This window comes from Diospyros lotus, chromosome 8 (assembly GCF_014633365.1).
Source record: "Diospyros lotus cultivar Yz01 chromosome 8, ASM1463336v1, whole genome shotgun sequence".
NCBI lineage: Eukaryota > Viridiplantae > Streptophyta > Magnoliopsida > Ericales > Ebenaceae > Diospyros > Diospyros lotus.
Window position 1 is genome coordinate 37,887,286 of NC_068345.1, and position 60,948 is coordinate 37,948,233.

Genomic DNA, 60,948 nt, shown 5'->3' on the forward strand with positions numbered 1-60,948 from the left:
AAAAATAAATCCAGCATAAACTATACTAAATGTCTAATTTTAAATATATATAGATTATATTCGCTTTTAAATTTATCTGAAGAATGCATCAGAGAAGAAAGCCACCCGCCCTTGCGAATTAGTCGAACAAAACTCGAACACCTCATGTGAATTAAAAAAAGAAAGATATTCAAGATGTGTTTTCTATTTTTATAGATAAAGTTAACATAATTAAAAAAAACCCACAATAATTAGCTACAATAAGAAATATTACTTCAGTAATTATATAAAAAAATTCATTAAGGATATAATAATTTTTTTTATAATCAATACATTGCAAAATAAGACATTAATTTAAATTGCTTATCTATTAATTGCACGTGCATTATATATGACGTCTCTTATGTATTTTGGCTAACCCAAAAGACTTACGTGAGAAGCCCTCTCACGTAAGCCACATGTGCGGGGCCCACTACAAGCACCCTAAAAAAATAAAAATTAAAAGAGACCAGACTTTTATCCAACAAGACTCAACACACCATCTATCCATCTAAAATAATTTCAACTCTTTTGCTTTTAAACCTATAAACTATATAACAAATGACCATCCAACCAACCGAAAAACAAAACATCCCTCTAACCGTGCTAATGTGAAAATATTTTGTAAATGGTACTTGGTAGGCACATTTCCTCGCAAAACATTCTATCAAATTTAACAATGAAACTACATTCAAAAGGGTACATATAAACAGTCCATTTTGGCAATAAATGGCAGGTTAGGTGGTGTTCTCACTCCTCAGCAGTAGAATGCAGAGCTGAGGTTGAAGAACCAGGAACAAATGGCCCATAAGGAAAAAGCCAAAACAAAGCACAGCTTCCTAATTGCATACACAAATTTCTTTACTCCCATGGAGAGTTGATTTTGGAATCTTGTCTATTTATAGGTGCCAGAAATAGTCTATTTATATGCTTCTGGTGGAACGAGTTGAATGGTCGCGGCTACTTACACTACCACCATCATCTTTCTTCCACATGTTCTCAAACTGAAAGCATTTCATTTGAACCTGAATCGCAAGTCCATCCATGTACCAGAGTCAGATATCACAACATATATTTGAAGAGGCAAAGAACATGCAACTGGGAAATCCCACCCCAATGGAACCATCCATCTAGAAAAGAACCAATTTCCAAATTCCTGAGATTGCGTTTAGGATGGGCAACTTGACTCTGCCATTTGTCATTTGAAATTTTAAATTTTAAATCCATTGTTTGGTTATATAATTGTTGGAAACATTGGGATTTGAATTCAACTCCACCCTAGATTTGGACTCAAGAAATGTAAGGATTTGAAATGGCACCTGCTGTAGGTGTCATTTCAAATTACAAAATTTCAAATGACATGATTTAAAATCCCTCTTATCAACATCTTCCTAAAAACTTTGCAAAGCTTGTACAAAGTCTATATTCCAACAATTGGGTTGGCAATTTCTGTCATTTGACTTCTACGTCTACATTTTTTAACTTCCATCATGGTGGTGGGTGCACCATTTGTTTTGCACTTGCATATATAGATGAGAGAAACTTGATCCCACTTATGAAAACTGAGGAAGGTAAGAAATAAAGCATGAGAAAGAGAGGAGAAACCTTCCAATGCTTTTTTTGGCCAATCCTGTTATAAATGGTCTCCAACCTAACAATTACTTGTCGAAATGTCAGTCTCTTGGCTGGGTCATCATTCCAGCACTCCTCAATCAACCTGTAACAGAAATATAGGATCAAGACTTTTCTGCCTCAAGCAGGTTTGGATTGTTTCTATTGACTTCCATTGGCAGTCAAAGGGGAAACGAGATTTACTAAAAGGATGAGAAGTAAGTTAATAGATTAAAACTAACAACCACGATGAGCAGGAATTATTGACCCAACATTTTTTCTAACATCTGAGGAAGCATTCACAAGGCTGTCTAAGAAGTATGATAAGATACTACTGTACAAACCATCAGAAACAAAAATGCTGTGAATCCTTTTAAGAAAATCCATTTTTTTGACTAAAAAATTGACAATAATCTCATATAAAGGAGAATCAGCACTATTTTTTAATTTTGCTTCGGGTCACATGCATCAAATTTCCTAGTTAACAAGAAGATTATCCAGGAACAACATATTATATGTCAAACTCCTTCACTCGAGTTGTTTAAAGAACAAAACATTTTAGTCAGAGAATGATCAGATGCAAATGAATAAATAATACCAGTGTGCCAATAATCATCAAATATGAAGATGTTAAAATCTGTTTTTGATGATAATAAATAGTAAAGGCTGCTATAACATGTCACACATAAAATCTGTGCCACAAGAAATTAAGAGAATAATAACAGATAGAGGAAGAACTTTCAAGTACAACAACAAACATTCAAGGGGAAATATAGGGCATACTCTTTAAGTCCATGGGCATAATGCTTAGCTGGAGCTTTGAATGGAGGTCGCTTATTCACTGCATATGCTTTATGAACTTCATTTTCTTGCTTTGCAGAAAACGGCAGACTGCCTTCAATCATCTAAATTGCAGCCCATAACAACTGTTAATAGGGATTTTATGATATCTGAAATTTGCCAAAAGCATAAGCTAAACATTCACAAAGATTCAATCACTAGTATGTAGAAAATACTTCATGAAATTTCCCAAAGATTCAATCACTAGTATGTGGAAAATACTTCACTTTTCATTTGCTTTGCATTTTCTTCTGTACAGATTAGACCTGACAATGTTTAACATGTAAGATTACCATATAAATCCTACAACCAGAAAGAAAGAACAAGTGGGAAGCATGCAAGGAGCTATTCATGAAAGAGTGCCAAAAGGCAGGTATGGATAATGAAGAACTGTCACCGCCAATTTTAGGGAAATTGGTATTCCAATTATACACCAGTCATTTTGTTTTAAAAAGCAACATCCATAAATCAGCCTCTACAGAATTGTCAAAATAAGGGGACCATAAATCACTAGAGTTGTCACATTATTGTAATAAGAAGCCGGTAGTAACTAAATCAGGCATAGAACACCGCCCACCCCCACAACCCAAAAAATGGGTAGTGTTTGATGGACTCTTCTAGCTTACATTGCATATCTAGACAAGGGCATGGGATATGCATCCAATTATACACAGCCAAATCAGATTTTCAAATAGCCTAACCTTTAATAACATTTGGAGGAAAAGAAACATATATTGATGGTAAGGAAAAATTTCATTTCTCAAACTGGGTGGAGAGATATGAATCTCATTTTTTTTCTGAGTTCAATTTAATTTCATTTGTGTTACTTCATAAAACAATACTTTTGTAAAGTATTATGCAAGAGGCATTAACATTTTAATGTTTAGAACCTGCGCCCATGTAGCCAGAAACCTTTACCTCTTGTAAGATAAGAGCAAATGAAAAAACATCCACTTTGGTATCATATTCTTCATTTCTGAAAACCTCTGGGGCCACATATCTGCCTGTTCATAGCATCTTAGAGTTAGTATACCAGACAGAATTCTGTCTAGCCCAGTCAATTAGCAAAAGTCGGACTAATGTAGTCACTTGGACAGAAATTCAAACAGTAGCTGTGATAGCAAGGAATTATCAAAATACAGTTAAACAAAAATAAAAGGAATATTTCTACTGTTTAGACAGCCAAAGATATTGATTCCAGAAACGTGTAAGAACTAGTGAACAAACATAAACATCCACAGTTCATTGCAAATACATAAACTTATATGTAGAATTTAATCATGAAATATATTGCGGGATGTTCATTGCAAATACATAAATATCAGGACACTCACAAGAAACGTCTTGACAGGTCAAGGGTCTATCTTCTTCAAATCCACTGGTTACTTTTAGCAGCTTGCTAACTCCAAAGTCTGCCACTTTCAGATGCCCGGAATCATCCCGCAATATATTTCTGTTATCTTACTCAAACAATATAAGAAAGTGTATCTGTTTTCAGGCACTAAATAAGTGAAATATGGGAATCACTCTTCAATGTTCCATTGAACAGTAGAACTTATTGCAAGAACCATTATTGTCAACAAGTGGAAAGTATCAAGCTAAAACAAGAAAACTTACGAAGGCTCGAGGTCACGGTGAATTATTGGTTCGGGTTTATGCTCATGCAAGTAATTCATTCCCCTGAAGAAATTACCAAAATGATACAAGTTAAAGTGATGTAATGAAATGGTCAATTAGCACACTGTCTTGTAGGCAACACCACGGACAAGTAATCAAGTATACCAATGAGATTCTCAACAAAAATAGTGAAGATGAATATGACAAGGAAGAAGAAGAAGAAGAGATCCATGACCAAGGGGCATCCTTAGTGCACAAGTAATTGGATGCCTGTATAATACACACACACACACTAGTTGCCTATTGAGATTTGAGAATCAAAATTCTAGACAAAATGTAGAGTAAATTGGGCAGCTAATTACGAACATAATTTTACATATTCAACAATAAAGGTATTCTTAGGTTTCAAAAGTTTGGCAAGCTTCACATACCATGTCAAGGTCTTTTAACTCTTAATAGTAGATAGATAGATAGATAAAAACTAATCATGTAATATTCATGAATAACAACAACAATCACAAGCCTTGATCCCATTAGGTGGGGTTATCTACACAAATCCTAGATCTCCGACCATCTATATCTATAGTCATTTCCTTATGTAATATTTATGAATAACAACAAAAGATAGTGACAAGCTTTAATCAAATAATCACTATCAGGTATGTCATATGGCGTGTATAACTAGAACGTGATGTGTCCCATTAGTTATCATTACCAATATTAACAAAAAAGAAAGAAAATGACAAATAAACTTCTATCAAATCATCACCTTCAAACATGCCATATGGCAAGTTTAATACATATTTTGTGTGTCCCGTTAATCAACAATACTAGACACTCTACATGGGGTGTCTAAATGTAGGGTTCTGTCTCAAATAGGCATGTGTTAGACTAGTGTCAAATGCAACATGGGATCCATTTTGAAGTATTCCTCCTTTATACTTGTATGTATTTATCAAAGTATACAAAGAATAAATAGCAACCTCTAGCTTAATAGGACAAGAGCAAGAAAACATAGCAACCCCGTGTAGAAGCCTCAACAAGTGACCTTTTTTAGTGTATAACATGGTAAGTTACACTCATCTTCTCCCCAGGAATACAACATCACAACCACTACATGGGGTTGGTTACATGAATTCTAACTCTTTAATCATCTTTATACATGGTCATTATCTTCTACAAGGCCATCATATCTCACGTCGTGTCTAATAGTTTTCCACCAAATTTTCTTTGTTCCTCCTCTCCTCTTTTGCTACAAACTTCTTCCAATCATTTAATCACCTCACAAGTGCATCTAATGGTCTTTTTCCTAAGCAAAGTAATCAAAGTTTTCAAAAATTCTTGAAGTTTCTATCTTTAAGGAGACTTCTAAAATGTAAACAGCTTGTCCATCTTTAAGCAATGAATGATGATAAAATTTAATTAGAAAATGGAAAAAAGCATCAATATGAGATAAGATCTAACTAGACCTTCTAAAGAAGGCATGTTAGCGAAAATAAAGTTCAAAACATAAAATAGCATAATGAACCTTGCAATATCCAGTGCAAATCTCACAGCTTTTGCAGGTTTTAAGGCTCCTCTTCTCTTCAAATATGCACAAAGATCGCCCTAAAATACACAAAGTGGTAGATGTTAAAGGATCTACAGGTACAAAATAAACTTTGACATGAAATATGCATAAACAAAAACAACTTATAGTATACTGTAATTCATCATAGTTGCAATGATGTTTCTCAATAGCTTTTAGTGTTTTGAGTCCATAATATATAGGTGGATATCATAATTCAATTCCTCTTACCCTTAGTTGTTTCTTTACATGTTAACAATTAAATTTGCCAGTTTTGTATAATAGGTCAAGAAAAAAATGCTGAACAACCAGCAACCAAGTTCCTTTTCATGGAACAGATCATAAGGTAGCTCCACACCAACCTCACCCCTCACAGAAGAAAAAAATAAAAAAGTGTGTGTGTTTGTGTGTGTGTGTGAGAGAGAGAGACAGACAGACAGACAGACAGAGACAGAGACAGAGACAGACAGACAGACAGAGAGAACCAATCAGCATTCTAAATAAAAGAAAAAAAATCATCACAAGACCAGAAAGATTAGAAGTAACTTGTACGAGTGTATGCATACAAGTCTACATATGTTCCCTAAGCAAATTTCCAAGTATAAGATGAGTTTGTAGCAACTATCAGAGTTTTAGTCCCAATAATCAAATTAAATGAAAGCAAGGCAAAGAAGACTTAGTCTAAACAAATAACCTCTTCTTAAAAAAAAAAAAAAATCAAGTAATCTTTTATCCATTTCAGTTGCATTCCCTTAATAATCTTGAAATAGGTAGCATTTTCCATGTAAAATCTTCACATTCGCATGCAGTAATAGAGTACCAAGATAGATTAGTAAAATCATCTCATAAAAAAATGAAAACATTTCTCAGCGTCAAAGTAATCTCCAGTCAAAGACAGAATTCATATTTACAAAGATCTACCCTCTCTTTGCAAGGTCTGAGGACTTTGTATACATAGTAGATACATCCTGCAAGATCTTCGGATGTAACAAGAAGATCAATGGTCAATAGGGATGAATTACTTTACAAATAGAGAATGGAAACAAGTAACACAGGGCAGAAGAAGCCTACACAATCTTCACTATAGGGAAATCAGGACATCTTCTTCATAACTATCAATATGCCAATATTCTAACAAGACAAAAAAATACAAGCACCTCCAATTATATGTCAAATCTCAGATCTGACAATAGGGAATTCTCAATTGCCGAGAGGAATTGAGAAGAGGAGAATTGGGAATTTAGGGGGAAAAGACGAGAGGAAAGAGAGAGAGAATTTCAGCAATGAGAGGGAAGAGAAAGAGAGGGAAACTGATTTCCAATTTCATTCAACATGTGGGGGTAGGCGTAGATCAGCTGTACTTATACTGATCTATAGACTAGATTGGGGGCCAAAAACGGTTATCCCATCCCACTTGCCTTACAACTTGCCATAGGACATGCTGGAACATTCCTCCAGTTATGCCAATACACGTGGCTTATTTAATCAAGGCCTATCAGCCTATTACATAAGGCTCAACAGCCTGCTAACGTGACATTATATTGAAGGAATTATATCCCTCATACAAAATGAGGGACAGAAGGAGAACAAGAGAAAGCTTCCATTGACAGGAAAACCACCTTGATAAGAAGATTAGGTACATGATCAAAATTTGAAGTTAGAAGGTTGAATATAATAAACATACAAGATTTTAGAAAGGACAATGCAGAGAAAGAAGAACAGAAATCATCAGAAACCTTACTGACAGCTTTTCAAAGGATTTATGTCCCAAAACAAACAGTATATGCATATCAACCATCCAAGGAGCAGGAAATCAACAAAATGCGTGTAGATCATCAAGTGAAACATAATATGAAATGAGTAATTATAAAATGATGTTGACCTTTGGTAAATATTCTGTCACAATCATCATTGGCGCGCTCTGAGTTACAGCACCCAGAAATTGGACAACATTTGGATGTCGTATCTTTTGAAGCAATGCAAGCTCATCTCTAAAAGCCCTCCTATTAAAGAAAATAAAAGTCAACAATTTATTAGCTTGATAACAAATCACTTTAGTCCCAAAAGCTTAAGTTGTTAGGTAATGATTTTAACAAATGTACCCATACGCATGTGAGATAGACAGGAAGAAACTAAATCAAGTTGCCCAACTAGAAACAGAACAAAAGTATGCAACACATTGAAATAAATGGATCAAACACATTTAATGAGAATTGAAACTCCAGGAAGGAAAGCTTTGATACCATGTTCAATTAATGCCCACCAAAAAAAAATAAGAACTGGAATCTATCAAGCTATTGCATATCAAGCTATTGAACAAAAGACAACAGCAAAAGAATGAAAGGAAATTCAGAAAATAACTTTATAACCAAATGAGTTTCAAGCACGTGGACAACTCACACTTTTTCCTCATCAGCAGTCACTTCCTCCCCAAGCTTTTTCACAGCAACTTTTATTCCTCGCCATGATGCAATACAATAGGTTCCCTGAGATGCATTTCATATTAAAATTTAAAATTGATGAATGACAACTTTCAAAGCAACAAAAGAAGAAAAGTGAAGCTGCATGTTACCTACAGCAGATAGTAAAATCAACAACTGTGAGAACTAAAAGAAAAACCTTTAACAATAGCATGAAACTACACCAGGTTTCCTTATGCCAATCTCATATATAAATACACCACTAATTTGAAGCTGATTAAAACTAGCAAGCACAGCATCCTTTTAGCATCATGGACTGATCCAAGCATGACAGCCTCAATCCCTTGGTTCACCTCATCATTTGTTTAACCTTCAATTTTTAAATATTTCAAGCTGCTCATTGTAACATATCTTACCCAAAAGTGCTAGTTGAAGATGACTATTGGATTCATGGGATAAAGTAACATAACCAGGACTTGCCCAATAGACCACCAATGTGGGAATGGGTCATTACAAACTCCCCTCTGGATTCGTAACATCCTCACTAAGCAAAAAATCCATATCTCAATCAATCCAACCTAAAGCAGTCCCAAAACACTTTCCTAGCCCACACCAGTTTTGTAGCAGTCGAGAGTTGGATTCCAATACCACTTGTAACACCACAAGTCCTCACCCAAAAGTGCTACTTGAAGGCAATTATTGGATTCATGAGATCAAGTAATATACTCAAAACCTCCACATTAGACTATCCATGTGGGATGGGGTCATGACACTCATGCTTCCTCATGAAGTTCTAACCCTAATAACATCTTACAAGAACTTGTCAATCAATTATAGCCTTGCTTCTAACATCAAAAGTTTGCTAATATCAGTGGATGATATTCTCCATATTCAAGAAATTGAATCAACTACATTGGTTCAGTTAAGCTTATTCACTTAGATGAGTTAAACTATTAAAGATATTAACTTCCTTAAGCAAAGAGATAACATTAAGTAGGAAGATAATATGTAAATGCAATATTATCTTCTAACCAGTCAAAAAAATATGAAAATAGCAGATGCTTTGGTGACTATCTGATAACTCTGACTTATAAAGTACATCATTGTTAGCATATCCTTTACAAATCGGCAACACAAGGATTTCCATCATGTGTTCAACTAATCTAATCCACCAAATTGAAGTACTAATAAATTCCAGAAGAACCGAGCAATAAACAAGAACAAGGCAACAACATTTAGTTTCAGAAGGAAGAAAGAATTGGTGCAACAAGATTCCCCAAGCAGAACACAACAACAAGAACAGCAGAGAGAATAAAAAATCAACACTTAGTTGCAGTGCCTCAAATACACAAGAATGGTAAATTACCTTAGTTATGTCAACACTATTTGTAAAGTCAATTTCCTTTGAATCAATTTCGTATTCTGGGACTTGACGAGCATTGTTGACATGCATTGGCGCCCTCTTAGTTGTGAGTTGTATTGGGAAAAAGAAGACCAAAAAACGAGGAACATCAAACAAAGGTCAATGAGCACCATATTAGAAAACTTTAGACCAGTAGTATAACCAGTATATGGGGCATACCAGAGGCTTTGCACCATGTTTCTCCAAAAGTTTAATCATATCATGATTTTTATAATGTATAGCATCTGCAAGAGGCTGTTCACAACATTAGATTATAAATATAACATACAGACAACTACAAGAAGAAAAAACCAAAAAAGATTTAGCATCAAGATGTTAGTGTAACAAAAGGACATAATGCATAGGATAAAAGAGAGAAAGGAGGGAGGGGATGGCACAGGCAGTTGTGAAAGGATTAAAAGTTTGATTGTTCAGCCAAAATACTTATATAAACCATCCATCAAAGGGAAAGTCTACCTAATACATATACTATGTTATTTTCCCAAATTCAGCAGAAATACATCTTCCCAAAAATTTTGCAAAAATTACCTCTAGCTTGTTACTTATCATTTTTTCCCCTCATGGTTCTAGAGATATAAACTTTTAATATGATATAAAGAGAAGAAACGAATTGCACCCACATCATGAATGTATACCATGCACACAAATATAAACTTAAATACAGAGAAGGGAGAAAGAAAGAAAGAAAAAACATGTGTAGACACTCATACCCACGTAACTACATTGGCACACTTCAGAGCCATGCACATTATACATACCCATAAACATCTGATATGGTTGTATAGTCTCCAAATTAGAACGAAAAGATCTTCCAGAAATAATTGCAAAATAAAAAATAAAATAAAATAAAAACATTTGTTTCCTTCAAATATCAATTTTCATTTTTTAAGGTCCAAGAAATACCTCAAAAATAGCCCCCAAAAAAGCATGCCAAAGCACATCCACAATGTTAAGTTTTTATTTTGATTCAAATTATTTGATAAATAATTGTATATTATCAGCTTATTTTTCTTGTATGGGTGACATGTGGCATCAGGTCAATGTTTCATTGGTTGGTTTATTTCTGACCATTGATTTATTTAGTCCTATGATCTAACGGCTGCTGATGATTTCCCCTTTATATATAAAGCTGTTTTTTCTTCCATTTGGTGAGAGAGACAAGTTTCAGCGAAGAGAAGAAGAAACCCTAAGATCAGAACCCTAACCCTAAAGATTTGTATCAATTCTTTCTGATATTGGACTGGGCTCTGAGAGAGCTAGACAATTGTGAGAGTGCTGGGAATCGTTCAGGGGATTGAGCTTGTGCTCTGTTTCGTTGTCGTATTCGATATTGTAAGTTGATTCTGTTTTCTTGTTGCTTTCGCACTTTCTGATTTCGTTGTAATCGATGTAAATCTCTGTAAATCCATTGCTATTCTTTTAGTGGATTGACTAGGGGCAAAACTTCTGCTGTAAGTAGGATCCATTTACGGATCCAAACACGTAAAACTGTTGTTGTTGTGATTGTGTGTGTTGTGGCAGCGTGCGTTTTTCTAGTTCTACGTTTTGGTTTTATGTTTGGTTCTTGGTTCCATTGTGGTCTTTGTGTGTTGGTTGTTTGCAGGAATAACAAGTGGTATCAAAGCCACCACCAAGAACTCAAGATTCAAGGGTGTTCCGAGTAAAGATCAAGACACAACCAAGGACAAAAACAGAAGATGGGATCCACAAAGGTGGAGCGTGAGAAATTTGACGGCCACAAAGATTTCAACATGTGGCGCAAGAAGATGAGGGCTATCCTAGTCCAACAGAGGTGTGCAAAGGCCTTGAATGAAAAAGAGATGCCGGCCACCTTGACTCCAAAAGAGAGGGAAGACATGAAAGAGATTGCGTACAGTCTAATCATCCTAAACTTGGCAGATAATGTTCTCACATAGGTAAATGAGGAGGACACGGCTGCAAAGGTATGGCTCAAACTCAAGTCGCTTTACATGACAAAAAACATTGTCAAACAAAATATATTTGAAAGAACAGTTGTTTGGATTCAAAATGGATCCCTCTAAATCTTTGGAAGAAAACCTAGATGCCTTCAAAGTAATTACAATAGGTTTGGCTAATATAGACAAGAAGATATCTGATGAAAATCAGGCTATTCTTCTCCTAAACTCTCTGCCATAATCTTATAAAGATTTGAAAACAGCCATAAAGTATGGCAGGGAATCATTATCTTTAGAAGATGTTTTGGTAGCCTTAAGGTCAAGAGACCTTGAAACCAAGAAAGAAAGAAAATCCAGTATTGCTGAAGGACTGTATAACAACAACAACAATAACATATCCAGCCTTTATCCCACTATGTAGGGTTGGCTACATGAATTCTAAACTTCCATGTATTTATGTCTTTTGTCATATCTTCATTTAGGCCCTTGCACTTCATATCAAACTTGTTTCTCTCAAAGTCTTCTTGGATCTACCTCTACCTCTTTTTTTGACTAATTGTTCCATTTCATCAACTCTCCTCACAGGAGCGTCTCTTGGCCTTCTTCTCACATGACCAAACTATTTTAATCTAATCTCTCTCATCTTCTCCTCGATTGACACTACTCATACCTTATTACGAATAAGCTCATTTCTAATTTTATTTTTTCTTGTATGGCCGCACATCCATCTTAGCATCCTCATCTCCACTATGTTCGTCTTTTACTCATGCTGGTATTTGACTGCCCAACATTCTGAGTCATACAATAAAACTAGTCTTATAGTTGTCCTATAGAATTTTCCTTTCAGTTTTAATGGGATTTTACCATCACATAACAACCTTGATGCATTTCTCCATTTTAGCCAACCTACCTTAATTCTATGCATGACATCCTTGTGAATTTCTCTATCTTTTTGAATCACTGATCCCAAATATCGAAAATGGTATTTTCTTTGTATGATTTGGTCTTCCAATTTTATTATAACATCCTCCACTCTTGCATTCTTACTAAATTTACATTTCATATATTCTATTTTCCTTCTACTTAATTTAAATCCCTTAGATTCTAAATTGTTTCTCCACAACTCAAGTTTAGTGTTCACTCCCTCTTTTGTTTCATCTACCAACACTATGTCATCTGTAAATAGCATACATCATAGCACGTCTGTCTGAATGTGTTTAATGAGTTCATCCATTACTAAAGCAAATAAGTATGGACTTAGTGCAAAACTTTGGTGCAGTCCCATTGTAATTTTAAATGGTTCAGTATTCCTTCTGCATGTTTTGACTCTTGTCTTTGCACCGTAATACATGTTCTTAAGGACTTGTATATAGGCTATTCGGACTCCTTTTTTCTCTAAAACCCTCCATAATACTTCTCTAGGCCTTTTCTAGATCTATAATTACCATATGCAGGTCCTTCTGATGATCCCGATACCTTTCCATTAGGCGCTTCAGTAGGTATATAATTTCCATTGTTGACCTACCAGACATGAAACCAAACTGATTTTCCGACTGATAAAACTTTTATCATTAGATATTAATAAATTATATATAATTATTAAAAAATATATATTAATCTATTGCTAATCTTTTAGTGGATTGACTAGGGGCAAAACCTCTGTCGTGAGTAGGATCCATTTACGAATCCAAACACGTAAAACTGTTGTTGTGATTGTGTGTGTGCTGGCGTTGTAAGTTTTTCTGGTTCTTTGTTTTGGTTTTTCGTTTGGTTCTTGGTTCTGTTGTGGTCTTTGTGTGTTGGTTGTTTGCAGGAATAACACACAACCACCATGAAAACTATCCAGACAAATAAAAACTAATCGTGGAACCGAATTACATAATGTTTTTTGCTAGTCGAACTACACATAATTACATTTGCTTTTATACACATGTATAAGAACTAAAATTCAGACAGTTCAAGGCCTGTGCATAGTACACACATGAGAACAGCTTGGAAGAGCGTGCCTTACCGTGCTTCCCCAGCGATCCCTGGGATCAACTTCGGCGCCGTTTTCGAGCAACAACTTAGCAACTTCGTTTAAGCCCTGGCAGGCGGCGACGTGGAGTGCCGTACGGTCGTCAATATCCCGGAAATTGACATCGGTGCCGGATTCCAACATCTCCTTGATCCCTTCCAAATCCCCCTCATTTGCCAGGTACATCAGCCTCAAACTCGGATCGATCTTCACCGAATCTCCACCGTTTCCGTCATCGTCACGGCCGCGGTCCGGCGCCATCGAAGACTGCTTCCCCAACGTGAATCTCGGCGTCGTCATCAAATCCATCGCCAAAATCTCAACAAAGTTGGAAGACTATTGATGCCACAGCGAGAGAGAGAGAGAGACGCGTAAGGGATTTGCCGATTTGGGACAGAGTCGTTTGAAGTTTCAGCAGAAGGAGAAGAAGAAGACGGTGGACTGCGGACAGGGCTGTGTAAAAAGGAGTACTCGGTTTGATGCTCCAACTATTTTCGGACTCAAGCTGAAATTAAGGCGACTTGTATTTTAAAGTAAACCAAATTAAATAATAGTTTAAAATTTAGCAATATTTTAAATCACATAAAATTAGGAATGCCAGCATTACTTTTTTTTTAAGGGAAATTCTATTCAGAACCCGAAAATTTACTCTTTAAAACCCACGTCCCATCAAAATTTTCAATAATTTTAATATACCTCTTTTACCCCCACAACCCATAGCAAACTCTCTTCTCCGATCACCTCTCATCCCCAGCCATCACCTAAATATATAAATACACACTCACACACACTTATATATATATATATACACACAGCATAGCCGCGGCCATGGCAGCCGCGACCATGCAACCCAGCACACACACACATATACACTCACACACCTATACAAATATATATACACACTCACACACACATATATATACAAGTTCCATGGCCGCAGCCATGACAGCTGCGACCATGGAAACCCTCGCACCTCGCGGTGCGGGGGTTTCTGCAATCCCCGCACCGCGAGGTGCGGGAGTTTTTGAAATCCCCGCACCTCGCGGTGCGGGGGTTTCAGCAACTCCCGCACCGTGAGGTGCGGGGATTTATAAAATCTCCGCACCTCGCGATGCGGGGAATCAAGCCTTCCCCGACTGCTGGGAAGGCTTGATTAAATTTGTTTTATTTTAATTAAATTTATTTTATTTTATTTATTTTATTTAAATTAAATTTGTTTATTATAATAAAATAAAATAAAAAATAATATAAATAAATAAATTCTAAATATCTGTATTTTAAGTAATTATAAATTAACTAATTTTAAATTTTAAATCATTGTAATTAAGTGTTGAATTTTTAATACTTAAAAAAATTTAATAAGATAAATTTAAATATATATATATCTTTACCTAATTCAATAAGATAAATTTAAAAATCCTATCATCATTTAAAATATATTCTTTTTAAATATATGTAATTATAAAAAAAATATATTTTAAATGATGATAAAATTTTTAGATATGTGTATCTTCAAGTAATTTAATAAGATAAATTAATTAATTTTAAATTCTTTTAAGTATTAAAAATTCAACACTATGATTTAAAATTTAAAATTAGTTAAATTATAATTACTTAAAATGTAGAAATTTAAAAATTATTTATTTGTATTATTTTTTAATTTTATTTTATTATAATAAAAATTTTAATTAAAATAAAAATAAAAAAATATAAAAAGTCTTCCCGACTGCTGGCAGTCGGGAAAACCTAGCTTTCCCAACTGTTGGCAGTCGGGGAAACCTGACTTTCCCAACTGCTAGCAGTCGGGGATTTCAACAATCCCCGCACCTCGCGGTGCGGGGGTTGCTGAAACTCCCGCACCGCGAGGTGCGGGAATTGTTGAAATCCCCGCACCTCGCGGTGCGGGGGTTGCTGAAACTCCCGCACCGCGAGGTGTGGGAATTGTTAAAATCCCCGCACCTCGCGGTGCGGGGGGTTGCAAACTCCCGCACCGCGAGGTGCGGAGATTGCTGAAATCCCCGCACCTCACGGTGCGGGGTTGCTGAAAACCTCCACACCGCGAGGTGCGGAGGTTTTTATGGCCGCGGCTACCATGGCCGCGGCCATGCTTTTGTGTGTGTGAGTATGTGTATATATATATGTGTGTGTGTGTGTGCTGAGTTGCTGTGTGTGTATATATATATATGGGTGTGTGTGTGAGCTTGCTAGTTGCATGGCCACGACTGTTATGGCTGCGGCCATGCTCTGTATATATATATATATATGTATGTGTTTGTGTGTGTATATGATGTAGAAGGGAAAGAGAGATGCGAGATGATGGTCGGTGATGAGAGGTGATCGGAGAAGAAGGTTGGCCGTGGGTGTGGGGGGGGATAAAATAGGTATTTTAAAATTATTAGAAATTTTGATAAGACGCGGGTTATGAAGAGTAATTTTTCGGGTTCGCGATAGAATTTCCCTTTTTTTAAATACTCTCTTTTTAAGAAAATAAAATAAATATCAATATCTTCACAAATAATCTTAGAATAAACATTATAAAATGAATGAATTTTAAAGTAATAAACACGTGTAGTTATATTAAAATTCCTATATGCCATAAATTTAAATTTTATTTTATTGTGATTTTAAAAAAAAATAAATCGAATCACAACAATTAAACTAAGTAATTTAGTTAAAGATTATAATTATTATACCAAATTATGTTGACAAAGCTACTCGATAAATTCTTAATTAATATAACTGAAAGATAGATATATAAAATATATATTTACAAAAGAATAAAAAAAAACTATATTGTAATACTTTTTCATAACAAATATAATGATTCACTTTTTATCATTCCTTCTTATCTGGATTGTATCTTAAAAGGATATTGTATAACAAAAATCTTAGAAGAATATTATATTATGTGACCTACCAATGAGGGGATTTTTTTCAAAATAAGACAACTTCTATGTAGATATTTGTATATTTTAATACTGCAACTGGCAAATTATTCCTCCAACCCACCACCAATATCACATCACATGTTAGATTATGTTTGTGTTTTCTAAAATAGTATAATTTCTCTTGTAGTTAACTAAATATAAAAATTAATTATTTTATTTTTTATTTAAATAATTTATTCTCCCTTTCTCACTCCTCCTTAGCATATCCCACTCTATCTTCTCTTATTTTTCTCTTTCCGTGATTTATCAATTTATCAAATTTTTATATTTAATAATCACCCAACATTCTTAAAATATCTCTCCCTTTGTCTCCATCCTAAGATTATTTGAGAATAACTCGAATCAAACACAATCTCTTCAAAATAAAAATATTTAAGTTTTGATTTCTTGCACATCAACCCCAAGGTTTGATTTTGCAAAGAAATCAAACTAATTAATGAGGTTTAAAGGTTCAATTTTCTTGCAAAATTGAACTACTAGCTCCGATTATGAGTTGGTAATGGTGGAGACGATAATAGTTGAGAAGTAATTCTCTCTCCCCCCTCAATTTTGCAATTAATATGGTTTTATAAAAAAAATCTCACTATGAGATTTATGAAAATTAGAAATTTTGTGATTTTTTGTGAAACCTTACTAGTCATAAATACTAATCCATTTTATGGGATTTCACCAAACCCTAACAATCACGAACATGTGCGCGCACACACCATTTTTCTCGTTTCTTCTATATAAAGAAACCTATTGCTAGTAATTGGGTTTTATGACTAAACATGACTAGTTAATAGGTTCTTTGAGAAAATCTCATTGTTTAATGACTCATAGTTATCAGGCACGAGACTTTCTAGAAGAGCTCAATAGTAATTTTAATTTTTTTTCGTATAATTATAATGAAATGTTTTCAGAGGGGTATTTTAGAAATTTAAATAAAAATATCAGCTGCTATTTAACAATAGGTTTTTGATGTTACATGGTTTAAAAACTTAAAAAGGGAGTTTGATGTCATTTTAGAAGACATAGGAAAGATCCACTTATTTTAAACAAATCTCAAGATGATTTATAATTTACTTAAGCAAAAAAAAAAAAAAATCTAGTTACTAGACCTAACAGTTGACCCCTTAGGTTGCGTTCTCTTTACTGTTTTTAAGTCATTTTTAGTTTTCAATTTTCTAAAATAATGAAAACGCGTTCTCTTTGCTGTTTTTAAAAATATATTTTTAAAAACAAAAAAAAATTATAAAGAAAACTCAAAATAACAAAAAGTTGTTTTGAGTGTTTTCATCCAAAACAAACTCTAAATTCAAAATACATCTATTTATTTATTTATTCATATTTTATTATTGTAATGGAAAAAAATATTACAAAATTCATTAACTTTAAAATGTATATATTTTTTAAATAATATATTAATATTAAATATTTATAATTTACTTAATAATCAAATTTATTGAATAAAATATTTTCAAAATTTCAGACAGAACGCGTTTTCTAATTTTCTGTTTTGAAAAATAGTTTTTCAAAATGACAAAGAGAACACGTTTTCAATTTTCTAAAAACAGATTATCAAAACAGAAAACTGAAAATGAATTCAAAACTCAAAACTGAAAATTGAAAAACAAAGAGAACGCAGCCTTAGTTATTTATCCTTCACTAACATGTGTTATAAAACAAAATTTTATTTTACCAAATACAATCTTTTAATTTTTTTTATAAATAATAGTTATGCTTTAAGATCACAAAAAGGCTCAAAAATCAACCCCCATTTATAAAACCATACTTTTTGTGAACTTACACCAGGTGATTTTTTGGTTTGGTGTCACTGGAGGTAACCCAGCTGTTGGACCCCATAAATTGATCTCTTATTTGTTTTAGTTTTTTTTTTTTTTTATAGATATTATACATATTTAAACATCATTCAATTGCATATTAATTCAACAAATAATTAATAAAACATTCAACAAACCAACTACATACAATGAGCCATGCATCACTTCCTTGAAAAGTTCAAATGAATCCAACATTTTAAGATGTTGTCTCGTTGACATACATAGCATATAATTAAGATTATAAGCAAGCAATTTGGAAAATAGTTATAGATATCCCAGCTAGTATTTGAATATTTATTGGGTGTAAAAGGTGAAATCCCTCACTTTAAAGGCCCTATATACTCTTTTACGCACGTGGGAAGAATTAATCATGGTACACAGTAACCTCCAAGGCAAGAGGTACAGTGTATAGTCCTTACAAGAAGCCACTCCCACAAGATAGTGAAATGCCCACACTATGTCTTTCATAACTCGAATCTGTATCATTGGATGTAATCTATTATTTTGAGAACCATCTGCATTACGTGAGTGAGGGCAGTATTTGAATATTTCTTATATATAAACAACATCATTTAACAGAAATCTCAATGCCAGTGGCTTTGTGGGCTCTTTTTTTAGCTTATTCTAATTGCTCCCGTATAATCTTGTCAAGGTCATCGTACAAAGACTTGGACAATAAAAGTAGGCAAAAAATAAAAATAACAACCTTAATTAGGGTACTTAGGATAAAAGTTAAAAGAAATGATAATTCAAAATGTAGGGTGTTTAAGTTAAACAAAGAATAAATTTTCTATTTAATCTTTACTTCTTACGCTACAAGAGTTGAACCAGAAATTCATCCCTATCGGTCCAAATTTTCTAATCCAACTTGAACCAAGGAATAATATTGTTGCTATGAAATAGACGGCAGGATCAATATTAGAAGCAGTAAAAAAGAAAAGACTTGGATATTCCACGTCATATGGAGCCGTGGTTATCGTTTGGCCCTAGATCTTTGTCAAGCTTGGTTTCGCTTTGCATCTGAAACTGAAAGCATCGACCGGTCCATGCATGAAGATCACATGGACATTGTCAAATCCCTTCAGTCACCATCCTCACCCTCTTCCCGATTGATTTGAATGGTCGCAGCTTCATGAGTTGGTAGCTACAAAATAAGATATATCAAGCCAAAAAAGAAAGTCGTCTTTGTTGAATTTAGAATTCCAGATTTAAGATTTATATTTAATCGAGGCCGTGTCAACTTGGCATAAGATTAAGCTTGATTAGCTTGACGTGAATACGCCCCTTTCACTTTAGATCTACTGTCTGCATGCAATAGTTTAAGAAAAAAACAAGAGACGTGATGAGTGTGGGCTTGGCTCGGTAGTCCTGTTGGTGAGGCCTACTAGTCGGACCTCTACTGGACACGCTACAGTATTGCTTTCCCGAGCCCATTTCAGCACTGGGCTAAACCGTATGGCTAGATGTCTACTTTCATGGAAACGGTGCCGCCGTCTTCTTCATCTCCGCCGGCTCAACGGCGACGGCGAAGCCACGCCGGTGCTGTTCCAGTAGTCGGCCTGCGGGTTGATCCACTCCGGCTCCGCAATCTCCAGCCTGGAAGCCTTGAGATCATCCGTCAAGTCATTATACTTGATGCTTCTCTTCGCCACCAGCTCCTGCCTCACCAACCCCACGTTAACCGCCTGCGGCGACACCATCAGCGCCGGTGGACCCAGAGGCAGCCTGTCTCCTATACTCTCCCAGGTACCCACAATCTATGCAACCATAAATTTAAAAAAAAAAAAACAAAATTAAACAACAAGCAGTTGATTTTCTAACCTCTATCGACTTGCAGGTGCACCAGAATTTGCCATAAGTTTTGGCAAGATTTAAAAGTTCGTGCTTCAGAATCATCTCTGGGACCCAGGGATGAATCCATAGGCCTGATTTTATCTGAAATACATATCACTCGCGATCACATTAATTTGCAATTCTCCATTGTTTCTGTATAAAAGAACTGTAAAAATGGCAGATAATTAACCTCGTATGCATGAGAGTGCCAGAACTTCTGTTCTTCAGGTGACAGTGTCTCAAATAGGGTGCCCGATATCATATATTCAACACCTGTGAAAAGAAATTAATTAGTAGCCACTTCCAGTGAAAAGAAATTAAATAGAAGAAACCAATATTGATTGACAGAAGACTGTGGTACCGATGAATCGGGCCCAGGCGTCGTCGTCGGAGTCGTAGACGGCGCACTGGAAGAAATCCTGGTTGCGGCGGCTGAGGAAGTGGTGGGTCTCAATCTGGCGGCTCATGTCGTGGCTGTACAAGGCGAAGCTGCAGACATGCCGTTTCATCTGTCCGACCGGCTTCAGGGACTGCAGCAGCTCAGCCCCTTTGTTCAGCATCTTCTTCCCAGCCGTCACCGGCGGCACCCCGTCGTCTCCCGACGCCATACTCTCTCTCTCTCTCTCTCTCTCTATATATATATATATATATTGTCCTTCAAATATATAGAAATGAAATAGCAACAAATGTTACATAAATATTTATAGGGCAATCAAAATATCCATTTTACCCCTGCAATTAATGACCCAAATGCCCCGAATACAGCATCTCTCTCTCCCTCTGTCTCTCTCTCGCTCTCCCTTTCACACCATTGGCCCCAGCGGTACGACGGCAGCGGCGAGGTGAGGCGGCCGAGGCGACACGATAAGGCGGCAGAGGCGACGGGGCAAGGCGGCGGAGCTTGCAACGGCGAGGCGAGAGCAGGCGGAGGCGAAGAACGGCGGCAGGTGAGGTTGCAGCGGCGAGGGAATGGGGGAGAGGGAGAAAAGGATGAACAGGAATCAAAATATCGTGATATTTTGATGTCAAAAGATCGCGATATATCATCGCTGTAAACATTCTCTACAAATAGCATTTTCCATATAGAAATAGAAATGAGGCAATTGATTGATTACAGAGGGATTGGTGAGTAATGCCATTCATGTCCAGTAGAGATAAATAGTAGTTCATGTGGCAATTACATAGGAGGGTTTGATTGATATTATAATAAAATTGTTAAGTGTTCTTTCATCTTTTTCAATTCATATGACTACCACATGAAGTGCTATTCATCTCTCATCTACACTAGATATGAATAGCATTGCTCGGATTGGGTTATATGGAAATGGAATGGGGAACAGAAGTTGGGTAATGGCGACCAAGTCCTGAGCTGGGCGGGGTTGAGGTGGCTGACATTGTTGGGGCTTGCTGCCACGTATAGGGCGTTGTATGAAGGCCTCGAAAGTTGGAAGTTGATGTATATAACATGGGTCATGCTATTTGTACATATATAAAAGAGTTTACGATTTTTGTTTACCCCATTGTTTCTCTCTCCCCTTCCCTTGCTACTGCAATCAACCACCCGTCGCCGTTCTTCACCTCAGCTTGCTCTCGTCGTCACCTCGCCTCCTCTTGTCGCCTTGCTTCTGTCGCCTTATCACCTTGTCTCCTCATCGCTGCATTCTCCAGCAATCGGCAACCACCTAAACCAACAGAGGATGCAGGAGGCAGCGACGACAGTAAGGGCGAGGCGAGCGACGGTCAACCAGGCTAGGAGGCAATAGGCAGTGACGGTCAGCAAGTAGCCAAGGAAAGGGCGACGAGGGCAAAGGCGAGATGTGCAATGGTCAGTAAGTGGCGAGGATGCAGCAGGAGATGGCGGTCGGCGGTCGGCGGTCGGGGAGCGGCGAGGGCGAGAGAGAGAGAAAGAGTTTTAGGTCTTTTGGATTTGGGTCATTTATCAGAGGGGTAAATTGGTCATTTAATCACTCTGTAAAGCATTTTGTACACTGCCTTCTGTACAAATAGCATTATTCATATGACACAGGATTATGCTATTGGTACATAACGTCTTTTACAGAATGATATTCTTGGGATAGATTGAGGACTTATCACGATAAATTTGCAATATTCTCTTCTCTCATCTCTCTCTCTCTCTCTCCAGCAACTGCACTTCTCTCTCTCATTTCATCTTCAGCACTGCCTCTTATAGCCTTCCTCTCGCCACCGTCTCCACCTCGTTGCCCGCTGTCGCTGCATCCTTGCCTGATCGACCGTCGTCGCTAGTTGCCTGCTACATTTTCACCTGGCTACCTCGTCTCTCGAGATGGTAGGCAAAAGGCGAGGCGTCGGCCGTCCAAGTAAGAGGCGAGGTGGCAGTAGGCAAAGGCAAAAGGCGAGGGGTGAGGCATTGATTGTCGGCCAAGTAGGGATATAGCTAGGGGCAATGCTAAAGGGGAGGATATGAGAGAGAGAAAGAAAGGAAAAGAAAAGGGAGAGAGATGAGAGAAATTAAGGTGTAAACTGGTTATTGAGAGAAAGAGAAATGGGTAAAATGATATTTTTAAGTTACCTGTAAACTTACATGTAAAAAGCCTTCTATACAAATAACATTACCCATATAACACATTACAAATTTTCTAATATAGAGGCTACATTTGGTGTCACCTATTAGATTTGCTTAAATAATATTAATTATTTTTATATTTTGAAAAATAACACGTCACCCTTTTCATTACCAAACATACAAATTGACTATTTTATCTCTCTCTATATATAAACTCTACCCCTCTCTCTCTTCCCTTCTTTCTCTCTCTTTTCCCTTTTTTTTTTTCTTTTTCTCCACTTCATCCCAATAATTAATTAGAAGAGTATTGCTACTCGGCCACTCTCAAAGTCACCCTGAAGATATCGCGTCGACTCTAAAATATTACGATATATCATGGTATGAAGAGAAGTCCAAAACTAAGTATTTTCAAATTTTTGCCTCACTTGCACTGTATAAATGCTCATTGACCATAGTGGAACCTCTAACATCCAGAATTCTTTCTTTTCTCCCATTCCCTCTGCAGCAATCATATTTTATTTCTTTATATCTTTTCTCTCCTATTGCCTCTTGTTTCTCTCACATCTTTATTATTATTTCTAGTTCAATGACAGACAAGATTTTACAAGGTGATAGTAAACCCCATCATGAAATCATGATAGGTTTCAAACACTAGTTTGGAGACCAAGGCAATGATAGCACAAAGGTAGTGGTAGAAGTAGAGGCTTTGTAAACTGATGGTATATTTCTCTCTCTTTAGTGAATAGAGATGTAATTGAGCCAAGACGAGATTTTACTGAGGTCAAACTCAGCTCGGCAAGAAAACATTAAGCTTGAGATCGAATTGAGCTTAAAATTTTATTCGACCTCGAGTTTTACTCAAGCTTGAGGTCATCTCAAGCTCACCTCACAAGAAGCTTCTGTGGAGGCAAGCTTGAGCTCGAGCTTGTGAGAAGAGGAGAAGAATAGTGCTTGCTTTGCATAAGGAAGGAAAGGTAAAGAAATGGATGAAGAAGTGGGTCGAAAACTCAAGATGACGTGAAGACGACGAAAAGAGGTAGAGTCTGTTTGAAAGATCTGGATTAACCAAGTGAGATGATGACATAGTGAAGACAAAGTGTAGACAACGACAAACTAAAAATTAAGAAGATGAAGAAAGATAAAGTTATCTCACCTGCAAGGAGGGAGAGGGGTGTGTGACACATGTGCTTTACAATTCAGGTTTGTAACTTTGGTTATATATATATTATATTATATTAGATGATGACTTAATATAATAGTAAAAAACATAATAAATTTAATGATTTTATTATAATAATTTAAAGTTTGATAATTTTATATTTACTAATATAAAATTAGTATTAATGTATTTATAATAATAGTAATGTATTTATAAATTAGTCGAGTTTCTAATTGAACATCTTCACGAGTCTCTAATTGAGTCTATTCATTAGTCACTAATTAATTTGTTCGCGAACCTTAACAAAGTTAAGCTTTATTAAGTGCAAGTTCAATTTGTTTATAAATTGAGTTTTAAAATTAAGTTTAAGTTTAAGTAGTTTAATTTAACAAACGAACACCCAATAACTCCATAATGACTCTACTTATTTGCGATCTTATTGGTGAACCCAAAAGGCGACGGTGGCCATCTCTAACACCATTTACTTTAATTGTTTCTTATTTTTGTCAAATAAATTGAATTAGAGAAAGACATTTTAGGGATTTGAAAAAACTTAAGGGTCATTTACTAATGGTATGAAAAAGTGATTCATGGTAAAAAAAAAAAAAAAAAAGGTGTTATTTTTAAAACTACAAAAATAAACGATGTAATTTACGTACGTAAAGCCAGGAATGTCCGTAAAATTTACACTATATTCTAAGGTTATAAATTTGATATTACTAGCACATTTGAAGCACATTTAATTAGTAACAAATTGTGATGTTATTTTATATATGCATAGACTATTTTGATTATTATAAAGTTAATTTAGGGTCGAGAGACTGAGTTGTAAACGTAATATTGTAAGAAGAGTCTTCTCAAGACCTCTCTTCCACTCAGACACACTGATGAGTTATACATTTTTCGTTTTATCTTATATTAACAACAATAAAAATAGGTTTTTTCTGTGGACATTAATGGGCTCAAGTTCATAAAAGACAAGAAAAATTATCATGAACGAATAATAAGACAAATTAACAGAAAGTGTTAATACACCGACACACATCATCACCACCACCGTTAATCATGTAGCTAACCGTAGCCACATATATATAATTTTTGAAAAGGTACCTGAAACGAAGAGGTTACACACATAGATTGCATTTTCATGGGAAATTAATTAATTAAGAATCCCCGATGAGTTTGATCTCAGTCTTCTCTATGTCAAGAGCAAAGCCCTTTCCCGTCTTCTGCCAGTAGTCTGCATATGGATTTGTCATCGCAGGAACTTGAAGGTCTGCTCTGGAGCTCTTCAGACCATCCGTCGAAATGCCATACGTGGCGTCCCTCTGTATCACCAACTCTGCGTTCACGTTCACCCCCAACCCCATGTTCCCCTCTTGCGGCGACATCATCAGAGATGGCGCCCCAAGAGGAAGCCTATCCCCTGCATTCACACACGTACGTAATTGCATGCATTAATTAAGTTACCTTTGTATAGAAGGGTTCAAATGATATTGATATTGATGCTTTTACTTTTTATAGAGCGCTACGTAGTATATACCTCTGTCTACTTGCCAGGTGCACCAAAACTTGCCGTACGTTCCTGCAAGATCCTCGAGCTCGGATCTGGAAATCATCTCTGGAACGCGGGGATTCACCCAGAGGCCTGATTTGATCTGAATGTACGTACAAAATCAAACACATGACGGATCGTGCAATAAATAGGAGAAATTATATAAGGTTTAAAAGTAATTAATTAATCGAATAATTAAGTATATACCTCGTGAGCATGGGAATGCCACAGCTTCTGTTCCTCCACCGGCAGCGAGTCGAATACACGGCCCGACACTACGTATTCCACGCCTGCAGCGATAATTAATCAAATATATTTCATTTCAAATAATACTATTTAAAATCTTTCTATCCAATTAATATATATATATATGTATATACCGATGAGATGGGCATTGGAGTCATCGGAGTCGAAGACGGCGCACTGGAGGAAGTCCTGGTTGGCGCGACAGACGTAGTGGTGAGCCTCGATCTGGCGAGACACGTCGTGGCTGTAGACGGCGAAGGTGCACACGTGCTGGCTCATCTGCTTCAGCGGCTTCATCGACTGCATCATCTGGGCGCCCATGTCCAGCACCTGCTGCCCCACCGTCATGGGCTTCCCCGGCGGCACCGCCCCGTCCCCCGGCGGCATCTCCCCCGGCGACCTGTCGCTCGACGCCATCGATATATCTCAACTTCTACTTAATTTCAAAATCCAGTCAGCAGTTAATTTCAACGTTTTCTGTTTCAGCTAGGTAGCCGGCCGACCGATCTGCGATCGCTCTCTCTCTCTCTCTCCGTTTATTTATATATATGTATGTAACTATAAGTAATTGGGTTCGGAAAGAAAAGGCAAGGATCGAGAAGAAAAGGTTGGTTTTATGTGCATGGAGGTGTTTAATTAAGGTGGCAACGAAGCCTGGGATTGCTGAGAAGCGGTTGCTAGATGCTTGGGAGATGGGGACACTTGGCCCCTTACTTCTCATTGGCCTCGTGGCCATGGCCCGTTCAACATAGCTCCATTCTTTTTTTCTTTTTCTTTTTTTCTCTCTTTTTTAACTCGCTCCCATAAATTAGTTTATCAATTAGGTCTTGAATATTTCATTGCCAAGTCAAATAATATATATTAATTAGAAGAGTTAACGTTGTTGTTTAGGATTTATAGTTAACATGATCGCTTAATTGGAATAACTAATGATCTTTTTAAATATATTAATTTGGAACGAACTCGATTGACATAAATTAGAATATCTTTCTGAAAAATAAAGACATTAAGATCTACCCCTAATTTATTTATAACTTAATTTTAATTAAGGTCTGAACAATTGTTAAATTAGACAAAGAAAAGCTCATTTATCATTTGCTGAAAAAAAGTTCTACTCATCACTCAGTTCATGCTCATCAATCTTAATCTAATTTCCTTAATTTATTGGTCCAAGTAATCTACTTTTTAGAGATGCACGCTCAATAACATATATTTTTATTTTTATTTGAATAAACATCATAATTAAGTATCTTAATAACATTTGTGTATATATATATATATATATACAAGATGTTTTTAGTTCCAAAAGCTCTTTGTTTTATAAAAATTGATTAATTAGCAACGGCTCAGAATTCTTTAGAAAAGATGAGCTATGAACTGATTTTAATTTAGAGGACTAATTAAATGTACAGAATCCCTCGTGAGAACGACATGCAAATTAGAGTCTGGACAATCACTAGTGAGTTTATTTCTGCATGTCTGCTAGAATGAGTCTCAAAGATCACATATCAAATGGCAATACTTCTCAAGCCATAAGCATCGTGGTAAACAAATCTGAGACTTCTGCTTATTATTCTGAATAATCAGTGATTTATCGCAGTTCAGGAAGGGAATGATCTATTTGCTTCAATTTAAGACTTAGAGCTTTATTGCTGAAAGTGTTGCTTGTTCCTTAAAGCCATGCATTGTGTTTAATTAGCTCAATGGATCCATTATCTTCTCATGCATTGTGTTTATCGGGTAGCACTTAGGCTCTTGGTTGTTGCAACTGAAATTGGAATGAATATTTCCCAAAAAGTGCTTGTATTATACTCGTGTTTTTCACTGGTCAATATTATATTTACCTTGGTTCGGGGTTTGAAGCAATAGGGTTCAAGCCACATACTAACTAGGTTTTGGAATTTTATTTTAATTTTTACATTAATCCTTCAATAATTGCTAGGTAGATTATTCTGATTTAGAACCATGATATACAGGACCAAATAGCATTATTCTTTCGGGGAAGGATCATACAAAGTTTTGAATTAGAATAATTATAATTGACGTCACCAAAAATGTGAGATTCTACAACAAATTCCCTCCGGGAGAGCATACAAAGAAGAAAAAGAAGAGCAAAAACCATCTTCTGGGCAACACTTCTACCTCCCCCTGTTCTAAGTGAAGGTATAAGAAAAATAATAACTATGTACATCATGCAGAAGCAGCACGGTCAAATAATCTACCTAGCAATTAAGTTCACTACTTTTAAGTAAAACTGTAGAAGCACCTGATGTCTATTCCAGGGGGCACAACTAGGCTCACATCCCGCAGAAGCATAATCTAAAATCAGCATCAGTAGGACATGGAATCCATATTGACCTTATAGAGATTGTCAATTGATGTAGAAGAAGTGCCAATCTCTGTTTCAATAGTTATTGAATTCGGGGTCCGGGCCGTCTGGCTGCTGCTGGGACTGTAGCTTTGCTTCTTCTCTCGATGAAAGTCCCTCATGGCTTTAAACCTCAGATCTTCTGTATAAGAACTGGGGTCTGGGACGATATCAGGAATACTAGTTTGTCCTTCAAGCATGCTCACTACCTCGGACATTGTAGGCCTGAGTGACGGCGATCCATTCGTGCACAACATCGCAACTTTAGCCACCTTTTCAAGTTGTTTCATGTTGACTTCAGACCCCAATCTTGGATCAAGGAGATCCTCTAAGTTTCCATCTTTTTGCAAGTAGCAGGCCTGCATTTAGACAACGTGATTTTTTTTTACGAGAAAAAGTTCAGTAGGCAATAAGTAATTGACAAGAATGTTTCATCTTCTATGATACAAATATATCAAGCTAGGCTCCAGTACAATGAAAGGATGTCCTTCAGTACCCAATCTAGCAGACAGACGAAGTTGGTACTCGGCATGTAATTGTTGTTGTTCTTCCCACTAACAATTTCCAAAGCCACAATTCCAAAGCTGTAAACATCAGCCTTGTGGGTCAAATAACCCCAAAGTGCATATTCTGGGGCCATATATCCTCTGCAAATCAAGATTCTGGTGCCTCATTCAACATGCAAAAGGAACTCAAATGTACTGAACAAAGGAACGGTTAGACTATCTAAAGAGTAAAGACAGAGTTCATCCAGAAAGGATCCTGTGACTCACATGGTTCCAGCAATCCTAGTGCTAATGTGAGTTTTTTCATCTTCATTAAGCCTAGCCAGTCCGAAATCTGAAATTTTTGGGTTTAGGTTTTCATCAAGAAGCACATTGGTAGCTTTTATGTCTCTGTGAATAATTTTGAATCTTGATTCTTCATGTAGAAAAGCTAAACCTCTTGCAATTCCAATGCAGATATTAAATCTAGTTGGCCAATCAAGTATCAACTGGCTGTCATCTGGATTTGAACATTATTCAACACAGAGAAACATTAGTAAAGTCACTGCAGTCCAATGTTAATAGGAGAAATGTCGACAATTTTCTTATTGGGGTGTCAAAATCAAGAAAAACTTACTGAACAAAGCTCGTGCGAGACTATTGTTTTCCATGTACTCGTACACCAATAATAATTGATCCCCTTCAATACAGCATCCATGAAGTTTAACAAGATTTGGGTGTTGCAAACAGGAAATCATGCCTATTTCATTGAAAAACTCACGATTTCCTTGTCTTGACTTAGAGGACAGTTGCTTCACTGCAATTTCAGTACCATCAGATAATAGACCCTGCATCCAGCATTTACTCAGAAATCTGTGCATAAGATCTAAGAAGCTGAATCAGCTAATCATCAGGTTAGCTAAAGCACCTTGTAGACAGGGCCAAAGCCACCTTCTCCGATCTTGTTTGCAGAATCAAAATTATTAGTGGCAGCTTTAATCTGTTTCAAAGTAAAGGAACCCTTTTGCAACTTTAAGCCTTCAAGATCTGCCAGGAATGAAATATAGCAGTTTCTACCACTTATACTAGTATAGCATCCATTCAAATTTTAGAAACAAAGAAAATGTCTGTTTAAATATAATTGGTCGGAATGTTCACCTTTTCTATTCCTTTTTCTAACTTTTAAATGACCTCTCCACAAAAGGATGCTGATTATCAGAACAATAATGCATGTTGCCACAACTCCAACAGTAATAACAGTAATATAAGTAGTAGCCTTCTTCTTTCCCCCATGCTGACAAGATTTGAAATCTGCCCAAAAGAACAAACCAAAACACCACTAATGAGAATCCCATGCACATGACAACAGCCAAACAATTGAGCAAAGAAACACTTATCTGATAACTTAGGTAAAAGCCCGACATTCATAGCATATTGTCATTGTAGAATTGCTTATAAAGATAAAACGCACATATATGCCCTCACTTGTCCATGCAAGATAGACACCAAAAAGAACCCACAAGACCAGAAAATTCACCATTAAATCCATTTCCCAGAGCCATAAATGTATGTTAAACTGCAGCAATGTCTCTGAGGTTTGGCACGCTGGATCCCACATTGAACAAGAAATGGGAGATCTTGTGGCACATAAATGGGGTAGGCAGCACCAGCTAATGACTTGTGCTTTTTCTCTAGATGGAAAGCGCCTAAACCCCATGACAAATTGGTATCAGAATGCCCCATTCTTGATCTGATTTCATGTCAAGCACTCCCAAGGGGAAGGGCGGTCCACCTGATCTGAGGGAAGAGCAAATTTAATTGAGCGTGTCTCAGATCCTTTAGGCAATACCACCTATCAATTGGTATCAATTGGTTTGGTTTAAATGGCAAGCACCCAGTGATGTAGGACAGAATAATAAATTTTAGGAATTAGTATTGTTTATTTTATTTATTAAGTTTATTTTCTATTTTAGTTTGTTTCCTAATTTCTTTGGATTTCTTTTAAGGAAATGCTTCTTGTACATCAAGAGCTACACCTTGGACTACACACACGCGTGTAAATGATCAAAATACCCCTCGCGTCTCACGGTATAGCGCATAAGCAAAATACCCCTCACCCAAGGCGATGAGGCACTGCAAGACGGTGAGACATGGTGAGGTGAGACGGTGAGATGCGAGGGATATTTTGGTCATTTGCGGACGTGTGTGTAGCCCTTAATGTACAAATAGCATAGTCCTTCTTTTAATATCTTTTTGCTTCCTTAAGTTAGTATAATCCTAATTAGATTGGAATAAGAAATCCTAGTTAAGATAGATTTTTATCTATTAATTGTCTATAAATAGTTCGATTGGATTGTAATTTAAGGTAGCTTTGATTATTGACATTGATTATAGGCTCACCTATGATGAAAAATATAACAGAAGAAATTTGTAGCAAAAGAAGTGCACAAACACCAAAGAAACTTGGTACAAAACTATTGGGTCAAGACAAGTCTCGGCCACTACTCAAAAACAAAACCCAAAAATAGAGCTACAAATACACAGAATAATCGATAGACTAAAACATGCATATGAACAAAATAGCAAAAATAAAGCATAAACGAACACAAGCGATTTACCGTGGTTCACCCGTTAATGAGGGCTACGTCCACGTTAAACTCCGGCAAGGAAAGCTCACTGTACTATTGAAAAAGAGTTATAGCCTCAATATACACATCACACTCATTCACTCACTGTACAAGTTAAACCTCTCCAATAAAAAATGCCCCATAACCACATAACTACAGATTAGAGGCAAAACCCTAGAGAGAAAAACAAAGAAGGACTATACAGAGATATTGTGAGAATGAGAGAATGAAGAAACCCTAAAGGGTAAAATCGATCGGAGGCTGTGCTGCCTCTAATCTCGAGGCACCAAAGAGAATAAATAACCAAAGGCAACGGAGGGGATTTGATCTGGTAAAGGCAAGATCGACGGCCATAAGGAGCAGCAGGCAAAACAACAATCAACTCGTACCAGCTGATGAAAATGGCAGGGGAGGTTGCCGTTTTGGCCCTCCAACACATGGGCCCAAAACAACCGCATTTTGGGCTGCCAATGGCGGTTGCCGAAAGGCCCTCCTCCCCTTGACCAAAATGGCAGTGTTTGGAGAAGCTTTCACATAAATCCCAACAAAAACTCTTAGGAATGACACAGGATATAATGGCATTATAAAGATAAGGTCACGGACAAAGTTGATTGACAAGCTAGAAGTCATGTAATCATCCACACTTACCAGGGTTAGGCTTGGTTGTTGTTCTATACAGTTACTATGAGAAGTGAAGAAGTGAAAATACCAGACAAATAAGGGATGATGACTAGCCATCATGGCCTTCTTGTTCATTACGGTCCAAATCAATGAGCATAAGAATTCCAACCAAACATACAAGGGCATGGCAATAAATGGTCTTCGGTTTGTGCCATCTCAGGACAGAAGTCCCAACACAGTAAGAGAACAGATAGGAAAAGCACCACAGTTCAAGTAAAGAACACAGGACACTTATGCCCAGGTTATCAAGCTAACTTTTGCATTGTTTTTGCAAATCGCAAGGTTTATTACACTCAATACTTGATTGAGAAAATCAACCAGTCTCTCTGATAGGATACTGATTATCGAAAGAAACTACAAGCTGGAAATTAACAAAATGAAAAGAAAATTGGGCATTCGAGAGGCCCTTAACTCTCCCAAGAACTCAATACCAAAATCTTCTTGCCCCTCCCAACTTCTTCCCCCTCTATATATTCTACCATCCCTCCTCCTCAACAGAAATCTGTTACGCGTTTAACAACCTAGCGATTTCCCTTCACTACCCCTACGCACATGGCTGGTTGTTATGCCAGCCATCCAAATTACACCCTCACCCCTTGTCTTTGATAAGTCAAGTGCCTATCATTACTCTCCCCCCAACTTTCACCTTGTCCTCAAGGTGAAAAGTAGGAAATTGTTGCTGAATCGTATTGTAGGGCTCCCAGTTCATCGTGGCGATTGCTTGCACCACTGCTACTACCAGTGGGGCTACCATTCTCACTGTCCTCAAACTCACTGGCAGTATAAAAAAAACATGTTCCTCTGCAGAATTCCACGAGTACCAGCTCAAGAAGTAACTAGTGTCAGGTGCACTCTCTAATGAAGGAACAAAAGCAGCCTTCTGTCTAGTAAGGGTGTCCCAATTAATATCTCTGAAAAATGCACGTTGCTTCACCTCCGAGGCTCCTCCTGCTCCTAGTCTCTGATGAGGATCTTCAGTTAATAATCGATCAATGGAATCTTGGGCTTCATAGCTCATTTCTTCAGGTATCCGGGGCTAAGGTATCTTTCGATTGAGAATATTATCAAATATTATCTAAGGATGCTCGGCATTAAAAGGTGGGAATCAGCTCAAATAGAATGATACCCATAGACCACCAATCCGCAGTTGCACCATGCCCTGCCCCTAAGAGAATCTCGGGAGCCAAATAGTCAGGCGTTCCAACAGCAGAACGTTTCTTTCGTCTTTCTTGCTGATGCTCAGATGCAGTTAACTGAGGTTCATCTTCTCCCCATAGCGATGTCCCACTAACAGTCGGACCAGATAAACCACCAGTGTTGTAACACCCCAATTCCTGGGAGCGTTAACGTAACGTAAGATTCCGGGGATAAATTTTTTTTTCAAACAAAAACCCATCACAAAAACCATTCCCCAAAGATCCCGTTACACCTTCTCAGTATATCAATTATGAACCATTAATAAACCAAGACAGGTTCACCAACACAAATGCGGAAGCTAGATCGAAACCTCAACAGGTCATAACCGAAACCACTTTATTTATATATAAAGTTGCACCAACGTTTACATGACGTTTTCAAAAGTAAATAACATAACTGAAAAGACATAATGTAAACTATCCGCTAATCGCCGTCACTCCTCGACGATTCCTTTCCCTTTTGCACCGCTGCCTTCACCTGGAACGTTTGAATAGTCTAGGGACAAAGTCCAAATTAGATGATGAATCATCTAAGTGAGAGTTCAAAACACATTTTTCATGAATAATGCAAGACATGAAATAAACCAATATACCCGGTAAGCCCTAGCTCAAGAGAATTCCCACTCGCTTAACCCTACCACGGGAAAAGAGCAATCTCTCTAAAAGCTATGCCACCACACCGACTCGACGACACGACGACGCGACGCGATTCTAGCTTAAATAGGGCTGCCAACGCATCTCACCAGAATACATTCCCACCTTAAGCATCCAGGAACCACCATACAATCCCAACTCCAAAATTTCACATGGACCACCTAGTCATCCTAGTGCAACTTCCCTCGCCAAACGGCCTGGCACGAAAATCAAGACGGCTATCCTGACATGCACACATAGCATCAGATACCCCTATTATTCTGTCACGCCCTTGGAGAATTACGGCTACACTATCCAGACAACATCCTAGGCTGACATCCCACATGAACAACACAATATGGACCACCTAGTCGTCATAGTGCAACTTTCCTGACCAAACGGTCTGGCACAGAAACCAATGCGGCTATCCTGACATGCACACCAGCATCAGATACCCTTATTATTCCGTCACGCCCTTGGAGAATTATGGCTACACTATCCAGACAATATCCGAGGCTGACATTCCATACGTACACATAAAACTCAAGACAATCCCACAATTCACAATTCAATGCATCGTATAAACAACATTTATAAAATGCAATGCACAGTTCAAAACGTTTAGGGACAAACCTCCCTCATAAATCCAACCGTCACCGGTTACCATTTTAATGCACAAAACCATTTTGCATGAAATCACCATATGTTCAGATAGAACAAGCACAATAAATCAAGTTTTGGGGACAAACACTCACCTTGAACGAAACTCAGAACACCTCGAATCTTGTGCCCAACCTCAATTTCCGTGTAACTCCTCAAGTCTTTTAATCAAACCACCTCCTTACAGGGGTCCTCACGCGCTGCCCAAGTGCTCTACGCGTGTGATGCCTCGCGTATGCTTTAAAAACCCTCTATCCACTAAACCCGAAGCACTCTCGTCTAGCACAAATGTATCACAACTTCGAATGAGAGAATCCTTAGCCTTGAGCCCCTATTTATATGTTTAGGAAACTTAGCCACCAAGAAATATATATTCTGCAATCATTTCAAATTTTTCAAAATCTTTTCCAATCATTCCAAATCTTCTAAGATTTTCTATAATCATTCCAAATCTTTTGATATCTTTTGCAATCATTCCAAAATCTTCTAAGATTCTCTGCAATCATTGTAAATCTTCTATAATCATTCCAAATCTTCTAATATCTTTTGTAATCATTCCAAAATCTTCTAAAATTCTCTGCAATCATTGTAAATCTTCTATAATCATTCCAAATCTTCTAATATCTTTTGTAATCATTCCAAAATCTTTTAAGATTCTCTGCAATCATTGTAAATTTTCTATAATCATTCCAAATCTTCTAATATCTTTTATATAATCATTCCAAAATCTTGTAAGATCTTCTGCAATCATTGTTACCCAAATCAAATCTTTTCTTATCCAATCAAATCTTATACAAATCTTATCCTTAAAGTCATCATGAGCCTTCATCTTATCTCTAACGTCATCATAAGACTTCATCCTTATCTCTAAAGTCATTTATGAAGCTTTTTCCTGAATCTCCCAAATGCCCTTAGTAAAAAGATTTCAAGAATTACACTTTGCCCCGAACTTTTGGATAATTGCACTTAAAGACACTTTTCAACATGGTCCCCGGGCTAATTTTTAATTGCATTTTAGTCCCTGAAAAATGGATTAATTGCGCTAATGACCCTAATTTTTAGGTAAATTACACTTTTACCCCAACCTCAAAAATTACGATTTTGCCCCTGGCTCAAAAACTGAACTTCTCTTTAAAGACCTTTATAACCCTTTGAAATATCTTAAAACATTCTCTTTAAAATTCCGAAAAAATATCGTTTCGATCTCCCTCTGTCAATTTCGAAAAAACTGCACTTAGGCCCGAATCTTCGTTTTAGCTACAAACCCTTTTGTTTCTTCCAAAAACTACTGAAGGGTTACTCTATATGCCAAATATGAACTTCCTCGGGGTTCCATTGACTTCCCGGATGCCCCGTACGATAATTCGGTATTTCAGCCTAAATCACAATTGCCTTTTTTTAGCTGTACCGGGAACTGTTCCCGATTCAACTTCTTTTGATGCCTAAAATCATAACTCGTATTACTTGTCGATACTATACCATTTTCCTTGGCTATCTAGGGTCCAAGATACTCCCTCTGACTAATTCGATCGTCCAAAGTTGCGTTAGTGTACCCTATAGTCTTATTTTCCATAAAGTCCATTTATGCCCTTCATCAAATATTATTTATGACCTCAAATCATTCTCGGGTATTACAAGTGTTGTTGATGAGACCAACCCTTAAAAGCCCAAAATCTGTTAACTCATCCCACATAGTAGAATCAACCAATTCCTCCTTCAGCATTTCAACAGAATCAGCACTGTTTGCATTCTGACATCTCTGTGCCCAAGAGTGAAAAGAATGTTGGAGCCAATCAGAATTTAAACAAGACTCCATTATCATAAGCAAAACTTCTATATCATTAGGCTCCACAACAGGATGCAAATTGAGCGCTAGACTTCTAGAAACATGCTGCCCTTCCACCATCATAACCTTTTTGGGCGAGGCACCCACCCCCTCATGATGGTGAGAATACATGGGGGGCCCTCCATTATCAACCAACCCCCCGTAAAATTTCTGAGAAACATGGCTAAGAGTCAAACCATCTTCCCCGACAACATGGACTGTTCCTCGGCAAGATGCTCTCCTTAGCTGTCTCCGGATCGATCGTCCGTAGCCTTTTAAATGGACCGATCGTCGGCTGCCCTTCTGCCTCACCGTGGAACTCCCCAACACCATCGTCATCGGCAGCCACTCTGCCTCGCAACACCCTGTTCTGCTCAACCGCCAACCCCCCTTCAATATGCAGCTCATCCAACTTCTTCCCTGCGCCTTCTTGCATGGACCCTAAGCGATTCCTCAGCAGCCCCTTCAACTCTTCCCAGTTTCTCACTCTTCGTCTCCGTTGCCCGCACTGGACACATGAAAGTGCAGCACCCTCCAAACACAATGTTGTTGTGTCCCTCTTCTCCTCAACCGCCAACCCATTCACCACAACTCCCAACTCCTCACCTGTCACCTTAAGCTTCCCCCAACTCCTCAACCGTCGCCTTCGCTGCTCCCACTGGAACCCAGCAAGAGTAGCTCCTTCGAAGCCGAAAGTAGTAGAGTCTAACTTCTCCGCATCCGACAACTGAATCACGAAGAAGTATCGCTTGGCCCGAAACACCCAATCGTTCGGGTCGTCTTCTTCAATCACCGGCATCTCCAGGCGTCGGCCCCTTCCTTCCGACCTCCCATAGACGTCGTACTCACCGCCAGCTTCCTTGTGCCGATTTCCCAACTCCGGCGTGGCTTTCTCAGTCAGGGACGACCCCATCGATAAGTGCTCGCCAAACTGTTTCGCCGTCCTCTCTTTCTCCTGGTCTTCCTGTCTCTCCTCGTTCTTCCTCTCCCGTTCCTGGTCTTCCCACCTCGTTCTCATCCAAGCGAACCGTTCCAGCAAGCTCGCTGCCTTCTTCCCCACCGATTGAACCACACCTCTCATGGCATCAAGTTCCCGTTGCATGCCTTCCATCCTCCCTTCCAATTTTCCTACTCGGTCTGTAATACCCGAGAAATTATTAAGGGTATAAATAATATTTGATGAAGGGCATAAATAGAATTTGCGAAAAAATGAGACTATATAGGGTCCACTAACGCAACTTTGGACGACTGAATTAGTCAAAGGGAGTACCCTGGACCCTAGATAGCCAAGGAAAATGGTATAGTATCGACAAGTAATACGAGGTATGATTTATGGCACCGAAAGAAATTGGATCGGGAACGGTTCCCGGTACAGCTAAAAAGGCAACTGTGATTTAAGCTGAAATACCGAATTAATGAAGGGGCAATCGGGAAGTCAATGGAACCCCGAGGAAGTTCATATTTGGTATGTAGAGTAACCCTTCGGTAGTTTTTGGAAGAAACAAAAGGGTTTGTAGCCAAAACGAAGATTCGGTCCTAAGTGCAGTTTTTCGAAATTGACAGAGGGAGGTCGAAACGATATTTTTTGAAATTTTCAAGGGAATGTTTTAGGATATTTCAGAGGGTTATAAAGGTCTTTAAAGAGAAGTTCAGTTTTTGAGCCAGGGGCAAAATCGTAATTTTTGAGGTTCAGGTAAAAGTGTAATTTACCTAAAAATTAGGGGCATTAGCGTAATTAGTCCATTTTTCAGGGACTAAAATACAATTAAAAATTAGTCCGGGGACCATGTTGAAAAGGGTCTAAGTGCAATTATCCAAAAGTTCGGGCCAAAGTGTCATTATTGAAACCTTTTTATTAGGGGCATTTGAGAGATTTAGGAAAAGCCTCATAAATGACATTAGAGATAAGATGAAGCCTCATGATGACATTAAAGATAAGATGAAGGCTCATGATGACTTTAAGGATAAGATTTAGACAAGATTTGATTGGATATGAATTGATTTGGATAAGATTTGATTCGGATAACAATGATTGCAGAATATCTTAGAAGATTTGGTAATAATTATATAATATCTTGGAAGATTTGATAATGATTGCAGAATATCTTAGAAGATTTGGTAATAATTATATAATATCTTAGAAGATTTGGTAATGATTATATAATATATTAGAAGATTTTGGAATGATTACAAAAGATATTAGAAGATTTTGGAATGATTGCAAAAGATATTAGAAGATTTTGAAATGATTGCAAAACATATTAGAATATTTGGAATGATTTACAATGATTGCAGAAAATCTTAGAGGATTCGGAATGATTGGAAAAGATTTTAGAAGATTTGAAATGATTGCAGAATATATGTTTCTTGGTGGCTAAGTTTCCAAAACCTATAAATAGGGGTTCATGGCTAAGGATTCTCTCATTCGAAATTTTGAGAAATTCGTGCTAGACAAGAGTGCTTCGGGTTTAGTGGATAGAGGGCTTTTTAAGCATACACGAAGCATCACACACGCAGAGTACTTAGGCAGCGCGCAAGGGCGTGTAAGAAGGTGGTTTGATCAAAATACTTGAGGAGTTACACAAAAGTCGAGGTTGGGCACAAGATTTAAGGTGTTCAGAGTTCCGTCCAAGGTGAGTGTTCTACCGAAAAACTTGGTTTTAAGTTGTGAGTGTTCACCCCCAAAACTTGATTTATTATTCTTGTTCTATCTGAACATGTGGTGATTTCATGCAAAATGGTTTTGTGCATTGAAATGGTAACCGGTGACGATTGGTTTTTATGAGGGAGGTTCGTCCCTAAACATTTTGAACTTATGCATTACATTTTATAAATGTTGTTTATATGATGCATTGAATTGTGAAATATGGCATTGTCTTGCGTTTTATGTGTACGTATGGAATGTCAGCCTCGGATGTTGTCTGGATAGTGTAACCATAATTCTCCAAGGGCGTGACGGAATAATAGGGGTATCTGATGCTGGTGTGCATGTCAGGATAGCCGCCTTGGTTTTCGTGCCAGACCGTTTGGTCAGGAAAGTTGCACTAGGACGACTAGGTGATCCATACAGTGTTGTTCATGTGGGATGTCAGGCTAGGATGTTGTCTGGATAGTGTAGCCGTAATTCTCCAAGGGCGTGACGGAATAATAGGGGTATCTGATGCTGATGAGCATGTCAGGATAGCCGCCTTGATTTTCGTGCCAGGCCGTTTGGCCAGAGAAGTTACACTAGGATGATTAGGTGGTCCATATGAAATTTTGGAGTTGGGATTGTATGGTGGTTCCTGGATGCTTAAGGTGGGAACGTATTCTGGTGAGATGCGTTGGCAGCCCCATTTAAGCTAGAATCGCGTCATGTCGTCGAGTCGGTATGGTGGGATAGCTTTTAGAGATTGCTCTTTTCCCGTGGTAGGGTTAAGCGCTGGGGATTCTCTTGGGCTAGGGCTTACTGGGTGTATTGGTTTATTTCATGTCTTGCATTCATTCATGAAAAATGTGATTTTGAACTCTCACTTAGATGATTCATCATCTAATTTGGACTATGTCCCTGGAATATTCAAACGTTCCAGGTGAAGGCAGCGATGTGAAAGGAAAGGAGATTGCCGAGGAATGACGGCGATTAGTGAATAGTTTACTTTATGTCATTTTCAGTTATGTTGCTTATTTTGAAAACATCATGTAAACGTTGGCTCAGCTTTATATCATAAATAAAGTGGTTTCAGTTATGACCTGTTAAGGTTTCAATCTAGCTTCCGTATTTGTGTTGGTGAACCTGTCTTAGTTATTGATGATTCATAGTTAATATACTAAGAAGGTGTAACGAGATCTTCGGAGAATGGTGTTTGTGTTGGGTTTCTGTTATTTGTTTGGAAAAAAAAAATTATATCCCCGGAATCTTACGTTACGTAATGCCCTCCCGGGAATTGGGGTGTTACACGGTCCGTCAAGTTCACCATTAGGATATTAGGATCGATGATGCTCTGATACCAATTGATAGGATACTGATTATCGAAAGGAACTACAAGCTGGAAATTAACAAAATGAAAAGAAAATTGGGCATTCAAGAGGCCCTTAACTCTCCCAAAAACTCAATACCAAAATCTTCTTGCCCCTCCCAACTTCTTCCCCCTCTATATATTCTACCATCCCTCCTCCTTAACAGAAATCTGTTACGCGTTTAACAACCTAGCAATTTCCTTCACTACCCCTATGCACATGGCTGGCTGTTATGCCAGCCATCCAAATTACACCCTCGCCCCTTGTCTTTGATAAGTCAAGTACCTATCACTCTCCCAACACCATAATGTGCATAATTGAGCATGACAGTGTGCTGCAGCTGTTCAAGGCATTTCTATACCTGAACAACGTTAACACTATTTAGGATAATTCACAAAATGTGAAAGATTGATGAGAGAAAATACCCTTATTGGCTCTATAATGCTCTACGAACCTTAATTTATTGGTGCAGGTTAAGGATTTCAACTACTTATCCACAACACAAAAATGCCTTTGTGCCTCGAAAGAACTTGTCTTCCGGAAATCATAGTTCATAGTATTACACAACCAAGACATGGTAAACAGTAAGACAGAAAGAAAGAAAGCTATTCAATTACTTACTGGGACTAACCGATATAGCTGATACCATGGGCCCATAAGTGCCTCTGTTAGGAATGCGTGTAGTTCCTTTTCCAGCCCAATAAAAACGGATCTCCAAAAAATTATCGGTCACACTGGCATTGAATGGTCTTATCACTCTCTTTTGTGCACCACCAGCCTCATTTTCAATATTGAAATCCTTCCTAACTAATTTTCCCTGAGGCAAAAGAAATTTGATCAAGTATTGTCTGTAGCATTGACAAAATAATATACACGTTTACCAACTCAACAGAATTACCTGAATATAAATATCAAATATCCGCTTCCCAAGGCTTCTATAAGTATTGTCATTTGTAAAATGTATTTCAGCAAAATGCAGTGTAACAGTGTAATTTCCATTTTCTAAGCAGTAACCAAAGTAAGTGAGTGTAAGAGGAGAAAGCCGTGCTGTATTATACAATTCAGACAAGTTTGTTGCAGGCTCAACTTCAATGAAACGAGCATTCTGCAAATTATTATCGTCCATGAAGTCCCCAGTGCTACTGAAACCCCAGTAACTATTTATACTTCGATAATATCTTGCTGTACCGCCCTGGACTTCTCCATCACCTTCATACAAAACTTCTTCATGATTTTCCTTCATAGTGAAATCATTTCCACCACTATTAACATGCATAGAACAGCCATCTGCCATAAGTGGAAAGTAAATATTACCATGCACAAGTTCACCTAGTGCATTTAACAAAGATGCCGCAAAATAGTAAAACATTGGATATTGAAAATGTTGGAAATAATGGGGTTAATATATCAAAGATTCAATGACTCCAAGGCACGTAACATTGCTATCTTTTAAGAGATGTTTCTCCCCGTGTCTATATTGTCACTAATGGGTTTAGAGAAAATCTCAAAAAAATATCTAACAAAAAAGATGTTGAGTATAACTAAGGCTCTCGGCAATAACATGGATAAAGTGAATCCACTTCTTTAATAGACCAGTATCACCCAGAACAAGTTCTTTTGAAAAAAATGGAAGTTAGATATAACATGATCAAAAAATAAGAAAGTTTGAGAATTATAAAGAGGGTATTGTGACGAAATTCTAACATATGAAGAAAATTAGGGAACTTCATATTCCTGATCACCCAAAAAATACACTTACATCTTGGACAAGTGACATCATGTGTACATGGAAGAACTCTCCTTCTGTCAATCAGCCAAGGAACAATTAGCATCAATCCGAAGCAGGAAAATGACCCCCAAAGTTGAAATCTCCTTCTTCAGTTGTTAAAATAAGAAGTTGAATTCAACCTTAGGAGATGATGGAAAGATGATATTAAGTGAAAGAACATCTTACAAGGGGTTCTCGTTTGAAGAACTTCTAAACAAATTTACATACAAATTCCTATAAAATGAAAAAAGAGAAATAATTGTAAGAACAAAAACTGCTGATCAGGAACTATAACGGAGTGGGAAAAACTAAAATAGAGAAGCATCTTTAGTGTTCTTACAAATTCTCTTGACAAGCAGGCTGATCAGGTCTTTGCCATGTAAAGTTGTTGTAGGAAAGATCACTGCATGGAATAATTGTCATTAGGTGCTATTTGCCTTGGTAAGTATAGTGTTATAATGAATTAGTAAGAAAAGCATAGCCAGTTTGAAAGGACAAAAGAGGAAGGGAGGAAGGGAGAGAGAGATGGTTCTTCCCAAACTGAAACTCAGTTATTTAGCGCCTCAACTTCAGTTTCTTTGCCCTCCAAAAGGTATACAGCATGGATATCTTTACAGAAAATAATAATTTTCTTCTATTATGACAATTAGGGGTGAGCATTGCCAAATCAATTAATTCCACTTGGATTTTACTAAATTCAATTCGATTCGGTTTTGATATACAAAAAAAAAAAAAAAAGATTTTTTGGCTTTTGGTTTGGTTTTAACACTAGTATTTTGGTTTTTAATCTAATAAACCTAATTGACCAAAATATATGAATAGGCACCTATTTATGGGTAGGAACAAGACACCTATTTATAGGTAGGAACAAGCAGCTTGCCACTCAACCCTTTCAAAGCTTACCACCTCTCATTTGAAGCCAACATCTCACCTGTTTGCTTCAGCAATTCATGCCACCTCCTACTGTTTTTAAAGCTTTTAAGAGCTTCTCCAAGACACTGCAAAAGTTTCTTAGAGCTGAGGTTTTACTAATCCTTCTTAGTTAACCTTAATCACATAAATTAAGTCCTCAATCCATCTCTCTCAATCCTTAAAATTAATAATCCTTATACCATTAGAATCTTCTTTTTATACCTACTAACATATTCAAAATGCAGCTTCATTTAGTCCTCCAAAATCAATTTTAAAGGCAGCTGCTTATCTCAGGTATTAACCTGCTTGCAACAGCTAACCTTATCCTGTCGTTTGAATGGAGGATGCAGAGGGGGACAGAGACAGGACATGGGTGGGGAGACTCTTTCCGTTGATTTGTAGACATCCCGATTTGGCGTATGAAGGAGAAGAAAAAACATTTTTAAATATTTTTTTTTGTTTTTACTATGCTACCATTATTTTTTTGTAAAACCCAATATTATCCTTAATCTAAAAAATCTAATCATTACCTTCACAGTAATATAATGTTGCTCTTGGAAAATGATGGGTCCTAGATGGCTTGCAACTAATAATTGAAATGAGATAAATTGAAGATAAAATGAACACAAAGATTTACGTGAAAAACCCCCAAATAAATTACGGTAAAAACCACGAGCAAGGATAGAAGAATTCACTATGGGAAATAATAGAAGTTACAATTTTCTCTCTAGATCACAAGGAGATAACAACAACATAATCTCTCTTGAAAATAGGAGAAAACACTATTTTCTCTAACTCTCTATTTTTCTCTTTCTCTCTCTACAAATGAAAACATTTGATGAATGGAATGCTTGAGGAGAAGATGAGATGAAGAGATGCTCAACAATGAGTTGGGGAGGCCAATTTATAGACCTCCCTCACGTGTAAATGGGTTAGGCAGCAAGCATGAGCAGTTGCCTAACAAAGGTTGGCTGTCAACCTTCAATGTAATAATTGGTTTGGCCACCTTCCAATTGCAATTGCAATTCCATGTGCTGGCTGCTTTGACTATTCAACAATCTCCCACTTGAAGATTTGATTGAGAATCAATCAATCTTCACACCATTCTTTCTTCCCTGTCATTTCCTGTTGCTTACGTCTCTACTAGGCCACTAGAGAATCGACACCAAACAAACTTGTTAGTATTGACTGCCTTTGTCATAAAGTCTGCTAGATTGTCTTTTGTATGAATCTTCTGCATATCCACTGTTCTTTCTTCCACTTTCTCATGAACGAAGTGAAACTGAACTCGAATGTGTTTTGTCTTTGAATGAAAAGCTGGATTCCTTGCAAGATGCAAGGCACTCTGACTGTCACAAAACAGAAAAATCTTCTCTTGCTTGTGCCCAACTTCCTCTAATACCATCTTCAACCATACTGCTTCTATACTAGCTTGTGTAGTTGCAACATATTCTGCTTCTGTTGTTGACGTGGCCACAACTAACTGTAGTTTTGAAACCCAGCTTACAGCTCTGCCAGTAAGTGCAAACACATATCCTGTGGTGGATTTGCTTTTGTCAAGATCACCTGCATAATCTGAGTTAACATATCCTCTGACAGTAAAGTCTGATCCCCCATAACACAATGCAACATCTGTGATCCCTTTAATGTATCTCAGGACCCTTTTCATGGCATTCCAATGCTCTTTACCAAGATTCACCATATACCAACTAACCACTCCCACTACTTATGCAATGTCTGGTCTTCTACAGATCATAGCGAACATCAAACTTCTCACTGCTGATGCATACGGTACTCAAGACATTTCTTTCCTTTCTGCTTCATTGCTAGGACACATACTTCAGGATAACTTGAAATTAACAGGAAGTGGGGTAGAAATTGACTTACAATCTTGCATATTGAAGCGTCGCAAGATCTTCATTAGGTAGTTCTTTTGAGAAAGCCAAATCTTCCTGCTATTTCTGTCTCGGTGAATTTGCATCCCTAGAATCTTGTTTGCTGGTCCCAAGTCCTTCATTTCAAATTCCCTAGCCAACTGTGCCTTCAATTCTTTAATACGATCTTTGTTGGGGCCTGCCACCAACATGTCGTCCACATACAACAACAAAATAGTGTAATCACTTTCACCAAACCTCTTGAAATATGTACAAGGGTCTGCATTAAGTCTGTTGTATCCAAGGCTCATGATGAAGGAATCAAATCTCTTATACCAACATCTCGGCGTCTGTTTGAGACCATATAGAGATTTGTTCAACCTGCAAACCAAGTTCCCTTTCTCTTCAAAACCTTCTGGTTGGAGCATATATATTTCTTCTTCAATATCTCCATGAAGAAAAGCCGTCTTCACATCTAGCTGCTCCAGATGTAGGTCAAATGTAGCACACATTGCCAGGACTACTCGAATTGTAGTAAGTCGTACCACTGGAGAAAATATTTCATTGAAGTTAATACCTTCTTTCTAAGCATATCCTTTTACCAACAGTCTTGCACGATATCTCTCCACTTGATCATTGCCATCACGCTTGATCTTGTAAACCCATTTGTTTCCGATGGCTTTTCTTCCATGTGGTAGTGGAGCAAGGTCCCATGTCTTGTTCTTATGTAGGGCTTCCATCTCTTCTTGCATTGCTGTCATCCACAGGGATACATCTGGGCTCTTAGTAGTCTCATGGAAAGTTAATGGCTCTCCATCCTCTGTTAAAAGATAGTATGCAATGTTGATCTCAGTAACATACTCTGAGTGCCAAGTTGGGGGCCTTCTGTCACGAGTTGACCTCCGAACCTCAGAAGCCTCAGGTTGAACTGGTTCTTGTACATCATGTTCTGGTACTGCTTCAGAAGAATCTGCATCTTCTCCCTCTTGTCTATTTTCTATTTAAACTGTAGTAGTCTCTGGTTTTTCCTTTGTAGTGCCATCATTTTCTTTTCCTTGCAGTTTATCTTCTGCAAATATCACATCTCTGCTGATGACAACTTTGTGGACAGTGGGATCCCACAAGCGATACCCCTTGACTCCATCAGTATATCCCAAGAAGATACACTTTCTGAATTTTGAATCCAGCTTCGTTGTTTCTTGGGCATTGTACATCATGTACACAGGACTTCCAAACGTATGGAGGTGAGAATAGTTAGTTGGCTTACTAGTCCACATTTCCATCAGCGTTTTCAGATCAATCGCAATTGATGGAGATCGATTGATCACATAATAGGCGGTCTTAACTGCTTCTGCCCAAAATGACTTCGTTAGTTTTGCAGTCTTCAACATTGCTCTTGTTCTCTCCAACAAGGTTCTGTTCGTCCGCTCTGCCACTCCATTTTGTTGTGGAGTGTATGTTGTAGTGAACTGTCTCTTGATACCTTCCTCTTGACAGAAATCATTAAACTCATCGCTAGTAAATTCTCCTCCATTGTCAGTCTTCAAACACTTGATCTTCTTTCCCGATTCAAGTTCTACCCGCGCTTTGAACACTTTGAAAACTGGGAATACATCGGCCTTCCTTCTGATTGGGTACACCCAACATCTCCCGGAGTGATCATCAATAAAAGATACAAAGTATCTTGCACCTCCTTGGGATAAAATTGGTGCTTGCCAAACATCAGAATGAACTAATTCCAAGATAACTTTACTTCTAACAGTGGAACTGTTGAATTTTGATCTATGCTGCTTGCTCATGACACAATGCTCACAAAAGGGTATTGATACCTTGTTGAGCCCTAGGAGAAGCTTTTGTTCTGAGAGAATCTTCAAACCTCGTTCTGACATGTGGCCAAGTTTACAATGCCACATCATCGTTGATACTTCTATAGAGCTTGTCGAAGCAACATTCATTTCTCCCTCTTGTAGCGTCTTTCCGTTAAGCATGTATAGATTTGCAACTATCTTTTCTGCTTTCATCACCACCAGCGCGCCTTTACTATCTTCATGATCCCATTCTCAATACGGGTTTTACACCCAACATCATCTAGTTGTCCTAAAGACAATAGATTTTTCTTCAGGCCTTTGACATGTCGTACTTCTTGGATAGTGCAAACCGTATCGTCATGCATCTTTATTTTGATAGTACTGATACCAGCAATCTCCAAGGCATGATCGTTTCCCATGAACATAGATCCTCCTGAGATAGGTTCATATTTATGAAACCATTCTTTCCGAGGGGTCATATGCCATGATGCTCCTGAATCCATAATCCAAACATCAGTGAGTTTCTTTCTGCCTTCAACAATCGTTGTTGCCTCGCTATATAGAATTTTGCCATCATCTGAAGTACTTGCAACATTTCCCTGAGCATTTGATGACTCGGGACCTTTCCCATTCTTCTGAAGATGACAACACTCCTTGATGTGCCCTTTCTTGCCACAATGGTGATATTTTATATTCTTCTTACTTCTTGACTTTGATCTACCATGATTACGGCTCCCACTGGGACCACATTCTATTGGCCTCCCTCTCGTCATTGATAATGCCTCCGCTTGTTGCGAATTTGCGAAACTGTCCTCCTTATTTCTGCGCCTTTGTTCCTCTTCCAAAACTGTGGCTGTAACGTCCTCAAAGACTAAATAGTCAGTGAGAATATTATTGATCGGGTTGATGATGAGTTGGTCATACGAATCTGGCATGCTTTGAAGTAGAAGTTCCGCACGCTCATTTACATCTATTTTGTAACCCAACTTTGAGAGTTTAGAAAATAGTGTATTGATGGCGTTGATATGATCTGTTACTGAAACAGATCACGACATCCGAAGAGTGTAGAGTCTTCTTTTTAAGAAGATTTTGTTGTGTAATGACTTAGCCTCATACAACTTTGTGAGGGTATCCCAAATCTCCTTTGCAGTCTTCTTCTCTTCCACACTTGACAAGACTTCGTCGGCTAGACTCAAGCGTAGATTGGCGACAGCAGTGTCGTTCATTTTCTTCCACTTGCTATCGTCAGTGATCTCCACCGGTCTTTCTCCAATCGCCTCTATACAATCTTCTTTTGTTAAGATCGCCTTTATCTTCATTTTCCATAACGAGAAATTATTCCCGTTAAACTTCTCTATCTCGAACTTTGTTGCCATTTTGCTCACCTTGATTTCAACCGTTTCACTTGAACTGTGAACAGTACTGTATGCGTGAACAATGCGTATACGTGAATAGTGCCCAATACTCTGAAAAGAGTGAATAATAATCTAATTTATTTTCTGATATGGAGGATCCACTTTTCAGTGGCAACCACAGAGCATACGATAAGTAGATATCAACACTCAAGTCAAGCTCTAATACCACTTGTTGCAAAATGATGGTCCTAGATGGCTTGCAACTAATAGTTGAAATGAGATAAATTGAAGATAAAATGAACACAAGGATTTACGTGAAAAACCCCCAAATAAATTAGGGTAAAAACCATGGGCAAGGATAGAAGAATTCACTATGGGAAACAATAGAAATTACAATTTTCTCTCTAGATCACAAGGAGATAACAACAACATAATCTCTCTTGAAAATAAGAGAAAACACTATTTTCTCTAACTCTCTATTTTTCCTTTCCTCTCTCTACAAATGAGAACCTTTGATGAATGGAATGCTTGAAGAGAAGATGAGATGAAGGGATGCTCAACAATGAGTTGGGGAGGCCAATTTATAGGCCTCCCTCACGTGTAAATGGGTTAGGCAGCAAGCATGAGCAGCAGCCAAAATTGGCTGCTGCCTAACAAAGGTTGGCTGCCAACCTTCAATATAATAATTGGTTTGGCCACCTTCCAATTGCAATTGCAATTCCATGTGCTAGCTACTTTAACTACTCAACAATTCAACGCATCGCCTGTTCAATTTTCGTCATAATGTTCGTCAATTGGCCTTCTGATGCTTGGTTTTATGGCAGGAATCGATCTCACTGACAATTGGAGAACGAATTTGTGTTGTGCTCCTGCCTCTTATTTCCATAATCGATGTCGTTGTGTTCTCCTTCGCCTGTTGCTTTGACTTTCAACACTGTTCCAAGAGAAGCCGGTACCAGCACCGAAATTTCATTCGACTAGCCGATGAATAGTCAAAGCAGCCAGCACATGGAATCGCAATTGCAATTGGAAGGTGGCCAAACCAATTATTATATTGAAGGTTGGCAGCCAACCTTTGTTAGGCAGCAGCCAATTTTGGCTGCTACTCATGCTTGTTGCCTAACCCATTTACACGTGAGGGAGGCCTATAAATTGGCCTCCCCAACTCATTGTTGAGCATCCCTTCATCTCATCTTCTCTTCAAGCATTCCATTCATCAAAGGTTCTCATTTGTAGAGATCAAAAGTTCTCATTTGTAGAGAGAGAAAGAGAAAAATAGAGAGTTAGAGAAAATAGTGTTTTCTCCTATTTTCAAGAGAGATTATGTTGTCGTTATCTCCTTGTGATCTAGAGAGAAAATTGTAACTTCTATTGTTTCCCATAGTGAATTCTTCTATTCTTGCCCGTGGTTTTTACCCTAATTTATTTGAGGGTTTTTCACGTAAATCCTTGTGTTCATTTTATCTTCAATTTATCTCATTTCAACTATTAGTTGCAAGCCATCTAGGACCATCATTTTGCAAAAAGTGGTATCAAAGCTTGACTTGAGTGTTGATATCTACTTATCGTATACTCTGTGGTTGCCACTGAAAAGTGGATTCTCCACATCAGAAAATAAGTTAGATTATTATTCACTCTTTTTAGAGTACTGGGCACTATTCACGTATACGCATTGTTCACGCATACAGTATTGTTCACAATTCAAGTGAAACGGTTGAAATCAAGGTGAGCAAAATGGCAACAAAGTTCGAGATAGAGAAGTTTAACGGGAATAATTTCTCGTTATGGAAAATGAAGATAAAGGCGATCTTAACAAAAGAAGATTGTATAGAGGCGATTGGAGAAAGACCGGTGGAGATCACTAACGATAGCAAGTGGAAGAAAATGAATGACACTGCTGTCGCCAATCTACGCTTGAGTCTAGCCAACGAAGTCTTGTCAAGTGTGAAAGAGAAGAAGACTGCAAAGGAGATCTGGGATACCCTCACAAAGTTGTATGAGGCTAAGTCATTACACAACAAAATCTTCTTAAAAAGAAGACTCTACACTCTTCGGATGTCGGAATTTGTTTCAGTAACAGATTATATCAACGCCATCAATACATTATTTTCTAAACTCTCAAAGTTGGGTTACAAAATAGATGTAAATGAGCGTGCGAAACTTCTACTTCAAAGCATGCCAGATTCGTATGACCAACTCATCATCAACCTGACCAATAATATTCTCACTGACTATTTAGTCTTTGAGGACGTTGCAGCCGCAGTTTTGGAAGAGGAACAAAGGCGCAGAAATAAGGAAGACAGGTTGGCAAATTTGCAACAAGCGGAGGCATTGATATCAATGACAAGAGGGAGGCCAACGGAACGTGGTCCCAGTGAGAGCCATAATCATGGTAGATCAAAGTCAAGAAGTAAGAAGAATATAAAATGTCACCATTGTGGCAAGAAAAGGCACATCAAGAAGGAGTGTTGGCATCTTCAAAAGAATGGGAAAGGTCCCGAGTCATCAAATGCTCAGGGAAATGTTGCAAGTACTTCAGATGATGGCAAAATTCTATACAGCGAGGCAACAACAATTGTTGAAGGCAGAAAGAAACTCACTGATGTTTGGATTATGGATTCAGGAGCATCATGGCATATGACCCCTCGGAAAGAATGGTTTCATAAATATGAACCTATCTCAGGAGGATCTATGTTCATGGGAAAACGATCATGCCTTGGAGATTACTGGTATCGGTACTATCAAAATAAAGATGCATGACGATACGGTTCGCACTATCCAAGAAGTACGACATGTCAAAGGCCTGAAGAAAAATCTATTGTCTTTAGGACAACTAGATGATGTTGGGTGTAAAAATCGTATTGAGAATGGGATCATGAAGATAGTAAAAGGTGCGCTGGTGGTGATGAAAGCAGAAAAGATAGCTGCAAATCTATACATGCTTAACGGAGAGATGCTACAAGAGGGAGAAATGAATGTTGCTTCGACAAGCTCTGCAGAATAATCAACGATGATGTGGCACCGTAAACTTGGCCACATGTCAGAACGAGATTTGAAGATTCTCTCAGAACAAAAGCTTCTCCTAGGGCTCAACAAGGTATCATTACCCTTTTGTGAGCATTGTCATGAGCAAGCAGCATAGATCAAAATTCAACAGTTCCACTGTTAGAAGTAAAGTTATCTTGGAATTAGTTCATTCTAATGTTTGGCAAGCACCAGTTTTATCCCAAGGAGGTGCAAGATACTTTGTATCTTTTATTGATGATCACTCCAGGAGACGTTGGGTGTACCCAATCAGAAGGAAGGCCGATGTATTCCCAGTTTTCAAAGTGTTCAAAGCGCGGGTAGAACTTGAATCGGGAAAGAAGATCAAGTGTTTGAAGACTGACAATGGAGGAGAATTCACTAGCGATGAGTTTAATGATTTCTGTCAAGAGGAAGGTATCAAGAGACAGTTTACTACAACATACACTCCATAACAAAATGGAGTGGCAGAGCGGATGAACAGAATCTTGTTGGAGAGAACAAGAGCAATGTTGAAGACTGCAAAACTAGCGAAGTCGTTTTGGGAAGAAGCAGTCAAGACCGTCTGTTATGTGATCAATCGATCTCCATCAACTGCGATTGATCTGAAAACGCCGATGGAAATGTGGACTGGTAAGCCAACTAACTATTCTCACCTCCATACGTTTGGAAGTCCTGTATACGTAATGTACAATACCCAAGAAACAACGAAGCTGGATTCAAAATCCAGAAAATGTATCTTCTTGGGATATGCTGATGGAGTCAAGAGGTATCGCTTGTGGGATCCCACTGCCCACAAAGTTGTCATTAGCAGATATGTGATATTTGCAGAAGATAAACTGCAAGGAAAGGAAAATGATGGCACTACAAAGGAAAAACCAGAGACTACTACAGTTCAAATAGAAAATAGACAAGAGGGAGAAGATGCAGATTCTTCTGAAGCAGTACCAGAACATGATGTACAAGAACCAGTTCAACCTAAGGCTTCTGAGGTTCGGAGGTCAACTCGTGACAGAAGGCCCCCAACTTGACACTCAGAATATGTTACTGAGATCAACATTGCATATTGTCTTTTAACAGATGATGGAGAGCCATCAACTTTCCATGAGGCTACTAAGAGCCCAGATGTATCCCTATGGATGACAACAATGCAAGAAGAGATGGAAGCCCTACATAAGAACAAGACATGGGATCTTGCTCCACTACCACATGGAATAAAAGCCATCGGAAACAAATGGGTTTACAAGATCAAGCGTGATGGCAATGATCAAGTGGAGAGATATTGTGCAAGACTAGTGGTAAAAGGATATGCTCAGAAAGAAGGTATTGACTTCAATGAAATATTTTCTCCAGTGGTATGACTTACTACAATTCGAGTAGTCCTGGCAATGTGTGCTACATTTGACCTACATCTTGAGCAGCTAAATGTGAAGACGGCTTTTCTTCATGGAGATCTTGAAGAAGAAATATATATGCTCCAACCAGAAGGTTTTGAAGAGAAAGAGAACTTGGTTTGCAGGTTGAACAAATCTCTATATGGTCTCAAACAGACACCGAGATGTTGGTATAAGAGATTTGATTCCTTCATCATGAGCCTTGGATACAACAGACTTAATGCAGACCCTTGTACATATTTCAAGAGGTTTGGTGAAAGTGATTACACTATTTTGTTGTTGTATGTGGACGACATGTTGGTGGCAGGCCCCAACAAAGATCGTATTAAAGAATTGAAGGCACAGTTGGCTAGGGAATTTGAAATGAAGGACTTGGGACCAACAAACAAGATTCTAGGGATGCAAATTCACCTAGACAGAAATAGCAGGAAGATTTGGCTTTCTCAAAAGAACTACCTAATGAAGATCTTGCGACGCTTCAATATGCAAGATTGTAAGCCAATTTCTACCCCACTTCCTGTTAATTTCAAGTTATCCTAAAGTATGTGTCCTAGAAATGAAGCAGAGAGGAAAGAAATGTCTCAAGTACCATATGCATCAGCAGTGGGAAGTTTGATGTTCGCTATGATCTGTACAAGATCAGACATTGCACAAACAGTGGGAGTGGTTAGTCGGTATATGGCAAATCCTGGTAAAGAGCATTGGAATGCCGTGAAAAGGGTCTTGAGATACAGTAAATGGACCACAGATGTTGCATTGTGTTATGGGGGATCAGACTTTACTGTCAGAGAATATGTTAACTCAGGTTATGCAGGTGATCTTGACAAAAGCAAATCCACCACAGGATATGTGTTTGCACTTACTGGCGGAGCTGTAAGCTGGGTTTCAAAACTGCAGTCTGTTGTGGCCACGTCAACAACAGAAGCAGAATATGTAGCAGCTACACAAGCTAGTGAAGAAGCAGTATGGTTGGAGATGGTATTGGAGGAACTTGGGCACAAACAAGAGAAGATTTCTCTGTTATGTGACAGTCAGAGTGCCTTGCATGTTGCAAGGAATCTAGCTTTTCATTCAAAGACAAAACACATTCGAGTTCAGTTTCACTTCATTCGTGAGAAAGTGGAAGAAGGAACAGTGGATATGCAGAAGATTCATACAAAAGACAATTTAGCAAACTTTATGACAAAGGCAGTCAATACTGACAAGTTTATTTGGTGTCGATCCTCTAGTGGCCTAGCAGAGACGTAAGCAATAGGAAATGGCAGGGAAGAAAGAATGGTGTGAAGATTGATTGATTCTCAATCAAATCTTCAAGTGAGAGATTGTTGAATAGTCAAAGCAGCCAGCACATGGAATTGCAATTGCAATTGGAAGGTGGCCAAATCAATTATTATATTGAAGGTTGGCAGCCAACCTTTGTTAGGCAGCAGCCAATTTTGGCTGCTGCTCATGCTTGCTGCCTAACCCATTTACACGTGAGGAAGGCCTATAAATTGGCCTCCCCAACTCATTGTTGAGCATCCCTTCATCTCATCTTCTCTTCAAGCATTCCATTCATCAAAGGTTCTCATTTGTAGAGAGAGAGAGAGAGAGAGTTAGAGAAAATAGTGTTTTCTCCTATTTTCAAGAGAGATTATGTTGTTGTTATGTCCTTGTGATCTAGAGAGAAAATTGTAACTTCTATTGTTTCCCATAGTGAATTCTTCCATCCTTACCCGTGGTTTTTACCCTAATTTATTTGGGGGTTTTCCACGTAAATCCTTGTATTCATTTTATGTTCAATTTATCTCATTTCAACTATTAGTTGCAAGCCATCTAGGACCCATCATTTTCCAACAGTTCGAATGTAGACATTTACAACAAGTTTTGTATATTTAATTCACATGCACATATTATTATTTTAATGATTTGACATCTATAATAATTTCATATATTTACTTTGAAAGTGAAAGGAATATAATTGTAATTTTATTTCTCTCTTTTACTGTTCCGTCCCCTTCCATTTTCAATCAAGCAGAGTTATGTTATGCTTATTTATATTTCACTCTTACCAAAAGAATGAAAGGGTAACAAATTTTACAGTACTTCGCTTACTCTTCTATTCCTTTAAATTATGTTGCGTTCCATACTCTACCCCACCCTTCTCAACAGAGGCTAACAGTCAACTTTGCATCAAATGGCAGTTTTCATGTGGTAGCTGACCCCCACAGTCAACTGCCAGTCAACTCCCGAGCTTCCTTTCATTTCTTTCCTTCTCATTTGCTCATATTAATTTATGGATGTAACAACAAAGAAAGCATAAGAGAGAGCAACAAAGAGCATTAAGAAAAAGAGAGTGAATAAAAGAGTATAAAAGGTCCAACAAATAGACCTCTATTTATATAAAAGGGAGCATGTATGCCCTGAGGGGCATCTTGCAGCCAAGGCTCCAGCATGCAGCCTTGCAGCAGCAATGTAACTGGGACTGGGCCAAGCATGGCCCACACATTGGACTGCGCCCAGGGCTAGAAACCCTGGCCTAGCACAACCGCAGGGCCATGCCTGGCCCTGTTCATGTCAGGTCATGCATAGGCACAGCTGTTACATGTCTAGACTCTAGTTTAGACATTGCTGATAATTAGTTCCATCTTCCAAAAAATGCAGTTGATTAATTTCCTCGTTTTGACTATCCAAAGCTAATTTGGCCCAACAAGATCATAAAAGCTTAGAAGTCCAATGAGTTATGAATTAAACTGCCTACTGACAATGATACATTCAAATGCAAATTTTGGAAAGTATGCATTAAGACCCAAAAAAAAAACATACATACATACTACTTCCTTCCTTCAATATTGAGTCTGGTATGTCTCCACTTAGCATGTTGCCAGTCAAAAACCTGCTCAAAGCAACATCAGAAGAGTAATACTGGAGCGTGATGACAGTGAAATACAGAGTCAGGTGTAAAAGGATAATAACAAAAGAACTCTGGGAAGCTTGTGAGAAAGGTAAATGCAACAAATTCCTTCTTGAGAAACTGACCTGCCTTGTTTCATTACTTTTATCACAGCCACAGGAGAAATTTTCTGAAGTGCTACTTAAAACATAACTAAATTCAATGTAAAACTTCAGGTTTCATACTTACACAAAACTCAAGTGCTTTCCACTTATCTCATCAGATATTTTTCCGACTAGCCTGTTAAAACTGACATCTCTGTCCAAAATTCATATTGAAATGCAAGAGGAAACAGTTAAAAGAGGCAGAAAAAAAAAGCTTATGCAGTTAAGATTATTTAACAGTCATGTGCATTCCATAAAACCTTTACCTATATATATATATATATATATTTATTTATTTCCTCTCAAAGATACAGAAACTTTATGGATGAAGGAATAGATGTACAGAAGTGAGAAGAGGAAAGTCCTACTGAACAGAACCAAATGAAAGGGCAGTGTCAAAAAGAAGAAGGAAAGAAACCCCATAAGTAATTGACTTACAAACCTCCAGCCAAATATTATACTAAGAATTGACCGACAAGAAAACCAACGAACAATTGGAACACAATCAGAAAATTAAAATAATGCTCGTCCTCAACATGTTACAAAAATTCCATGGATCAAACCTTGTACTTCTTCAATCCAATTTACACCTCACAACTTTTACATCGAAGGATAACACGATTTTGAAACACTAATTTCAGCATGAGAAAATGCATTAGTTGTTTGTGCCAATTTTTGTTTTTCCAGCATGAGAAAGTGCATTATTTTTTTATGCTTGCCTTGTTTTTCCCCATGACTACAAGAAGATGCCACACTTTTCCCTCTGTCTAAATCCACTTTCTATAAAGATAATTTCTTCATTTAAATCCAAAAATTGCTTTCTTAATAGGTAAATACAGCGCTTTAGTGGTTTTTGAAAACTGTAACCCCTAGGACAGTACATGCAGAATAGAATTTAGAAAAACGGAAGATGAGAAAAGACACTAAACAAAACTTGGATAAGCTCAGGGTCAGATATCAACCAAAAGAGCATGTTAAGCGTTCAGCTGTTCCATGTCAAAACAGCAAAAATGAACATAATTTCATATGCATTACATCAGATACTTAAGTGCAATATTTATTCGTTGATCATTGTTCTACTTTTATTTCCAGGAATTATTTGATTCTCCTTCCATTTCTTTTTTTAATGTCTATAGAAAATCTAAGTAAACCCCCTGCCCTGAGCCAACAAAGATTGAATTACCGCCAAATGCTTTCCATCTTTAAGAGGATAGATTAATGTGGCTCCACCATTTGAAGAACGTTGAAGATCTACATACCCAACTCACTGAATTCTGAGGATTATCAGAGACCAAAAAGATGCATTTGTTTTCAATTCATAGCTTCTGGCTTGATTAAATTATAGTTCCAAAAAATTATTTTCTGGATCTAGAACCAGATAAACTGAAGGCAACCACAAACAGGTTATGAAAACAATTTTAAGAGAATTAATCTCAAAATCCTTTATTTTAGAGAAAAAAAATGTTTTCCCTTCTCCAAAATTGTTCCATACAAAATTGAAGACTACATGAAAACAAAGCAGCTTTCAAAGCTTCCAGAGTTTTTGGTTCTGGAAATAGTGAAAACAGATAAAACAAAAACACAAAAGCCATAACCAAGCATAACCTTAACAGTCTAAATCCAGCCATATTGAATGCCGCAGAAATGTAGTTCATTTTACACTCAAGTAAACTCTATAAATCATTAAAATTTGCTCAAAATAGCTTTAGATGATTTACTTACAACAGTTGCAGATTGTTCATTTTCCAAATGTATTCTGGGATTTCACCGGAAATGTTGCAGTTCCTCAAAACCCTAACCCAAAAAGTGAAATATATATACATTTATGAATATTGGATGAAATGCACATGTACACCTACAAAAATTGATAAATAATCATTGAACGTACAAATTTACTAGCAATGTAGCATTGCTCAGGTCTGGAAATTCCTGAGCTGCCCCATTTATATCACTAATTCTCCTGGTTAAAGAGATGACACCAAGAGCAATGTCATCAAATAATAATAAAGCAAGTAAAGAAACAGAATTAATTGTTAAACGTAAAGATGTTCAGTGCTCACAGTTCAACTAAGTTATTAAGAAGGGATATAGCTGATGGAATGGATCCTCCTAGTCCACTTGCAAGCATTTCCCTTCAAAGGAACATATTAGAATTCATAAATATAAAAAAAAAACAGCTATCTACTTAGTCAAATCTCAAAAACAAAGAGTCCCCAGCAGATAAGAATCTTACAATCTTGCAAGTTCTTTCCAATTCTGTAGGAAATTGGGTATTGCTCCACTGAAGTTGTTATCATTTATCCTACTGCATCATGCAAGAGACTAGTGCTAAACTGACACCATCATCAAAACAAATTAAGAAATTAAGGAAAATGCTGCATGGGCTTACAAATCTGTTAAGTTTTGGAGCCCAGCCAAAGAAGTTGGCAGCATTCCACTCAACTTATTTGAGGACAACATCCTGAAGTTACAATGTCATGTAGGTGAACAAACAGGTTAGATATTTTTTCATCCTTCATTGCCATGATTCAAGGATTTTCTGTAAGTAAACATGGAATGTGATGTCTTACAAAGTTTTCAAGTTAATTAGTTTCCCAATATCAGGAGGAACACTTCCAGAAAATTGGTTTGCTTCAAGACACCTGGTTCCAAAATGAAGAATTACTAGAAGAGAAATGCAAGCATATCATCAATAGTTTCTTAAAACTGAGAGGTAGAAAGATGTTCTTGTTGGGAGGTAAGTGACAAACCTTATTGATTTTTAAGCCAAAAAACAGATGTATATAAGAAAAAAAATGAGGGTATATTTGGTACACTTCTCTAATATACTTTCAAAAATTTGAGCTGTTTCAGACATTGATTATCACAACACTCCAAAGAACAACTTTGATCAGAAAAAAAGCAGAAAGCATACAAGTATGTGAGGCTAGAAATATTTGCCAGATGCTTCGGAATGTCCCCTGATAGGCGGTTTACAAGTACAGAGCTGCATAAAAACCATCTCTAAGTTCATAAAAGAAGAAACTAACAATTTATTAGTTCACTCAAAACAAAACAGATACGAGCTCACATTGAATTCAATTGCAAAGAAGCCCATTCAGGAGGAATTGTACCACTGAGGTAATTGTAAGCAAAATCTCTGTGAAGATAAGTATGGATACAGGTTAAGTATACCAAGATTTGATTCCAGATTGAGGATAGCATAAACTAGTGTCTCAACTGTTGAATATCTAGCATGAAGCAGGCATTTGAAAACCCCTTACATATCTTGGACGTAAGGAAGCTTCACCAATTCCGGCGGAAGCACACCAGGAAGGCTATAACCTTTAAGCACACTAAATAAATGAAAAAGAAAATAAGTGTTAAAGGTGACATTAAAAAATTAGTTGGTAACAAAAATTTATGTTGGCAAATGTTGACTTCTGTACAAAACTGAAAGGACTTCCTCAGAAAAATATTATAAACCACCTCTATCATTCCTTTATTTAAAGAGAAATTATTATTAACATTTTTCTTCACCAAGGAACCTTAGGGAGACACAAGCTACTGATAGAATAAGATGGAGGCACAAACTACATGGCATATGGAGAGTTCATAGCCAGGACCAGCAATCAAAATGTCATGCTACAGCTTAATTGTGAGAAAAGGGTTGCAGTAAGAATGGGTTTAACCGACATAATATATAGTCTCCTCATTTGAAAATGAATACATATTTTCACTTAATAATAACATCCTTCTTTGTGGTTTTTCATCAGAGGTTGGTCAAAAAAGAAGATTAATTCATTTATCTTCATTTGTATGGTATGGTGCAAACGGAATTCTGCTTGTACAAAAATGAAGAATCTGAATGAGATTGGCCTGCGGGCAGAAGATATAGGACCACAATAAAAATGAAGAAATCATACATCTTCACAACATGACAATACGTATCATTAGCAAAGTCGCATTGGCACAGAACACTGCTTTCTGCGCTGCTTGGTGCCCGTGATGTTACTCCAACTTTTTCAACTTGACATGAATCTTCATTGAACTCCCAATATTTTGAGCCCATTGTGGTGACAATTTGCTGGAGAGCATCCACTAAATGGCACAACAACAAAACCACTTAATTACCAACATAAGCAAAACTATAAGCATAACTGAAATAATTTCAAGGTAAATGTGTGTCCATATAAGATTAGAAACAACATTATCCATAATAAGGATATACAGTGGCAACTTTAAAAAAAAAAAAGGATATACAGTGGCAACCTATCCATGTAAAAGGAAGACTAATAACCACACATGTTAGAAATATGGTCATGAATAGACATGACGCCATATCCAACGGGATCTAGGTTTAATGATGTTTTTGTCGTCAACTCTCTGTGGTAAGTAGTGAATGTAAGCAGTAAAGGCCAATAAAATGCCAGAAAAAATTAAAACCAAATCCCAGTATATTAGTAAATAAATTGGATAAAGCCGTCAAAAATTCAATATCAACTAGAATTTAGAGGTCAGTAACCAACTGACAAGCTGTGAAGAATGTCGGTACATTAAAGAATGCCATTATTTTTTTCACCAATGCTTAGCCGCAATTTCATAGAACAAATAAACCATTCTTGCTTCTAATGATTACACGTCCTTCACCCGCCAATCACAGCAACCCACTGTATGGACAAAGGGAACCCAATGAGTCGAAAGAGGGAAGCCCCCCCGAACTCAATCTCGCAGTCCTCAATTTGACTACCGAGAAAAAAAAACCAGTAAAACTTCTAAATCCTTTGTTTCACATCGTCTTGATTCACCAAAATTCAAACAATCCTAAACTTAAAATACCACCCAAAAGCTCAGGCCGCTTCACTGACACATCTTCTCTCGGCACCCAAACAGCAAGAACCCTCACGTAAAACAGGAAATTATCTTACCTTCATCTTGTGGCAACTTCGAGTCAGCAAATCTCAAAGACCAGAAGCAGCACAGGCCCATAACCAAAATCAAAGCAGCATTTCTGGGTAGCATGATTTGGAGACAAGATGTGCATACACCTGCATCGGTATTCATACGGATGCAAGCCTCTTCTACATTCCGGATTACGAATCCAAGTTTAAAGGTACAGCGAGAGTCAGAAATGATAGGGATAAAAAAAAGGAAATCTCAGCTGGGGCTAAGCTCAGAATTGAATAGTCTGACCTTTTGTCCGTATTAATTGATGATACGACTAGCTGAAAAATAATTTCAAGGAAGCTTTAGTCTACCAGTTTTCCGATTCACAACTACAAGCACAAGGCTGCTGCATGAATTTGATCCATAAAGTAACAACGTGGTTACTGGTTGGAAATTATTTGTTTTTGAGCAAATGGGCAGCCACTAGGCCAATTGCGACTTTCAGATGAATTTAATTATTTTTGGTTTTGAAAGTCTCAAAGGGGAGTCGCCAAACGCAATAGAAAAAACACAGCTTTCCAATACATTATCGGTAAATAAAAGTTATAATTAGAGAGCCTTAACCACTAAAATTGGTTAAGCAGCTTTGATGCACGTGCTTGGTTGGTTGTAAGATAATTTACTTTACTGACTAAATGGGTCTCTATCCAAATTGAATTCAATCTCTTTAAAGAAGTGTCTTTCATAATAACCCAACAGTATAAAACTCGGAAAATAAAACATGCTATGAATTTTAAACCAAAATTTCACATAAATATATTATCTTTCAGTTTGAAATTTTATAACTAAAAGACAGTAGTCACGTGAACATTTTTTAACTTATTAGTTGACTGGAATCAAAG

The 60,948-nt window shown here is 37.6% G+C and overlaps 4 protein-coding genes across 6 annotated transcripts; all 4 read right to left on the bottom strand.

The window, feature by feature from the left end:
* Positions 1–665: 665 nt before the first annotated feature.
* Positions 666–13,921, bottom strand: LOC127808381 (integrin-linked protein kinase 1). Its single transcript, XM_052346903.1, has 12 exons — positions 13,424–13,921; positions 9,656–9,730; positions 9,440–9,535; positions 8,054–8,139; positions 7,536–7,656; positions 5,615–5,694; positions 4,087–4,149; positions 3,804–3,922; positions 3,388–3,473; positions 2,413–2,534; positions 1,624–1,735; positions 666–1,043 (listed from the first exon to the last, which is right to left on the bottom strand). The coding sequence occupies exons 1-12, from the start codon at positions 13,736–13,738 to the stop codon at positions 942–944; spliced, it is 1,377 nt and encodes a 458-aa protein (XP_052202863.1). The 5' UTR covers positions 13,739–13,921; the 3' UTR covers positions 666–941.
* Positions 13,922–19,699: 5,778 nt separating this feature from the next.
* LOC127808382 (oil body-associated protein 2B-like) lies at positions 19,700–20,593 on the bottom strand. The gene is made up of 4 exons (XM_052346904.1): positions 20,395–20,593; positions 20,224–20,306; positions 20,032–20,135; positions 19,700–19,937 (listed from the first exon to the last, which is right to left on the bottom strand). Exons 1-4 carry the CDS (start codon positions 20,591–20,593, stop codon positions 19,700–19,702), a joined length of 624 nt encoding a protein of 207 aa, XP_052202864.1.
* A 4,307-nt stretch (positions 20,594–24,900) lies between these two features.
* Positions 24,901–25,955, bottom strand: LOC127808644 (oil body-associated protein 2A-like). The gene is made up of 4 exons (XM_052347214.1): positions 25,673–25,955; positions 25,500–25,582; positions 25,281–25,395; positions 24,901–25,163 (listed from the first exon to the last, which is right to left on the bottom strand). The coding sequence occupies exons 1-4, from the start codon at positions 25,953–25,955 to the stop codon at positions 24,901–24,903; spliced, it is 744 nt and encodes a 247-aa protein (XP_052203174.1).
* Positions 25,956–27,555: 1,600 nt separating this feature from the next.
* LOC127807579 (probable LRR receptor-like serine/threonine-protein kinase RFK1) lies at positions 27,556–60,531 on the bottom strand. Of its 3 annotated transcripts, XM_052345557.1 has the most exons (25): positions 60,088–60,528; positions 59,086–59,260; positions 58,444–58,515; positions 58,251–58,319; positions 58,095–58,166; positions 57,751–57,822; positions 57,570–57,641; positions 57,414–57,485; positions 57,241–57,312; positions 57,069–57,140; positions 56,903–56,974; positions 55,266–55,334; positions 54,954–55,019; positions 42,118–42,180; positions 41,964–42,011; positions 41,769–41,812; positions 40,908–41,296; positions 40,631–40,826; positions 29,550–29,702; positions 29,320–29,438; positions 29,173–29,239; positions 29,029–29,091; positions 28,680–28,911; positions 28,403–28,553; positions 27,556–28,265 (listed from the first exon to the last, which is right to left on the bottom strand). In XM_052345557.1, the coding sequence occupies exons 1-25, from the start codon at positions 60,221–60,223 to the stop codon at positions 27,870–27,872; spliced, it is 3,012 nt and encodes a 1,003-aa protein (XP_052201517.1). In that variant the 5' UTR covers positions 60,224–60,528; the 3' UTR covers positions 27,556–27,869. The 3 variants fall into 3 exon arrangements, with proteins under 3 accessions (XP_052201517.1, XP_052201516.1, XP_052201518.1); XM_052345556.1 differs by having other exon boundaries at positions 29,029–29,239; positions 60,088–60,527; XM_052345558.1 differs by having other exon boundaries at positions 28,085–28,265; positions 28,380–28,553; positions 29,029–29,239; positions 60,088–60,531.
* Positions 60,532–60,948: the final 417 nt, after the last annotated feature.

What these genes read in the sequence shown, in the direction of transcription:
- LOC127808644 (XM_052347214.1), bottom strand. Translation starts at nt 25,955, where the DNA reads ATGGCGTCGAGCGACAGGTCGCCGGGGGAGATGCCGCCGGGGGACGGG. An exon ending in CTCCAATGCCCATCTCATCG is followed by an intron (nt 25,583 to 25,672) that starts GTATATACATAT and finishes TTATCGCTGCAG; the next exon opens with GCGTGGAATACGTAGTGTCG. An exon ending in GGCATTCCCATGCTCACGAG is followed by an intron (nt 25,396 to 25,499) that starts GTATATACTTAA and finishes ACGTACATTCAG; the next exon opens with ATCAAATCAGGCCTCTGGGT.
- LOC127808382 (XM_052346904.1), bottom strand. Translation starts at nt 20,593, where the DNA reads ATGCTGAACAAAGGGGCTGAGCTGCTGCAGTCCCTGAAGCCGGTCGGA. An exon ending in GGCACTCTCATGCATACGAG is followed by an intron (nt 20,136 to 20,223) that starts GTTAATTATCTG and finishes TATGTATTTCAG; the next exon opens with ATAAAATCAGGCCTATGGAT. An exon ending in AAATTCTGGTGCACCTGCAA is followed by an intron (nt 19,938 to 20,031) that starts GTCGATAGAGGT and finishes TACCTGGGAGAG; the next exon opens with TATAGGAGACAGGCTGCCTC.
- LOC127808381 (XM_052346903.1), bottom strand. Translation starts at nt 13,738, where the DNA reads ATGGATTTGATGACGACGCCGAGATTCACGTTGGGGAAGCAGTCTTCG. An exon ending in TTTGCACTGGATATTGCAAG is followed by an intron (nt 4,150 to 5,614) that starts GTTCATTATGCT and finishes TAATTTCTTCAG; the next exon opens with GGGAATGAATTACTTGCATG. An exon ending in GCCAAAAAAAGCATTGGAAG is followed by an intron (nt 1,044 to 1,623) that starts GTTTCTCCTCTC and finishes CTTGCGATTCAG; the next exon opens with GTTCAAATGAAATGCTTTCA.
- LOC127807579 (XM_052345556.1), bottom strand. Translation starts at nt 60,223, where the DNA reads ATGAATACCGATGCAGGTGTATGCACATCTTGTCTCCAAATCATGCTA. An exon ending in TATTGTCATGTTGTGAAGAT is followed by an intron (nt 58,516 to 59,085) that starts GTATGATTTCTT and finishes TCATTTATTTAG; the next exon opens with TGTGCTTAAAGGTTATAGCC. An exon ending in AGCTATATCGGTTAGTCCCA is followed by an intron (nt 29,703 to 40,630) that starts GTAAGTAATTGA and finishes TCTTTTGGGCAG; the next exon opens with ATTTCAAATCTTGTCAGCAT.